Raw genomic sequence first — 72,089 nt, 5'->3', positions numbered from 1 at the left:
TATGACTAGCGACCCTCATCTACTATTATGACTGGCGAACTCCTTCTGCTATTATGACTGGCGAACCTCATCCATTATTATAACTGGCGACCCTCATCCATTATTATGACTGGCGACCCTCACCAATTATTATGACTGGCGAACCCTTTCTACTGTTATGAATAGCGACCCTCATCTACCATTATGACTAGCGAACCCCATCTACTATTATGACTAGCGACCCTCATCTACTATTATGACTGGCGAACCCTTTCTACTATTATGACTGGCGACCCTCATCCATTATTATGACTGGCGACCCTCATCCACTATTATGACTGGCGAACCCAATCTACTATCATTACTAGCGACCCTCATCTACTATTATGACTGGCGAACCCCTTCTGCTATTATGACTGGCGACCCTCATCCATTATTATAACTGGCGAACCCAATCTACTGTTATGACTAGCGACCCTCATCTACCATTATGACTGGCGAACCCCTTCTACTCTTATGACTGGCGACCCTCATCCATTATTATGACTGGCGAACCCTTTCTACTATTATGAATAGCGACCCTCATCTATTATTATGACTGGCGAACCCCTTCTACTATTATGAATAGCGACACTCATTTACCATTATGACTGGCGAACCCTTTCTACTATTATGAATAGCGACCCTCATCTACCATTATGACTGGCGAACTCCTTCTATTATTATGACTGGCAACCCTCATCCATTATTATGACTTGCGAACCCTTTCTGCTATTATGACTGGCGACCCTCATCCATTATTATGAATAGCGACCCTCATCTACCATTATGACTGGCGAACCCCATCTACTATTATGACTAGCGACCCTCATCTACTTTCATGACTGGCGAACCCCTTCTGCTTTTTAAGACTGGCCACCCTCATCCATTATTATGACTGTCGACCCTCATCCATTATTATGACTGGCGAACCCCATCAACTATTATGAATAGCGACCCTCATCCACTATTATGAATGGCGAACCCCATCTACTACTATGACTAGCGACCCTCATCCCCTATTATGATTGGCGACCCTTATGATTAATGTAGCCTCTTCCTTTTTATGACTAGCGACCCTTATCAAGTATTATGAATACCGACCCTCATTGTTGATTATGACTGGCGACCCTCATCCATTATTAGTGTGTTTTCGCCCAGCGTCGTACGACGTAGAACGTAAGGGTCGTGTGCAAAAATTGCCAACTTCCATGGAAACAGAGGCCCAAGCGATCTTGAGCTCAAATCACGGACGGTTCTTCCGCAAATTAGCGGGCGTCCGCATTAGAACGTAGGATTTGTCAACAGCCGTCAACAGCCAATCAGATCGCTTGTAGAGCGAGCAAGCTGAGCTGAGCCGCGCCGACAGCCAGTTTATAGAGCGCGGGCGCGGGATTTTCCCTAGTAGTGGTGACGTCATGCAGTCTACATACTTCCGGTCGATCCGGCCGCGATCAGCGATTTGCGAAACTGCTTACAAGCGAGAGTTGAGCGCGACGGACGCACGAACCAAGAGATCGTTCTACGTCGTTGATAGCGTCGTACGACGCTGGGCGAAAACACACTATTATGACTGGCGACCCTCATCCATTATTATGACTGGCGAACCCTTTCTACTGTTATGAATAGCGACCTCCATCTACCATTATGACTGGCGAACCCCATCTACTATTATGACTAGCGACCCTCATCTACCATTATGACTGGCGAACCCCTTCTACTATTATGACTGGCGACCCTCATCCATTATTATGACTGGCGAACCCTTTCTACTGTTATGAATAGCGACCCTCATCTACCATTATGACTTGCGAACCCCATCTACTATTATGACTAGCGACCCTCATCTACCATTATGACTGGCGAACCCCTTCTACTATTATGACTGGCGACCCTCATCCATTATTATGACTGGCGACCCTCATCCATTATTATGACTGGCGAACCCTTTCTACTGTTATGAATAGCGACCCTCATCTACCATTATGACTGGCGAACCCCATCTACTATTATGACTAGCGACCCTCATCTACTTTTATGACTGGCGAACCCCTTCTGCTATTATGACTGGCGACCCTCATCCATTATTATGACTGGCGACCCTCATCCATTATTATGACTGGCGAACCCCATCTACTATTACGACTAGCGACCCTCATCTACCATTATGACTGGCGAACCCCTTCTACTATTATGACTGGCGACCCTCATCCATTATTATGACTGGCGAACCCCATCTACTATTATGACTGGCGACCCTCATCCATTATTATGAATAGCGACCCTCATCCACTATTATGACTGGCGAACCCCATCTACTATTATGACTAGCGACCCTCATCTACCATTATGACTGGCGAACCCCATCTACTATTATGACTAGCGACCCTCATCTACCATTATGATTGGTGAACCCCTTCTACTATTATGACTGGCGACCCTCATCCATTATTATGACTGGCGAGCCCTTTCTACTGTTATGAATAGCGACCCTCATCTACCATTATGACTGGCGAACCCCATCTACTATTATGACTGGCGACCCTCATCTACTATTATGACTGGCGAACCCCTTCTGCTGTTATGACTGGCGACCCTCATCCATTATTATGACTGGCGACCCTCATCCATTATTATGACTGGCGAACCCCATCTACTATTATGACTAGCGCCCCTCATCTACCATTATGACTGGCGAACCCTTTCTACTATTATGACTGGCGACCCTCATCCATTATTATGACTGGCGACCCTCATCCATTATTATGACTGGTGAACCCTTTCTACTATTAACACTAGCGACCCTCATCTACCATTATGACTGGCGAACCCCTTCTACTATTATGACTGGCGACCCTCATCCACTATTATGACTGGCGAACCCTTTCTACTATTATGACTGGCGACCCTCATCCATTATTATGACTGGCGACCCTCATCCATTATTATGACTGGCGAACCCTTTCTACTATTATGACTAGCGACCCTCATCTACCATTATGACTGGCGAACCCCTTCTACTATTATGACTGGCGACCCTCATCCACTATTATGAATGGCGACCCTTATGATCAACGAACCCTTTTCCTCATTATGACTGGCGACCCTCTTCCTTTATTATGACTAGCGACCCTCTTGTTTGATTATGAATGGCGACCCCCATCGTTGATTATGACTTGCGACCTCTATGAACAAAGCCCCTTATGAATAGCGACCCTTATGACTATTATGACTAGCGGTCCTTATAACTAGCGGGTATTATGACCAGTGGTCCTTATGACTGGCGGGTGGACCCCGTTTATTGTTCATATTAAATTATTTTAAAGGGATGCTACCACCATCATTTCAAAATGTTTATACTTTAGATTCAACTATCATGGTTACTCCACCCGTAATTCTTATACTTAACATTTAGTCAATCCAAAACTATTTACTGTCCAGAGATCCGTAAGACATCATGGCCCTTACCTTTGGAATCCTCTTCCACATTCAATTAATTCTCCTTGCTCTCCAGCTTCACTCATTTTAATGCTTAAGTTAATGTCATGTTTTTATCGGATTATGCAAAGTAAACTTCCTGTGTCATAATCGTTTTATATTTTTTTTCCACCATCATCATTATTATTTCCACCACCACCATCATCATCATGTTCATTTTTCACAATCATCATTGCTTTTCTAGCAAGTGTTGGCTTGTTTGATTTTTTTAAAATGTATTTAATTGATACTTGAATAAATCGTATTCATCCATTCTTTTGCCTACGTTTTGAAGATAAAAACATATTCCAAGTGTTTCACCAATAGGAATCTATTTGAATTTTACTTAATCGGTTTGAAATCAAAATCGCAGCCATTTTAACTTATATACCGTGTGCGTAAACAAATGACACCTCACAAACCCCATTTTAAGGGGGGAAACATGACACGAGCACCTAATATACACAACAAAAAAGCCAACATCCATAATTTCTGAACCAGGAGTCTTAAAGCTATGTTTACATGAGCGTTTAAGTATATTTATAAGCTAGTGAATGCTACAAACGTATTTTATCTCATGCTCCAGCGAGCACCACCAGGATCCAAAATTGTAGCTTTTTAAAAATCACAAGCCTAATAATCATGACTTTAATTCCAGAATATCAGAACGAATTCCACATTCTCACCATAAAAAAAGTAAGAAGGCTCGGAAAGGTTTTTTTTTCTAAAAGACGATACAACTTTTTTTGCTAAATTTCACGGTCGAATAAACGCAAGACAAAATGTTCTATAATTGGAATTTCATCACATTTAGAACGACAAAACTGATCGAATATGATGACATTCATCTTTTGGAAGAGTATCGTCAACAATGTTCATCATTTCATGGTTCAATGAACATTAATGAAAACAAAAAATTCGAATTTCATATATTCTAGGCAAGTTTTGTTTCACTTCTGGAACTAAAATTATCTCATTAACATTGTTCATGACCAATTAACTTTCTTCTTTGATTCCAATGCGTTAAGTTAAACATTCGCACTTAAATGAACATGTGGAATTTGAAGAGCTCTTTTTACGAAATTGGAAAAAAATGCAATTGCTTACTATGAATATCTGTCACAAACCTTCTTGCATTGTTCATTTGATTTAATCTTTATGAAAATCCCAATGTCTAATGCTTCAGTGAGCACACAATATTACAAAATTATGCAAATGAGAAGAACATTCAAAGCCTAGGCCCTATATTGTGCCGTATGGAATGATTCTTTTGGTGTGCGTGTCTTTTAGGATAATGTCACTCAGAAGGCATGTGCGAAGTTTCAACATAAAAAAATATAGGCAGAAGTAATTAAAATCGTCCATGAAACAAACCCTATTTCACTTTTGTTAAAATGTTGATTTCCTCTGTCATAGAAAATGTGTATTGGGTGCATATGTTTAATAACTTGGTATTATCACGTTAAGCAGGACACGCTGGAAAACGGTATTTTCGGAACTGAACTGGTAAAATATGACACCATCATCATGACCATCATTATTATTTCAACCTGAATTGTTATCAACATATAAATATATATCGTCTCTCGCATTATTTTATTATATTGATTGTTATGGCAGATGGTAATAAAAAAGGAAAATCGTGTAGGATTTGCCGATATTCACCCTTCTACAGAAGTTCCAATCAACGTGACAGAAGAGGACGTCACAATGACTTGTTTCATTGAAGATGATTGTGTTGGAGAGGAGGTAATTTTAAGAATTGGTCAGGAAAAAAAACATTGCATCAAAATGAAATATTGAACTATTTTATCCCCATTTCATATGTATAAGGATGATGCAGTAAGCATAATATTTATATCAACATGCAGAGTACAAACAAATATTAGTCAAAATCTTGACACTTCCATCTAGTGTTTACCAATATGCAGTGCGTCCCAGAAACCCAGAAAAAACCCAAACCGTAATTCACTGTAGTCTTTGCTATTGTGATCATAAATTTGCTCCATGGGATGTCCATGAATATAATGATATTTATGCTTCTCTTCTTTTATTTGTGGCCAAACTTGACTATGCACGCATGACTGAGTTAAAACAATGGAAAGTGGTGCTACCAAATTTTTGTTTGCACTTAACGATTTTGAATGAGTGTTTTCTCACTTTTGCTGCAAAAAAATTCGGGGAAAAAATTCATAATTTGAATATCAATCTTTTCTTCTTTCTTAAGAGATCTTATTGCGTAAAGTATGAATGATGCATGGTTGAGAAAAACGTTCTTGGAAACATGTTCAATTTCTACTTGTTCGACGAATCGTTGAAAAACAATTTCGTTTTCCCCATCAAAGCAGTAGACAATAGGATAACAGTGAATGCGCAGTTAATGCGATCTCTCTGTTGGCTAGAATGTCATGTGTGCAAACTATTTAAATTGTAAACAAATTGGTTGAAATGATTCACCGTTGGCTCATTGTCTGCTCCTTTGTTGGGAAACGTAATGCTTGTTTTCCAACGATCAGTCGAATAGGTAGAAACTGAGCACGTCATTATGCAACTTTTTCTCGACCATGCGGTATTCATAATTTACAAATAAGGTATCATAATTATGAAAGAAGATTTTTTTCTAAGATGAATGCTTAAGATATGAAATTTGTTTTCCGAATAGATGGCAGCAAAAACAAGAAAACTCCCTAGGAAATCGTTATTTGCTCGTGCGATTGAAAACTTGGTAATAATAATAATAATAATTGGCATTTATATAGCGCTTTATCAAGTGGTATCACCGCTTTCATTGTTCTAACCCAATCATGCGTGCATTATGAATGTTGAAATGAACTTCAAATGAAAGAAGAGATAAATATCCTTCGTTTCAAGTACATTCCATGAAGAAAATGTATGATCATGATGCAAAAAAAACCAACTACAGTGAATTGCGGTTTCGTTTTTTTGTTTTCTTGGACGCAGTGTATATCCACATCTTCCCACGACAAGAAATGGACGTTTCATAGGTATCTTCCTCGCTGTCATGGCTTTATCATCGGCACACTCCAAAAGAAAAAAAGATACAGTAGTCGTTTATGCTCTTGCTATCATTTAAAATGTTCGGCGGACCAAAGATAAAGATTTAAAAATATTGTATGTAACTTTTATAGATTGTCAAGTACGATAGTTTATGGAGAGGCAAAGACAGAATGAGATCCTTCACTTTCGACCTGACCAGTCAACCTGATAGAGTGGTACTGAACCTACAAGTCGGCCAGAAAGGGCAACCACCTGAAAAACTACTTTGTTTGTTAAAGTTTGCATCCCATTGCAGATCCTCTAGCGAGCAAACTCATGACCTAGGTATCCATCGTTCGTTAGATTGCTTACACTTGTGTTTCATTTTTATATATATTAAAGCTTGTATTTTTTCCTTCATATTATATATGCTGTACATGTATATATATATATTATCAACAAAGTAATTGAAGAATAACCAGAAATTGTTAGTAAAAGTTACATTTTCTTCGGCTATTTTTCAATTATTATGTTGATTATTTTCTATCCTTGACGGAAAAAGTAATTCAATCTTTCGTATCATGTATACATAAATGAATATAAACGAAAAAAATGGAGTTTAATAAAGTTTTACTCTTACTAGATCCCATTTTCTGAATAGTATATCGAAACCAGTTTATATTTAATTTTCTTCGATTATTTTGTGCACTTTTTCATTATATAATATATATATATATATATATATCATATATATATACATATATATATATATATATATATATATATATATACATATATATATATATACATATTGTGCTATAACAATGAAATCATACATTTTAAAAGAAAACGGAGCATAGCTCTTAAAATTACAGACAAAGTAATTGTATTCGTCTGTGTCCATGTTGTTACCAAAAACAAAAAATCAAAATCGAGGGATGATCCGAGTATAAAACCAACTGCACTGACGTCTTCATACAATAACCTTTCCATAAATATAAGAAAGATGAAACTCAGAATTCCATTGAAATTAGTAAAATAACAATAATTACCTTCCTGGCTGCTTCTCTCTTGACTTTTTTTCGTAGGACAACTAGCAGGTGCTACAGATGAAACACAAAATCAACAAACAGAAGAAACATCAAAGTAAGTTGTTATCTTTCAATTTCCGTATAATAACACCTTTTTACCCGACATTTTTCAAGAGGCTATTTCATTCTTACATAATCATCTATACATTTATTTCAATAAATCAAACAAGAATGAATGACATCTCTTATCAAAATTTGTATACATTGCGTATCAAAAATAGTTTACACTTTGAAAAAGCCCTGGGAACAGTGGCGTAACAGGCGGGGGGGGGGGGGGGGCAAGGGAGGCAAGTTGCTCCCCTGGCGGTTTTCACCGGGAAAATAAAAGAAAAACGGGGGAAAATGGAGGGAGAAAGAATGGGAAAGGGGAAGGAAAGGAGAAAAGGAAAGGAGAAAAGGAAAGGAGGAAAGGAAAGGAAGGAAAAGCGGGAAAATGTACGGAAGAAGAACATTTGATAAAGAACAAATCATTCTGAAATAGGCCTATGTAATGCAATACCACGGTGGGAAATAAATTAAAAGATGATAAAATGACAAACAATAGCCATAGGCGGATCCAGCTTTTTGCGAAGGGGGGGGGGGGCGCACTGCCGAGCGGCGCACAAATTTTTGCACTTGACCGGCGCCATAAAATAAAATGTTGAAAATAGGTGTGTGTTTATATATATTTATATATACATATATATACATATATATGACTCATGAGATAGAGACACATATCTCACCAACAAATTAATGCGAGCGCGAAGCGCGAGCTGAAATTTTTATAGTATACTGACCTGAAAAAAGGTGCCTGTTTAGGACTGTTTGTAGTAACTCATGAGGAGGTTACATATCTCACTACACAGATAATGCGAGTGCCGAGGGCGAGCTAAAATTTCTTTATATTTTGACCAGAAAGGTTTATATTCTAAGCATTTTGGTACCAATGATTAAGATAGGTATCTAAAAAAACAGTAGATGCGAGCGCGAAGCGCGAGCTTAAAATTTTGATATTTCGATCTGAAAAATGACAGTTTAATGGACGTTTTTAATAGAGAACAAGATTATATCCAACAAAAAATTATTGCAAATCGAAGCGGGAGTTCTTTTGATTAGAACTGAAAACGGGACATTCTATTCACATATATTTAATCATAAAAAGTATGGGGCTTTGCTACAGAAATGATGCGAGCGCGAAGCGCGAGCTTAAAATTTTTATATTCCAATCTGAAAAACGGACAATTTGCACGATTTTAAATAAAGAACGAGTTGTGTAGCTCGATCTCACCTGCTGATTTCTGTGTAATATTACCATCTTATTTTATTTTTGCACATGCGGAACTATTGGGGGAGGGCAAAACGATATGTTTGCCCCCCAAACCCGATATTTTCATTGGTGGGGCGATCACCCCCTGCCCCCCCCCCCCGGATCGACGCCACTACATATACAATGATACTACAAGTCATCATGAATCATTTGTAATACATCACCAATCCAGGTTTATATATTATCGTTCAATTTTCATGTACATGATGTTTAGGCCTATATACAGAATTATATATTGTGATGCTTTTCACTAAATCTAACGCAATTTGTAATGATGAGTAATTTTTCATCTAATTACTTTGATGAAACTGTATATAATGCTTATGAGCTGAATTCAGAAAGAGATCTTTCAAGACAGAGCTTTGGAAAAAGTTCTCCAGTTTTATAGGTATCGTTATCTTTGTTTTAAACTTCTTCCTGAGTGATCAGATGAATTTAACTTAATGGAAGATGAAAATAAATCAAATTTTGTGGCGTAAACATTTAAACGTTAAAACAGAGGTATTCACAAACTGCATTTATACATTGAAAATTATATTTAGTGGTTTAAGATCTAACGAATATACGTCTGCATGGTTGCGTTATTATACACTCCCGGTATATAACAAACGTTTTGGACTAAAATATCGAATCATCTTCATAAAATACTAGAGTAGCTGTCTTACACTAAAGGCCATAGAGGTGGCACAATGTGGAATGTGTAAAGAAAAGTGACTGACCTTTTTTTACTAAAGCATTGGAAAATAAGATCAAAATTAAAGGATTTGCTCTACACTTTTGTTGTATGATTCTGGGATTTCTTAAAATAACAAATTAAAGACTTCATGACATCTGTAGGCAACTGTCCCGCCACAGTCCACTCTGTAAGGGCATGCGATTAGCTTTGTTATTCGTTATGACCATTCAACAATAAAATGTATAACCAGCTAGGTGCCGCTGATCATTCTTGACCGGCGCCGATCTAGATTTGGTTGGCAATAGGCCCTTCTTCATTATTCTACCGGCGCCTATTTAGTGGAACCAGGGGACGCTGATCATTCTTGACCGGCGCCGATTTAAATTTAGGTGGCGCCGGTTAAGACAAAGGCAGCGCCGATTTGTCTTGACCGGCGCCGATTTAAACAAGTAGTGCTGATTATTTTTACAGACGTCACGTAAGATTCAGGCAGCGGCAATTCATAATCGACTGGCGCCGATTTAGAACCAGGAGGCGCCGATTATTCTTGACTGGCGCCGATTTGGATTTAGGTGGAGCTGATTATTCTTCATCGGCGCCGGTAAAGAACTCAGGCAGCGTCGATTTTTCTTTACCGGCGCCGATTTAGATTTAGATGGCGTTGATTATCCTTGATTGGCGCCGGTTAAGACTCTGGCAGTGCCGATTTTATTTTTATTTGCGCCGATTTATAACCAAATAGCGCTGATTATTCTTGCCCGGCGCCGATTTAGATGTGAAGCTGATTATTCTTGATCTGCGCCGGTTAAGCCTCTGGCAGCGCCAATTTATAACCAGATGGCGCTGATTATTCTTGTCCGGCCCCGATTTAGATTTAGGTGGCGCTGATTATCCTTCATCGGCGCCGGTTAAGAACTCAGGCAGCGTCGATTTTTCTTTACCGGCGTAGATTTATAACCGAATGGCGCCGATTATTCTTGTCCAGCGCTGATTTAGATTTAGGTGGCGCTGATTATCCTTGATTGGCGCCGGTTAAGACTCTGGCAGTGTCAATTTTCTTGACTTGCGCCGATTTATAACCAAATAGCGCTGATTATTCTTGTCCGGCGCCAATTTAGATTTAGGTGGCGTTGAGTATTCTTAATTGGCACCAGTTATATGCAGGCAGCGCACTGCTATACCGGCGAAGTTGTTGGAAGAAAGGTAGTTTTCTTTTCTTTCCTTTATTTTGTCAAGCGGCGCCTTTTTTTCCTCTACTTTTTTTTTTGAGCGGCGCCGCTCAAATAATAAGGGGGCGCGCCCCCTGCGCCACCCCCCTTGATCCGCCGATGATAGCGGGAAACGAAAGTAGAATGTAATTGGTCAAAAGCTAATTTTTGGAAAACGAAGAAAAGGGGCAAGAAAACAAAAATAAAACGACCGGGCTGCCGATGATTGAAATTAAAGAGCGGGAAGAAAGATGGACTGTATACAAAATTGTGCTATAAGCTTGCTAAATTTTATGCAAATAAGCTACCTGGGCTTGGCCCCAGACCCCACGCAGTAGGGGCTCTTCATTTATAACCTTCAAATGGCTCTATAACGCCCCCGTTCACAATCACGTTCAATCACTGCACATGCGGGGGGGGGGGTGTTACACCCACAAATGTTTGAGTTGAGTTTGAGTTTATTTATTTACTTAACAACAATATCAATAACGATAACAATGTGTTAACATCACAGCACAAACGTAACTATTCTAGTATACAGATGTAATTGCTAACATTATAAAGGATAAAATGAGAATACAAACGATAAATCTGAATACATAAAATGTGACATGCATGTATAAACCTAAAACAAATGTTTTAACAATTTTTAAGATCCTAGTCACAGTTTCCAATATTGATGATTGAACAAAAAGATACGTATATGGTTGAATGTTGTTGTAAAGAAGGAACCAGAAGGTAGCACAAGTGCTAGTCTGATTCCTTCATATCTTTGAAATTTTACATACAAGAAATACGTGTGAACAGTGAATAATGCTATAAATGTTGTTTGAAAAATCACCACATTATATAAAACATATAATTAGAATTAGAGATTTATATAGAATACTCTTTATTCTATTGAAATATTTCCTATTCTCTTGTGAGAATTAAATTAGAGGGTTGGTTGTATTTAGGTAAGCAAATAATTCCTTTCTGAAAGTGTTCCTTGATCTCCTTTCCTTTATATAATTTGGTATACAGTCCCAAATTTTTGATCCCATGAAAGTAATTGAAAACTGGCCCTGTGTGGTTCTGCATATTGGGAGATATAAATGATCAGCATCTTTACTCCTTGTAGCATATTTATGGTCTATAATCTGACAGTACTCACTTTGAGAGTGTGGTAACCTACCATGCAATAAATCATAGACGAATGTTGAGATAGAGAGGAAGTGAATTTTATATACATTCAAAATATTCATTGCTTTGAACAGGGGATCAGAGTGGGCACCTCTTGGGCTAAAGGTTATAGCTCTCATTGCCATTTTTTGGGCCAGGAAAATACAATTTAAATTGGTCTTATAGGTACTCCCCCACACCTCGATGCCATATGACAGGTGTGGTTGTACAAGTGCCTTATATAACAATAACAAAATGCTTCTTGGAACAAAGTGCCTGAGTGTGAACAAGATACCTACTTTTGAGCGGATTATTCTGTTTACAATTTTTATATGCGCGTCCCACGTGAGGTGCTTATCAATTTGCAGTCCAACAAAAGATACATCATTCACCTCAAAAAGTGTGTTCCCTGCTATATCAAGGGTACCTGTTACATTTACTAATCGCCTTTTGCTCTTAATTATCATATAATTAGATTTACTAAGATTGATTGTAACTTTGTTGGAATGGCACCATTGTTGCACCTTATTTAACTCCACATTTACTTCATTCATATTGATATCAGTCTCTCCAGCCTCAAAGGTGTGGAACAAATTTGAGTCATCTGCAAATAACCTGAAGTTAAAAAAGGATGTTGAGTTTGGCAAATCATTTATATATATAAGAAAGAGAGTTGGACCAAGAACAGATCCCTGTGGAACACCACAAGAAATTTTCACGTGCGGAGACATGATGTCTTTGTATTTAACAAACTGAGACCTGTTGCTCAAATAATCCACAAACCATTGGAGCGCAATTCCGCGTATTCCATAATGAGATAATTTTTTTATTAGAATATCATGGTTGATGGTGTCAAATGCCTTTTGAAAATCAATAAAAACTCCTAACGTTATTTTCCCTCCATCTAATGATTTCAGGAGGGCATTACATAAATTGACAACTGATAATTTTGTATTATATTTCTTCCTGAAGCCATATTGGTGTTTTTGCAATACATTGTTACCTTCTAGAAATCTCATCAACCTATCATTAGTGATTTTCTCAAATATTTTTGCCAATATAGGTAATACAGAAATAGGTCTATAATTTCCTGGAATCTCCTTGGATCCTTTTTTATAAATCGGTGTTACTTTAGCAATTTTTAATGCACTTGGAAATTTACCTTCTTGGAGAGATAAATTTAAAATATAACATAACGGAGCACCGATAATTCCCCCTTGCATCTCTAATTAACCGACTTGGTATATCATCATAACCACATGCCTTTTTCACATCTAGGGCTAGGAGGTGTTTCTCAATTTCAGCTTTCGTCACTGGCGTCCAAAAGAAAGATTTACATAATTTAGGTCCTAAATATGCCGTAGAGTCAGTACCACTTAGAGGCATTTTGTTTCCCAGACTTGGCCCTATACCAGTAAAAATTTATTAAATTCAGAAGCGATTCCATAGTCATCTACTATCATTCTGTTCATACCGTTGTCATCAACCAGTAATTTGTCTACATTGGTACTTTTTGCAGATTTATTTCGACCACACAATAACTCATTAATCGTCTGCCAAGTTTTCCGGGTATCTTTTTCATTTTCTGTAAAAAGAACACTATAATACTTGCGTTTTGCATTTGGTTAGGTTGTTCCTGTATCTTTTATATGTATTTCCAACTTGAGTGTCGAAATTTGATCTTTTATACTGCGAATAAAGTTTTTGTTTCCTCTTTATAGATTTCAATATACCTTTAGTAATCCATGGATTTTTGGCAGAGTGTTTCTTTTTATTAGATAATTGTGTCACCATCGGTGCATGTTTATCACATATCTTACTGAACAACTTTAAAAAAATGACATATGCTTTGTTAACATCTTTTTGTCTAGAGATAATATCCCATCTAACTTCTGCTAAATCTCTCTGAAACATGTCTTGATTATAATTCTTATAACTGCGGAAAGTCATTCCCTCATTTCCCATTTGTTTACCTTTAAAGTTGCTATGTTCAAAAACTACAAATATAGGAAAATGATGTGACAAATCTGTTTCTATTACACCTGCATGAGTCTTACAAGTAGTAACATTTGTGTATATATGATCAATCAAGGAAGAAGTTAGTCTTGTAGCTCTGGTGGGAGTTGTAATAAGTTGTTTTAAACCAAAACATTGCAAAGTAGTTTTGAATTGTTCGATATTTTGATGATCATTTAAAAAGTCAATATTAAAATCACCAGTCAAAATGCACTTTACCTTATCCAGCTTTAAAGTTGACAGAACGTCAAGTAAGCTATTTTCAAATTCACTGATATCAGTGTTTGGTCTACGATATATTATGCCCACAATGAATCTTTTTGTCTTGATGCTTATTTCAAGCCAAAGGCTTTCTGAGTTTGCCACATCAAAATTAAGAACAATATATCTTAAAGATGAATTTATGTAAGCTCCAACTCCTCCTCCCCTCATATTACCTGTTCTACACTTAACCTCAAGATTGTATCCAGCTAAGCCAAGTAACGCTTTGTTAGATACATTCCAGACCTCTGTTAGAGCAATTATATCAAACTTCGAATCCAAATTATCATAAAGTAAGGATAATCCATCAAAGTTTTTCTGCAGTGATCTAATGTTAACATGAGTCATACTAAATGAATTTGCAATATGTCTTCCTAGGACATTATCAATTAAATCTGGGCTTAATGCGTAAGAAGAAACTTCAAAACTTGAGTCTTCAGTATCCCTGGCAACAACTGCATATTTAATTTACAATATGGAGCTTAAAATATCTGTAGTCGATTTCGTCCAGTCCAACTTCAAAGAGATCATCCGGAGTTCTTATAGCTTTGAAGGTACCATCATCCATTTTGCAAATTATTGTCCCTTGCCTAGTTGATGCACTTATTACTCTTGGAGCTTTCTTTGCAGCCATGAACACAGAATAGCGTAGGGTGGTCAAATCTTCATTTATAAAAAGTCCTTTGTAGCGATCCTTTCCCTTGAGCTTGAACCGAGCATCAAAAAGTTTGTCTCTCTTCCTCCTAGTTACAAACCTGATGATGGCTTGCCTGGGTTTTCCGTCAGTGCGCTGCCTACCCAGTCGATAGCACATTGAGATATCGTCTGGTTTTATCTCTACACCAACATCTTTGGCCATGCCACATACCTTTTCAATGAGGCCATCATCTGTCTCCTCCTCACTCTCAGAGAGGCCAAGCAATCGCAAGTTTTCTTTCTTCAGCTCTTGCTGCAATTCATCCTGTTTAAACCGCATGCGCAGCAGAGAGGGATTGATTACGTCCCTTAAGCTTGTCATGCAAGCATCACGAACAGCCTGCACTATTATTGGTAGTGCAGCTTTAACTATGTTGGAGATATCGTCATGGTTACCTCCTGCCCTCATCTGCTCACCGTCTAGCTGATCCATGATTTCCTCAATGTTTACGTAAAGACCATTACTGTTTTGTGGTCTGGGTTCCTCTCTTTTTGATGGAATGCGACCTTGCTGATGTGATTTCCCCCATGGACTCTTTCCACTTCTAGTTGTACGGCCCATGCTCAATGAACAGTGTATTGAAGATGAAGATTGAAAGATGAAAATCCACAAATCCACAAAAACACAAGTTCTTTTGATCCAAACAAGATGTTAATGATCTAGTAGGTTCCTGAGCTTAGAGTTAAGGAAATGTATTATTATGCAAGTATAACAATACCTATAACAGTTGGGACCTTTCGCAATCCTCACGGACGCTAATATTAGGGTCCCCTAACACAAACGTTAACGCTTAATCATACACTTGATTTTTAAGATTGAATGTGCATTATAGTCAATAGAATCAAACGTAGAAAACTGCTCTACAATCAATGCTAAACTTTGTGTTACAGGGGGGTTACAGGCCCTACAGATCTGCTTTTCGTGTGCAAAATCCTTTTCTGCGACACTCGCACCATACATAGCATGTATATTACGACTGATGGTTTGAGATATTCGAAATGAAGACCTAAAATAGATTATGACATGGATAAGAAAGTGGTTTTTCAAACAAATCGAGTACATATTGAGTGAGGAAAAACTTACTGAATGAAGGCTTAGATATAGATCATTACAGTCCATCGAATCGATATTACATTTAATGTGGATTATTGGTGTATCACTGGCAATTGATTTCATGGGTCAGATCAACCTCTCCAGCCGAACATTTCGCGTGAGTTGATATGTGCACACCATTATGTAATACATTTGAACTCGTTTCTTTTTGTTTCTTTTGTTTCTTTTGTTTATTCCTTCTACACAAACGATATGCATCTCGCACACGATGTAATGGGCATTATGTTTTACTTCCCCCAGAAATGGGGATTAGATTCAAATTCCGGGGGGACCACTTCCATTAATGAGTGGATACCAGGCACGACCATGGGGTTTCGAAAAATACCCTAAACAAGCTGGGAAGTAATTCTTTTCCAGATTATGAAAATGCATCTCTTAACAAGAATTTGGCTTGTGAAACCCTACAAGTATTGGATATCCCTTTTTTGTCAGCATTTTAAACATCGTTTTGACACCCTTATAACGTTACATAGGCCTATACGTAACGTACCTGCCCACTCTGTCCCCTTTTACGCGTGGTCGCTCCTGGGATCCACTAATCAATGGAAGTGGGCCCCCCGGGCGGCCTCTCGAGCTCTAGGAGGAGTCAAATGTGGCTTTGGAAAGTCGTCCTCAATGAGATATATCGCTGTTACCATAGTAGCAACCAAAATTTTGCACACGAAACGCATATTGAATGTTTCCGTCGCAGATGCGAAACGAAAAAAAAATCTCATGTCACACAATTTGCATTGCAGGACGACCATGATGACGGGCCCAAAAAGTCTCTTCCAAAATCAACTAACGTCGTAAATAAGCGTGCGCGTCCTCAAACGAAAGGTCCGGAGTGTTAAAAACAGGAAGAATTTGGAGAGCATATGTGGAGCATGCATATCACAGTCACACAGTCACATTGATTAATAACACTTTACCCACAAATGTAATAACGCCCACAAATGTAATAACGCTTTACCCACAAATGTAATAATTTCACCCACAAATGTAATAATGCACTTTACCCACAAATGTAATAATTTTTGATCGCCCACAAATGTAATTATGACTTTACCCACATATGTCACAAAATTTGAAGGGATTTTTGGCGAATCTGTTCTAAAATAAAACCCTATAGTAATGCGTTCATATAGTGCAAAGTCACAGTCTTTTTTCTCTAGACCCGGTTATATAAAACATTCAAACAATATAGCGATGGTGGACCTATTGTAATAGGTTCATGATATAGCACAAAAGTGCAAAGTTTTTTTTCCAGACCCGGTTAATTAAAAAATTATAATGTAAGTCCAAAGTCTTTTTTCCAGACCCGTTTGAGTAAAAAAATTATAATATAAGTCCAAAGCTGTTTTTCCAGACCTGGTTGTTTAAAAAATCATACTATAAGTCCAAAGTCTTTTTTCCAGACCCGGTTATTTCAAAAATCATAATATAAGTCCAAACTAAGATACCATAATGATATTCCAATGGAATAAAAATGAAAATTGAGCTTAGTCTTTTCTCTAAACCCTGTTATTCCAAAATCATAAATAACAATACAACAACAAAAACAGTATAAAGACCCCACATGGATATAAAGCGTAGTCTTTCAGCCTAACCCAGTTATTTTTGTTCAAAATAACGCAAATAGTAATAATAAAAAAAACTTCAAATCTAAGACCAAGCAATCCATCAACATAGAACCTGTTTTAAAAAGAGGTTAAGAGCGTTGTCTTTATTCCAGACCTAATCATTGACAAAATTACAAAAGAAAATCTTCTAACGTAAGAACCTATCATATTCTTATTCTTGTGTATTAAGACGAGATTCAAAACGTACTCTTTCCTCCAGACCCGGTTATTTAAAAAATGAATTTAAAAATACTTCAAATCTAAGACCAATTTTTAAAAGTTACACCCAGAAAAAATATGTCTTTACCCCACACCCAATTTTTTAGAATAATACTAAGACCCCTAAAAACATTGTAATAATGCATGGGTAAAGCAATCATCTTTTCTCAAGACTTGGTTATTATTTGAAAAAAAATAGAATAGTTTTTACAAATATTCTAAAACGAATACCCAATAATCTAATTACTGTGGAATAACATGAAGATCGATTGTAGAACTTCCTCCAGACACAGTTATTTCAAGAATAAAAAAGCAATAAAAAAACCCAACCCCCAACAACGAATCTAAGAACCAACAATCCTCCAAATTAAGACCATGTAGAAAAGCACATGTTTAGAGCGTTGTCTTTATTCCAGACCCAGTCATTAAAAAAATAATTTAAACAATCTTAAAAACATAAAACTTTGTCATAATCTTATTCCTGTGGAATAACACGAGTATTATGATTAGTCTTTCGTCTAGACCCGGTTATTTAAAAGATAAACAAATATTGAAAAAAAAATCAAGGATAAGACCAATCTTCAAAATTAAACCCAGTTAAAATGCTTGGGTTAAGAGTGTTGTCTTTACCCCACACCCAGTTCTCTTAAGAATACAAATTATGCCAAACTTTAAAAATCATGTGATAACTCATACCACAAAGACGACAAATTAATCATGGGCGTAAATATTCATATGATACGCGCCTTAAAATCCAAGATAACAACAACAACAACGTTATTCTACATCAATGATATTGTGGGGTCTTTACTGATACTGTTTGTTTTTATTGTTTCTTATAATTTCCTATTTTGAAATAACTGGGTCTGGAGCAAAGACTACACCAGATTTCCATGCTACTGGATTTCCAGATTTCCACAACTGGGCGTTGTGGCGTGCGCCTGTAATCCAAGCTATGTGGGGAAGTTGCAAATTGATGCAGAGGTTCGAGGTTCGAACCCATCACGTCTTTCGGATGATGACGTTAAAGGTCGGTCCCAGACGTAAATAATCATATCTGATTGATAAACGTCTGACAAAACTCAAATACACACACACACACACACGCTATTCAATGTTGATAAGATTGCGGGGTCTTTGTTTTGTTGTTGTTGTGTTTTTTTAATGATATTTATAACTGGGTCTGGAGAAAAGACCACGCTATATATCCATGTTATTCAACATGAATAGGATCGTGGGTCTTTTTTTTATTATTATTATTATTTTATTATTATTATTATTCATTTGTTATTTGAAAGATCTGGGTCTGGATGAAAGACTACGCTATATTTCCATGTTATTTAACATTAATAAGATAGTGGGGGTCTTTTTCTCTTGTTGACTCTTTAAAAAATGATAGGTAATTTTTAAATAAGTGGGTCTGGAGGAAAGACTACGCAATATTTCCATGTTATTCAACATCAATAAGACTGTGGGGCCTTTGTTTTCTTATTATTATATATCTTTTCTATGATTTGTTATTTCAAAATAACTGGGTCTTGAAGAAAGACTACGCTATATTTTCAAGTTATTCAACATCAATGAGATAGTGGGGTCTTTGTTAATAGTGTTCTTTATGATATGCAATTGTGAAATAACCGGGGCTGGAACGAAGACTACAGCATATTTCGTTACTAACTGGGCGTTGTGGCGTGCGCTTGTAATCCAAGCTATGTGGGGAAGTTACGAATTGATGCAGAAGTTCGAGGTTCGAGCCCTGGTCACGTGTTTCGGATGGTGACGTTAAAGGTTGGTCCCAGACGTAAATAATCATATCTGATTGATACATGTCTGACAAAACTAAAATACACACACACGCTATTCAATGTTGATTGCGGGGTCTGTTTTTGATTGTTGTTTTGTTTTTGAATGATTTTTTTTTATAACTGGGTCTGAAGGAAAGACTATGCTATATTTACATTTTGTTCAACATTAATAAAATCGTGGGGTCTTTTTTCTTATTATTATTATTTATTATTTGCTATTTGCTATTTGAAATATTTGGGTCTGGAGGAGAGACTACGCTAGACTTCTATGTTATTCAACAATAAGAAGAATTAATTTTGGGATCTTTATTTGGAAGATTGTTTAAATGTTTTATATAACCGGGTCTAGAGAAATAAGACTGACTTTGCACTATATGAACGCATTACTATAGGGGTTTTTTTTAGAACAGATTCGCCAAAAATCCCTTCAAATTTTGTGACATATGTGGGTAAAGTCATTATTACATTTGTGGGCGATCAAAAATTATTACATATGTGGGTAAAGTGCATTATTACATTTGTGGGGTGAAATTATTACATTTGTGGGTAAAGGGTTTTAGTTTTTAGTTTTAAGTAACTGGGTCTGGAGAAAAGACTACGCTTGATTCTCAATTTACTCTTAGCGCATATATTCACAATAAGGGTCGTATAGGTTAAAACAACAAAAAAGACATTCATTCCACCAGTTTTAATTAACTGGGTCTGGAAAAAAGACTAAGCTCGATTCTTATTTTTATTGGCGCAAATATTCACCACTGGATGATACGCGCCGTATAAGCTAAAACAACAACCACTTATTCTACTGGAATATCATTATCGTATCTTCGTTTGGACTTATATTATGATTTTTTAAACAACCGGGTCTGGAAAAAAGACTTTGTGCTATATGAACGCATTACTATATGGTTTTAGTCTTTAGTTACCAGGTCTGGAGAAAAGACTATGCTTAATTCTCAATTTACTCTTAGCACATTTATTCACAATATGCGCCGTATAAGTTAACACAACAACAAAGACATTTATTCCACCAGTTTTGATTAACTGTGTCTGGAGAAAAGATGAAGCTCGATTCTCATTTCCATTCCACCGGAATATCATTATAATCGTATCTTAGTTTGGACTTATCTTATGATTTTTGAAACAACTGGGTCTGGAAAAAAGACTTTGGACTTATATTATAATTTTTGAAACAACCGGGTCTGGAAAAAAAGACTTTGGACTTATATTATAATTTTTGAGACAACCGGGTCTGGAAAAAAGACTTTGGACTTATATTATAATTTTTTAAACAACCGGGTCTGGAGAAAAGACTTTGGACTTATATTATAATTTTTGAAACAACCGGGTCTGGAGAAAAGATTTTGGACTTATAATATAATTTTTTCATCAACCGGGTCTGGAAAAAAGACTTTGGACTTTGTCACGTGGGAAGTGACTTTTTTTTAATTATTTACTTACTGCTGCTTGACACCAAAAAAGAATACTCTCTTCAATCTTTCTGATGTTCTCTTTTGATGGTTTTACAATAATTTGTACATGCCTAAAATTTGTACATGAAAATGTACATGGATAAAACAAAATACAACTTAACTTAACGGTAATCGTTGACTCTAGCCCCCATCGTCTCATCTGGCCTGACATGCCCCACTCGGCCCTGGTGGTCGGTCCAGTTCCTGGCCTCCGCAGCTAGCGATGTCTCTTCCACTCGGCCTCGGCCTCCGCAGACTGTGTTGCCCCTTTGATGAGTAACCCTCAGATCAGAGATGTGGCTTCAACGAATTATTGGACGAGATCGAGCCCCCAATGATGACATGAGTTTTGACGAAACATGTCGGTGGAGAACCGGTGGCAGCTGGGGTCGTTATCTCGTCACCGACGTAGTCCCTTCAGTTATAACTTAGACTGCCTAAACGAACGTCTGTAGTCTATTCTAGCTTAGGTGGTTCTCCCTGAATTATTGAAACTAACCTCCTAATATACCCTACCGTTACTAGGAATAACTGTAAAATTTCTATAACGTAATTCAAAGAATTTCAATAGCAGATGAGTGCATAAAGCAACACATTCTTAATAACAAAAGACTTCCTGTGCATCTGTACATCTACATTCTTCAATGCTAAAGCACAGTATTAACTATTTATGACACCTGTATGAGAATGCTTAGCTAGTACGAAATATGTCTAACACTTGAACAAAATATGGCATCCACCTGATCTTGTACTCTAGGGGGGGGGGGGGTATCAAACGTTTCCAACGCTTGCTTTTGAAACATTCAAAACACATGTACATATACAATTGTCTATAGGCATACCATAAGCTGGACCAAGTAAATATTTTAAACACATGTCTGAACTCAACTGAAATACTCTATAATTAAATTTCTTTCCTGACAGACTTATATTATAATTTTTTAAACAACCGGGTCTGGAGAAAAGACTTTGGACTTATATTATAATTTTTTAAACAACTGGGTCCGAGAAAAGACTTTGGGACTTACATTACAACCGGTGTGTTGGCTCAGTTGGTAGAGCGTCCGTCTCACAACTGAGAGGTCGGGGGTTCAAACCCCGGCCGCGTCAGACCAAAAATGGGAGTTGCTGTTACCCTGTTTGGCGTTCAACGATTAAAGGGATAGAGCCTCGTCGATCTGGCGCTGCACAGTGGCTGGCGGGCCCACGATCAATTGGGCAAAGCAAATTTTCGGAGTATTTCATTTCATGTCTATTTCGAACAATAAATTATGGATTTCATTTCATTTTCATTATAATTTTTTATTAACCGGGTCTGGAAAAAGAACTTTGCACTTTTGTGCTATATCAGGAACCTATTACAATAGGTCCACCATCTCTATATGAACGCATTACTACAGGATTTTAGTTTAGAACGGATTCGCCAAAAATCCCTTCAAATTTAATACATCTGTGTGTAAAGTCATTATTACATTTGTGGGCGATCAAAATTTTTTACATTTGTGGGTAAAGTGTTATTACATTTGTGGGCGTTATTACATTTGTGGGTAATGTGTTATTACATTTGTGGGCGTTATTACATTTGTGGGTGCAACAGGGGTCTTGGTTCCACACCTAAGAGGAAATAAGATAAATTATAGGAGACAACGTATAATGAAATGAATGGAAACAATGAAATGTGTTATTTGCTGAATATAATGGAAAAATCTATCACATAATTAGAATGTAATTTCAATGGGCATTTTTTTTCCAGCTCGCTGTGCACGCTGGCGACTTTTTACAGATTTTGCCCGATTACTATGTTTTGCTCCTCAAAATATATGGTTCATTACGCAAATGAGTTGAATAAATGTGTTGTGTAAAAGCTATATTCTGTACATGCCCGCGATTTGATTAAAATAGCGGCAATCTGCGAGGTTTAAATGGCTTTGATATCAAGTAGTTCCAGGGGCTCCGCCCCGTACCCCTACCGCACAGCACTTCGTATGGAAGGGTTGGCCCCAAAAAGTTCTACAAACAAGAACAAAAATAGGAGGAAGGAAAAACAAAGGAAAAGTGTAGAATATGGTTTTATTTACTGAATATAATACAAAAAATAGCTTTAAGTTAGATTCTTCTTTGTTTGCAGTATGTGTATTTTGTTTCCTTTATTGTAAAACGCGTAGAGAAACTTTCAGTTTATTTTGCGCTATATAAGAGAAGTATTCTTATTAGTATTATTATTATTATCATGAAAAGGCGTTTTTTTTCGCTCTCTTCACTCGCTCGGGACTTATATAAAGCAGCTTTTTAGCTCATGTGCTATACTGCGCCCCTCGTTTCTTTTTTACTCTTCACGCTATACTGCCGCAAAGATTAGTGAAATATATTATTCTCTGGATATCATGTCAAAATCTATCACAAAATTAGATTTTGTATTAAAAAGGTCAAATTTTTTGCTCGCTCGCTTCGCTCGCAAATTTTTTTAAAGATAAATTCTGCCCGATACGCAATATCTGGCCCTCTCAAAATAGTCGCCTCATTACACCATTACCCCTGTTCATACCATGATATGACCGGGAAATTTTTGGCTCTTGCCCCCCCCCCCCCGGCCACTGACCCCTGTTACGCCGCTGCCAGGGAATTCAAAAATATACAACATGTGGGTAATTTTTTCACATATAATCTTGGGTTTGGGTCTCATCTATCCAATAAAAGTACAAGTTTTGACAGAATGTTACACTTGAGTGAGCACTTTCCATTTTTGTAAAGCTCGCAGAAATTCTCGTTTTCACGCTGTGTCAAGGGCAAAGGACGAAATCAAAATTACCCTGCGAACCATTTCTCATACATTTCACTTGCACTTTAAGTCAATTGAAATAAAACGAATACATTCAAGCATTTTGTAACAATTTTGCCAACCAAATTGAAATTTTAACATTTAGTAAGCCCAACCTTTACCCTTTTTGTGCCAGCCGGATCTGAGGACATAACCTCAACAGAAGTTCACATCAGACATATCCAGCATTTTTTCACTGAGTTTTTATCATTTAAAGTGGGTTTGCATTTCATTTAACACTTGTTTCTCCACACTTTTCCCCAAGCTTCACAATTGTTATCAAAATTTAGGTCACACCTAAGCCATTTCATGCAAATCACAGCTCAGTTTAAAGCAAATATCGTCACAATGGCCTCGGTGTGTTTGGGAATGGGGTGGGGCGCAATGCACTCTTCGAAGTATTTTAGGCAAGGAAACAAGTTTTAGAAGGCTAAAGATATCTTCAAATCAATTTTACTAGCTAAATTCCACGTTTTCTTTATGATTAAGGTCTGCTTTCATTTGCATAACTATTTCAAAGTTCTGCGCAAATCATTTTTCACTAAATTTTCAAAAGTAAGTGGTGCTCACTCATGCGGAAATATTTTTCGACATTTATATCGTCATTTTCTTAAATGGGTCTGTACCAATGTTAAAATGTGGAAGAATCTTCAGGATATTATAAATGTATAATTTTACAGGATTTTTCAAAGTGTAAACTTTTTTGATACGCACTGTATAATATTGAAAAACACGGTCAATCATCAGTACCAAAGCGACTCGCGCTCAATCAGCTATATATCCCACTCACACCCAGTCACCATCTCATCAACACACACTCTGTCATTATCTCACCCAACACACACTTCATCATCATCACACTAACACACACTCTGTCATTATCTCACCCAACACACTTCATCATCATCACACTAACACATACTCACACACCAACACACGCTCAATCATCATCACACCCACACACGCTCAATCATCATCACACCCACACATGCTCAATCATCATCACACCCACACACGCTCAATCATCATCACACCCACACACGCTCAATCATCATCACACCCACACACGCTCAATCATCATCACACCCACACACGCTGAATCATCATCACACCCTCACACGCTCAATCATCATCACACCCACACACGCTCAATCATCATCAAACCCACACACGCTCAATCATCATCACACCCACACACGCTCAATCATCATCACACCCTCACATGCTCAATCATCATCACACCCACACACGCTCAATCATCATCACACCTTCACACGCTCAATCATCATCACACCCACACATGCTCAATCATCATTACACCCAACTCATACTCAATCATCATCACACCCTCACATGCTCAATCATCATCACACCTTCACACGCTCAATCATCATCACACCCACACATGCTCAATCATCATTACACCCAACTCATACTCAATCATCATCACACCCACACATGCTCAATCATCATCACACCCACACACGCTCAATCATCATCACACCTTCACACGCTCAATCATCATCACACCCACACATGCTCAATCATCATTACACCCAACTCATACTCAATCATCATTACACCCAACTCATACTCAATCATCATCACACCCTCACATGCTCAATCATCATCACACCTTCACACGCTCAATCATCATCACACCCGCACATGCTCAATCATCATTACACCCAACTCATACTCAATCATCATCACACCCTCACATGCTCAATCATCATTACACCCTCACATGCTCAATCATCATCACACCCTCACACGCTCAATCATCATCACACCCGCACATACTCAATCATCATTACACCCAACTCATACTCAATCATCATCACACCCTCACATGCTCAATCATCATCACACCTTCACACGCTCAATCATCATCACACCCACACATGCTCAATCATCATTACACCCAACTCATACTCAATCATCATCACACCCACACATGCTCAATCATCATCACACCCACACACGCTCAATCATCATCACACCTTCACACGCTCAATCATCATCACACCCACACATGCTCAATCATCATTACACCCAACTCATACTCAATCATCATCACACCCTCACATGCTCAATCATCATTACACCCTCACATGCTCAATCATCATCACACCCTCACACGCTCAATCATCATCACACCCGCACATGCTCAATCATCATTACACCCAACTCATGCTCAATCATCATTACACCCTCACATGCTCAATCATCATCACACCCTCACACGCTCAATCATTATCACACCCACACACGCTCAATCATCATCACACCCACACATGCTCAATCATCATCACACCCACACATGCTCAATCATCATCACAACCACACACGCTCAATCATCATCACACCCATACATGCTCAATCATTATCACACCCACACACGCTCAATCATCATCACACCCATACATGCTCAATCATTATCACACCCACACATGCTCCATCATCATCACACCCACACACGGTCAATCATCATCACACCCACACACGCTCAATCATCATCACACCCTCACATGCTCAATCATCATCACACCCACACACGCTCAATCATAATCACACCCTCACATGCTCAATCATCACACCCTACACATGTTCAATCATCATCACACCCACACATGCTCAATCATCATCACACCCTGACATACTCAATCATCATCACACCCTCACATGCTCAATCATCATTACACCCTCACATGCTCAATCATCATCACACCCACAAACGCTCAATCATAATCACACCCTCACATGCTCAATCATCACACCCTACACATGTTCAATCATCATCACACCCACACATGCTCAATCATCATCACACCCTGACATACTCAATCATCATCACACCCTCACATGCTCAATCATCATTACACCCTCACATGCTCAATCATCATCACACCCTCACACGCTCAATCATTATCACACCCACACACGCTCAATCATCATCACACCCACACATGCTCAATCATCATCACACCCACACATGCTCAATCATCATCACAACCACACACGCTCAATCATCATCACACCCTCACATGCTCAATCATCATCACAACCACACACGCTCAATCATCATCACACCTACACATGCTCAATCATCATCACACCTTCACACGCTGAATCATCATCACACCCTCACATGCTCAATCATCATCACACCCTCACATGCTCCATCATCATCACACCCACACACGGTCAATCATCATCACACCCACACACGCTCAATCATAATCACACCCTCACATGCTCAATCATCACACCCTACACATGTTCAATCATCATCACACCCACACATGCTCAATCATCATCACACCCTGACATACTCAATCATCATCACACCCTCACATGCTCAATCATCATTACACCCTCACATGCTCAATCATCATCACACCCACACACGCTCAATCATAATCACACCCTCACATGCTCAATCATCACACCCTACACATGTTCAATCATCATCACACCCACACATGCTCAATCATCATCACACCCTGACATACTCAATCATCATCACACCCTCACATGCTCAATCATCATTACACCCTCACATGCTCAATCATCATCACACCCTCACACGCTCAATCATTATCACACCCACACACGCTCAATCATCATCACACCCACACATGCTCAATCATCATCACACCCACACATGCTCAATCATCATCACAACCACACACGCTCAATCATCATCACACCCTCACATGCTCAATCATCATCACAACCACACACGCTCAATCATCATCACACCTACACATGCTCAATCATCATCACACCTTCACACGCTGAATCATCATCACACCCTCACATGCTCAATCATCATCACACCCTCACATGCTCAATCATCATCACAACCACACACGCTCAATCATCATCACACCCTCACATGCTCAATCATCATCACAACCACACACGCTCAATCATCATCACACCTACACATGCTCAATCATCATCACACCTTCACACGCTGAATCATCATCACACCCTCACATGCTCAATCATCATCACACCCTCACATGCTCAATCATCATCACAACCACACATGCTCAATCATCATCACACCCTCACATGCTCAATCATCATCACAACCACACACGCTTAATCATCATCACACCTACACATGCTCAATCATCATCACACCTTCACACGCTGAATCATCATCACACCCTCACATGCTCAATCATCATCACACCCTCACATGCTCAATCATCATCAAACCCACACATGCTCAATCATCATCATACCCTCACATGCTCAATCATCATCACACCCACACACGCTCAATCATCATCAAACCCACACATGCTCAATCATCATTACACCCTCACATGCTCAATCATCATCACACCCTCACACGCTCAATCATTATCACACCCACACACGCTCAATCATCATCACACCCACACATGCTCAATCATCATCACACCCACACATGCTCAATCATCATCACAACCACACACGCTCAATCATCATCACACCCTCACATGCTCAATCATCATCACAACCACACACGCTCAATCATCATCACACCTACACATGCTCAATCATCATCACACCTTCACACGCTGAATCATCATCACACCCTCACATGCTCAATCATCATCACACCCTCACATGCTCAATCATCATCACAACCACACATGCTCAATCATCATCAAACCCACACATGCTCAATCATCATCATACCCTCACACGCTCAATCATCATCACACCCTCACATGCTCAATCATCATCAAACCCACACACGCTCAATCACCATCACACCCACACACTCTCAATCATCACGACACCCACACATGCTCAATCATCATCACACCCTACACATGCTCAATCATCATCACACCCACATATGCTCAATCATCATCACACCCTACACATGCTCAATCATCATCACACCCTCACACGCTCAATCATCATCACACCTATTCTATTTAATACTAAGAAATTATTGAAATAATCATGGGATTCAAACCGAAATGTCGGGTATTTTACATGGCATTGATAACAATAATACACTGTTCCGTATGTTGTTTTGGCAATCTATACTGTGTGATAGTTTTGCTTATTCATTATGATTTCTTTCAAAATACAGTTTATGCAACTGTACTAACTATATATCTACGATGATAGAGTAACAGTTAAGATTGGCGTCACAGACCTCTTCTCGTGAAATCAGTGTTTGTTGCAACTACTTTCATGTATATTCAAAGGTCAAGTCCACCCCAGAAAATTGTTGATTTGAATCAATGGAATAAAATCAAACAAAATTAACGCTGCAAGTTTCATCAAAATCAGATTTAAAATGAGAAAGTTATGACATTTTAAAATTTCGCTTATTTTTTTTTTAACAGTTAAATACCCAACTCAGCGATATGCAAATGAGAGAGTCGATGATGTCCTTCACTCACTATTTCTTTTGTTTTTTATTGTTTGAATTATACAATATTTTAATTATTTACAGATTTGCCAATAAGGACCAACTTCACTTAACCATAAACTGTTAAAATAATGGTAATTCCCACATGTTCATGGAATAATACAATTTTGTTTCACATGACAATGAGAAAAAAATTAGAATTTTTCATATTTTATATGATGAAATACAAAAGAAATAGTGAGTGGGTGAGGTCATCAGTCTGCCAATTTGCATACCGACAAGGATGTGTATATGACTGTTTTTGTAAAATTAAGCGAAACTTTTAAATATCATGACATTCTTATTTTTACATCCGATTTTGACGAAATTGTCAGTGTTTTGCCTACTCGATTTTCTATTTTTTCATCTTTTTGGTGGGATGGACTTGTCCTTTAAGGGCATGCAAATAGCATAGATAGTGTCAACTGAATACAAATATAATTGCATCGAGAGGGAAATCAAGCATCCGACTTTACATGCGAGTTTTCAATCCTGGCGTTAACCAGGAAAGTGGGATTAGTTTAAGACGAAAATCCATCAAAATATAATAAAGGTATCAATTCCATTTTCAACTCGTTATAAAATAAATGGCAAGTTGTAGATTTTGTTCTTTATGAATTATGACTTCTCGCATATGATTTCTAAGAATGAAAACTCCCCAAATCAAGAACTATATGTCATTCTTTAATTAATAAATCATTTAATCGCAAATGATATATTTCTCTTGTTTCTTAGTTCCACTAAAAATTACCTTGTTTTACAGAACAGAATAGAGTTTTGTGACATAAGTTGCAATATTCCTTACTTGTATATCTATTTCATATTTTTTAAAGGGCCCGATTTTTCATTTCCTTTTTTTACTGGCGATGCTGCAGTTCGACTGACATTGTATGATGTATGTTAAAGACTATTAACTTGCTGTCAGCTCTGGCATAGCTTCACTTTCCCTTGTTTCAGCTTACCAACAATTGGCTATTATGTCACTCCAGGAAGGAGATTCTTGAGCTGATTTTCTTGTGGGGGCTCAGCGGGTAAAAAATAATATTTTTAAAACGTAATCTACATCACTCATTGGAATAGGTTAATGAGTTGTACCCGGCATCTATAGGGATTCAATCCATCTTTTTTATTATCAATTTGAATTGAATAATTCTGGGCTACAGAGGCCCTTTCACCCATCATGATGTATAATAGGTAAAGATATTTACCATGCTTAAAGAGATCATTCAGCATTAGCAGTAGCTGTATCATAATGACAATTGATATCATCTTAATATCACAATATCGATTGAAATCGGTTTGATATCACTGGACATGTATGTATTAATTTTATCTTATATTTTTCTTTACGTAATCGGATGTTTATATTATAAAACCTCTCTACTTTGACAAAAGGTAGCAAGCAACAACAGGGTAATTTCATTTAAAATAGGAAGATGTATTTGTCATTTAGACACCAACAATCATGATAGTCAACCACACATACCTCAAGTAGGTTACGGTATTATATGGTGAAATTTTGACTAAAAAAGGTTTAGATTTATGAAATTATACACAATTAAAACTCAATGTAGATCAACATTTAACTTGCTACCTTTTATAAAAAGTATGAGATTATAGCGATATTCATTTATGATGATTTTTATTGGCTGTTATGGTAATAATAGAGTATAATAATTCGCGACCCTTTGTTTTAGATATAACCAATACTGGTACTGGTATTTCTTAATCATGTTAATTTGTGGTTGTACCCGCCGCGAACGGTGGTCACTTTTCATGTATATTACTACAATATATGAATGTGAACGTCCCCGTTATGGAAACGGTGATATGAAAGGAAATTTATGATGCTTATATTTCGAAACATTTTTATTTCTTTTGAGGGAATATCCATTTTCAAGTAAAATTGGCTTATAACATCACGGTCTAGTCTTTGTTTATTCCTTTCATGACAATGAAATCAACAACTTTGTAACATAAGGGTTTAAAAAAAAGAGAAAAAAACGCAGTACCGAGTGGATGTTAATGGTGTACTACAAATACTATATTCAATGTTCTTGAAGAATATATGAATGGAAACGAGTTAATATTGATTTTAATCTTCACAGCACCTTTGCAAGATTTGAATGTAAGACGATACTCCGATGTTTCTAATTGTATTTGATCTTCATTCGAGAGCTTTGGAGAGGCTTTAATCGTAATAAGACAACACCACTGACCTACATGTAGGCCTATATTCATAATTCCCTCTGTTACAATAACGTTTTGCATATTACCCTTCGTGTTGATTTTTATACTTCTTATACATTTGTGTAGTTCATACAGTGATTATCAATGTATATTCTTTTCCACTGAGTTTTGAAATGATTTTGAAATAGATGTTCTAGGTCCATGGTATTAGTCATACATGGTTATTGCTGTTCACACCAACAAATATCCAAAACAATGTAAAGAGATTGATAAATAGATTTAAATTGAATGAGTTCACACGTTACATGTTTGTTCGCAGCTGAGGTGGAGGGTCACAATGTCATTTCATCGGGCTTTTAAGTTTTTCTTTCTAATTCATTGAACAGAAATAGGGACAAGTAAGAATGAAATTAAATGTATATTTGTATCCAAGTATGATTGGTTGAGACGCACACGTGATTAGATTTATATTGCCTTTCGTGCAATATAACCTATGAAACATATAAAGGAAAATCATATAGCCATTATTTTAGCATATTGGCGATGGCTTTGAGTAAAGCACATCAACGAAGCACACCTGATTATTTCATGTGGGTGCGGGTATGTGTGTGTGTGTGTGGTGGAATAAAATGTCAATTTCTAAAGATTCGTATAAATTGCCTACATGTATTTTATAAGTAAGATTGTACAAAGCTACTTTGTAACAGTATCATGTGTGCAACGGCAATTTTGCTACATGATTATTGGTTAAATTTTGTCTTATATATTTCGTCTATGATGTAATATCAGTGTCAAATGGGTTATATCCAAGTGAAGCAGACTGATATGAGTATATAAGAAGTACTTTTTTTACTATAAGGATGTAAATCATATTTTTACAACTGTTGTACTTATGAATATTGACCCTCTTTCTACTACTTTATTTTGTTCTTCTTTTATATGGATATATAAAGGCTGAATTAATGATGCAAAATGTTGTACTTCAAGCTTTGTTAATTGGTAATTGAATAAATGTTGATGATGAATAATATGAAGTATGTCAAACTGAATAAAAAGGGAGGGGATAACAGAGAGAGAGAGAGAGAGAGCTCATATGGGTGATAGGTATTGGGAACAAAACATCTGGAAAGATATGCGAGATGGAGACAGGCAGGGAGGAAGAAAAAAAAGTGAGGAATTTAAAAGAAAACAGTGAGAGATCTAAAAACGAGAAAGTGATTAATAAACAATAATAATAATACATTTGTGCTTATATTGCGCTTAATAAATTAAAACTGCTCTATGCGCTTCAGGTAGAAAAGTTACTCTCTAATATTACAATAACACTACAACAAAAAATAAGTATGTTTTCACATTTCTTGTAGTTGTAGCGTCTTCACTAGAACGAAGTCTGCAATGTTGCCGGTGTGGTGATCTCGGTAAACGAGGTATTCGGTGCCATTCTTTGTACACATTAATAGACTAACAATAAAACTATGTAAGATATTTGTTCGTCAACTGGTAACCAGTTCAAATGTTTCAACAAAGGAGTGGCTCGCTCATACTTTCGCGCTTTGAAAATGATTTTAGCGGCGCCATTTTGAATGCGCTGCAACCTTCACGATCTGTTTTATTGATACTGATCAATATAGAATTTGAGTAATCTAGCCTACTAAGCACAAGATATCGGATAGCATGGTTACAAGCTTCGTCGGCATTTGTCTTATTGTACATATGTTATACTTATACAGATAGAAGTTGAGAGATTAACAGTGTGAAGCTACTCGGTGAGACATAAGGAAGCATCAATGTAGACGCCAAGAGTCTTAACAGAACTGGAGGGTGCAATAGTAATATTACCAACAGACAGTGAAGGTAAACATTTTTTCTCCGACTTTGCTTCCTCACGACATCATAATTATGTCTAAATATTTTTTTTTTCTCTTTCCCGACAATAGAGGGAAAAGTGGGGAGGGAGATAGGGAAAAGAAAGACGAGAGAGAGAGAGAGAGAGGGGGGGGGGGGGCTCATATTGATGATAGGTATGGGAACAAAACAACAGATAAAGGTATGCAATGGTGAGACGGGCAGGGAAAAGGACAAATAGTAAGGGATTAGAAAAATGAGATAGTGAGAGATTTTAGAAATATTTTTTCCTGCGATTTCGCTCTCTCACAAGCATCATTTGTCTAAAGAAACATATCTTCTTTTTTTCCTTACAAGAGAACAAGTGGTTGGAAGGGAGAATGAGCAGGATGAGAGAGAGAGAGAGAAAGAAGGGAGAGTTCGACAAAGAGAGAGAGATAGGGGGAGATACATCAATGGGGAGAATATGACGAGGGGATAATAATCTGATAATGGATCCAGACACTTCTTTTGACATATTGTGAACATTATAATACATTTATTCAGGAAAATTCCCTGCAGATTTATCTGCAAAATTTGTGGTTTAATAATGGATAGTAAACAATAATGTTAGTATTTCAAATGTTAATGAACATGTGTTTACATTTTTAATGTTGCATGAACTTTGAATGTGATTTGAAAGAATGTTCAAAATCATTCCTTTCAGCAATATTTTCATTCTCATTTGGGGGGGGGGTCGAGGTCTAAAGGTTAAGATTCTCGTCTTTCAATCTGAAGGACGTGGGTTCGATTCCAAGCTATGGCGTACATGTATCCATATTGTGCTGCACTCAACCCAGGTGAGGTTAATAGGTACCGGCAGGAAGTAATTCCTCAAAAAAGCTGTGCGCATCGGAATCGGTAGACTAGCTTAGCCGGGGTAATGTAGGAGTGCCTTGAGCACCTAGCAAGGTGGATACGTGCACTATACAAATACTTTATCATTTTATTTTTTTTCTTTTTTGAATCTTTATTGCTTCAATAAAACAAAATATATGTACAATATTCATCGTGTACAACAAGATACATCAAGATACATCAATATTCATCGTAATGAAGATAAAGTATAAAATACATAACAAATACAAGCAAGTCTCAACTTGGTTCAAAATTAGTAAAAGGTCTCCATTTTTTATAATGTAGCATCTCCTTGCCCTTTTTGAAAGCAATAAACTTTTCAACATTTTCAACAAATTTCAACTCATTTATGAATATAGCTAACGAAAGTTGTCCTTCTTGACATTTTGTTCTGAAAATGAAGTATTTTGCAAATAAAATTATTGTGTTTGAGAGATGTTGAAACTTACTTGGAACACCAAAACATATGTCAATATTTAAAAATTTGTGATAACTTATATTGTGGAAATTCAACCAAGTATTTACCTCCGTCCAAAACTTAGAAACAATAGGGCATAAACAGAATAAGTGTATCAACGTTTGTGGTTCAGTTTTACAAAAATTACACAATGGTGAATTCTTCACACCTATCTTAAATAAATACTCATTAGTTGATATACGACGGTGAATAAACTTATACTGGAACATTCTGATTTTTGAATCCAAAGTAACCCAATTAGTAGTCAAAAATCTATTTTGCCATTGAATCAGAAGACTTAGATCTACATTTAAATCATTCGACCATTTTTCACACTGGTTGGTATCTGATATATCTAAACAATGTTTTTTTATAAGCGTTAAATAGCAGGATTTAGTTACCTTCTTATAACTTATAAATCTCTTTAAACTATTTACATCGTCAGATTCATCATTTGTAACACTTGATCTTAAAGTATTTGTCCATTCTTTTCTAAAACAAGAAATCAATGAAAAATATTCCAAATAACATATTTTAGGCAGATTGAAGTCGTCTTGAAGTTCATGAAAAGTTTTAAATAGTCCATTGTTCTTTATAATATCTTTTACATATAAAATACCTGCTTCAAACCATTGTTAAAAAAATATAGTTTTACCGTCTATTTTAATATAAGAATTATTCCACAATGATTGATTAAAAATATCTTTATATTTAACTGGGTTGAAGTATCTGTAATGAGACCATGAAGTTAAAACATCTTTCCAAAAATTATTCAAGCGTTTATCCAAATCTTTACCTGTAAAGTTACATTGTAAAATATAATCACCGCCTATCCTATTCATATTTATATAAAATAACATCTTCCAGTTACCTTCGTTTTCTTTGTCTAAAATTCTTTTGACCCAAGCTATTTTCAGTGCCTGACAAAAAGTTTCTGTATGAATCATTTTCAAACCACCATCACCTATATCGTTATACAATATTTTTCTTTTTATACGACCTTTCTTATTACTCCAAATAAATCGAAAAAGTTTACTTTGGAGAGAATCAAAAAAATGTTTTGGTGGATTTCGAATAATGCTAAATAAATATACAAATTTTGGAATTATTAGAGATTTGATGACAGTTATCTTCCCAGCTAATGATAACGTTCTCATATTCCATACTTTCAGTAGATTGTCAGCCTGTTGTATTTTATCATCAAAATTTAAATGGTATATGTCCAATTCATCAGAAACAGGTATTTTTATTCCTAAGTAAGAGAATGCGTTTTTTACCCATTTAACTTTACTTTCTTTGAAATTATTATTTTTAGCACTATCTAGCCGTATTACGTTACTCTTTTCTATGTTTATGTTTAAACCTGATATATTTCCAAAATGAGTTAGGATAGAACAACAATTTTCAAGATTCTTCTCCGTAGCTGATAAGTATATGATTGTATCATCTGCGTATTGGCTTAATCGGATTTCTTTATGTCCAACCTGAATCCCTTGTATCTCTTTAGATTGTCTTATCAATGCCCCTAAAATTTCGGCCCCTATTAGAAAAAGATATGGGGAGAGTGGGCACCCCTGCCTTACCCCTCTCTCGATATAAAAAACCGGGGAAGAATATCCATTATTAAGAACACAGCTTTCAATATTATTATATAAGGTTCGAATCCATCTTACACAGTCGTGTTTAAACCCAAATTTTTCGAGGCATTTAAATAAAAAATTCCATTCGATGGAGTCAAAGGCTTTTTCAAAATCAATTGAAAAAGCTAATCCAGGTCGTTTATTTTCCTTACAATATTCCAACATATCTAATAATAAACGAATATTTTCTCCTATATATCTCCCTTTCATAAATCCTGTTTGGTCTGCTGAAATTATCGAGGGTAATACTTTTTTTAGTCTGTTTGCTATTATTTTTGCTAAAATTTTGTAGTCAGTATTTAAAAGAGAAAGGGGTCGCCAATTTTTTAATTGTGTTGTGTCCTTCCCAGACTTAGGGATCAAAGTTATAATGCCTCGTCTCATAGAAGAGCAAAGTTCACCATCGCTAAAGCATTTGTTAAACAGTTTACATAAAATACCCTTAAGCTCATTCCAATAGCATTTGTAAAAGTTAGCAGAAAGTCCATCTGACCCAGGGGTCTTATCGTTTGGCGTTGACATCAGAGCTTCAAAGCATTCAATTTCTGTAATAGCGCCTTCACAAACCATAGCTAAGTCTTCTTCTAAAATAGGTAAGTTCAGTTCTTTGTCCCAAAATTCATTGTTACTTAAAGCAGTGTCATTTGACTTGTATAAATTTTCATAGAATTTTTTTTCTTCCTCGAGGATATCTTTTTGCTCCGTTATCAGGTTTCCATCAACAAAAAGTTTTGTTATAAGTTTTTTGTTAAAGTTTCTTTTTTCTAAGTTAAAAAAATATTTAGTATTCTTTTCACCTTCCGCAACCCATAATGCTCTGGTGCGGACCATTACTCCTTTAATGTAACTTTCATGAAGATTTATCAAATCAGCTTCCTCACATTTCATACGTTCTTTTAGTTCTTCATTATTTGGATCTTGCTGTAATAATCGTCTAAAAAAATCAATGTTTTTTGTCTTTTTTTCTATATTCTGTTTTCTTTCATTTTTATCATATTTGGAAATTGTGATTACTTTTTGTTTAATATGATATTTAAAAAATTCCCATGTTTTTGTAACATCAGATATGTCATTTTCCTCTAAAAATGTTGTTATTGTTGTTCTTATGTCGTCTTTTATACGTTCATTCATAAGCAGTGAGTTATTTAATTTCCAAAATCCAGGCCCTCTCCTTGGAACCAATCTATTTATTTTGATACTGATTGCCGAATGATCGCTCCGATAACCATATTTCATATCACATTCATCAATAAAGTCTCTCAATGAGCTGGATATTAGAAAAAAATCTATTCTGCTTTGAGAAAAATTAGACTGCCATGTGTATTGAATCTTACACGGATTCATGTCTCGCGATATATCAATTAGATCGTAATCACGTTTTAAAGTTTCGATGCAATCAAATGATTTAGGGTGATATTGTTTTGAGGTTGGATTTCTATCTAAATGTGGGTTTTGAACTAGATTCCAATCACCTCCAATAATCAAAGGTTCAAATGCATAATCTCTTATCATTTCATGTAAAGTAATAAAAATATTGTTATTATCATTATTTGGACCGTATATATTCACAACTGAAAAAGTAGTTTTACCATATGTAATATTCAAAAGAAGGATCCGTCCTGCGTCATCTTTTTGTATTGAACAAACTTTAAAATCAGCATTTGGTTTAAATAGAGCACAGACACCTGCACTGGACGATTTTCCATGTGAAAAATAACATTTGGATCCCCACTCACTTGACCAATATCTTTCAACTTCGGCGGTACTATGAGTTTCTTGTAAAATAAAGATATCATATTGTGTATTTCTTAACCAATCAAACATACATCTTCTTTTTACTTTGTCTCTGAGACCTCTATCATTCAAAGAATATAGCTTTATATCAAGACTTGTCTCTTCCATCATCATAATATATAAGTCTCATTGTATCTTCAATTGTACACATTGTATATTTTAGAACTTGATGAAGCAGTATATTAAGCATGTATAGGTATAAAAAGAAATAAAACCTAAAATAAGATATTAACATATGTACATTACTCAAAAATATCAAGAAAAAAAATTTGAAAAGAGGATTCGGCAAATCCTTCCTGATTGATCTGTCCATCATCAAAACGGAGTGTAAAAGGAGCATTCTTTGTAACGCATAGTATAGGCCTAATATTACCACGCTTACCATGAGAATGTAAACAGTGAAAAAAGAGGATTCTCTTTTTGCATTATTATTTTTGTTTAACTTCAAATAAAGATTATTTGTAAACAAAAAGAAAAAAATTAGTTTACGTCCGCCGGATCATATCTTTTTTGCTTAAAATTTATAATAACATTTATGAAGTAAACTTAATGCTGTCAGATTTGTCTCCAAGGTCTCAATATTTTGTTAATTTAGCCAGTTAGAATACTTCATCATCTTTGGCGTTCTTGAGATCTGAGAGTCGGATTGTTTTGAGTGGTCCGGGTGCATCTTTAGGTCCTTCTTTGTATTTTATTACTCTCGGGACCGAGTTGGGGATGAACGCGAACTTATTTCCATTCCGTAGTTCTTTGACCTTTGCCATCAGTCGTTGGTGATCCTTCCTCGTGTCTGGATGAATATCGTCGCTTATTCCGATTCTTGCGCCATGAATACGAACATCTTTAAGCGCTGGGCTCTTCTTCAAGATTGCCTCGCGATCAGTGAAGCGTAGTAGTTTAACATGAATGGGCCTTGGGCGAGGATTGCGCTGGTCGCTTGACTGAGGACGGGATATGCGTGGTGTACGGTGGGCGCGTTCTACTTCGACATTTTCCATATGCAAATGAGATGCAAAAAAATGACGGGCGTATTTTGCACAGTCCTGTGACGTGGAATTCTCCTCACCCTCTGGTATGCCATGAAGGATTACATTGTTTTGTTTACTTCTATTCACCAAATCAACAACGCTTTTTCTCAGCTCATTTACATAGCCGTAATCTGCTTTAATTGTGTTGATTCTATCAATTTCTATCTTAATTTCTTCAACTTCAGACTCTAGAAATCCGGTACCGTTCTCTAAATCAGAAACCCTTGTATCTAAGGATTGCAGCTTCAATTCAATATTAGTGATTTTGTCATTTATCATATCGACTTTCTTGCTCACATTTTCAAGCACAGAGACTTTGTTTAGAATATCATGTAGCATCGATTCAATGTTATCTGAACGTACCTCTGAACGAGTCTCAGCTTTTCCTTGTATGTTGGGAGGGGCTTCGTCAAGAGATATGTCTATTTCAGTGTTATCCTCCGAATTAGCCGATCTAAGCCGCTTAAATCCAAACATGGTGTAATCCAACAGTGGTAGTAGAATTCAAAGTCCAAAAATGGTAATTTAGACCAATTTAAAACAATATTTATTGCAGCTCCTTACACTATACGTCCTACGCTTCCATTTATCAGGGCGCCCTCACTTTATCATTTTATTATTAATTTATCAATGTGCTGTTTTCCAAGTTACCACAAATTTTGTTTTGTGGTCTGGAATGGCATAAAATTAATTTTTTATGACACCCATATTCCTGATTTCCCGATTAGAATGACACCTTTTTCCATTTTCCTCTCACCGGTAAGAAATGTTTTCATTGAATTAATTTCGACTCTTTAAAATTCATTTTCTAAGTTTTGTTTAAAAGGAAGCACGAATTTGGAAATCATGTAATCCCCAACTACTGAATAATTTGGTAAACCAATTTGATAATTTTTTGGGGTCAAAATTGACCCATTAAACAGCCATAAAAAACCGTGATAGGATACTGTCACTACCATAAATGATGGTCTTTGTTCTACCCTGTATGCATAGCCCTTGATAAGCATGATAAGGGTGTGCCAACCAGAATTAAAACTTTCCAGCTTAATGTATCGGTATCACCCCATGCCCAACTGATCGGACTACATTTATGCCACTGTAGTATTTCGATGTTAAATAACAAGAAGTTATGACAATTAAAATTTTCTAAACAGTAATTACTATATCTAAATCCGCAGTGGTCATATGACCGTTAGCTAATCTATGACGTTACAATTTTGTATTCTACTTTATTAGGCATATTTGCACGATTTGTGAAATATAGATCTCTTCGTCCTGCATGAGGAATCAGAAATAATGCATCTCTTCATTGAATCATCGAAGTATTCATTTAATTTTATAGCTTGTAAATTAAATTTTGAATATTTTGAAAACACATTAAAAAATTTAGCACATGAATGACAAAGTAACAACGATCCATTTGTTTGCCCAATTCAGTTAAACAGAAGCTCTTGTTCCTTATACATGAACCTGTCTCAGTGTCATCTTTATCAGGAAATTCAATTGAAAAGTGCCTTGAATGAATGAAAACAAATTACCCACTTGTGCATTAGACAAACTATCATTCCGTTTTTCGTGATTATATACCTCGAAATGGAAAGGCCCTGTATGTCTGAACTGCATGGTCGTTCTATGATCAATATCATGTTATCGAAGTTAAAATTAATCCCCTGAGAGGTAAATCTTCACAATTACCCACCCCCAAACATCGATCATATTTTGATTTCTTTATGTATTCGGACTAGTGCTACGCAAACACTGTCACGTTGACCGGTGTAAATAGAGGATTCCATGACATCGGCTCCGGCGACAAGTGCTCCGTTGTACATTCCACACTAATAAAATTACCAACTTCAACCCTGGATTTTAGGCTCTACCTTATTCTAAACCTATAACATATAACCCTATTGCAACCACATAATCCTAACCCTACATATATCTTCGAAGAAATAAAGCCGGAACAATTGTCGCCGGAGCAACTGTCGTGTCACCGCATGAAGGGAAAATACCAGTCATTTTAATCTGTTTTAATTTACGGTGTTAGTTAAACACGTATCCATGTGCGTTTAGTTCAATACAATTCATTACGGCACATTTGATTGCTACTTTAACCCTCCTTGGTGTTTTCTTGAAAGTATAGGGTATGATTAGGGTGTGGTATGTAAGGTACACCAAATTGGTGTCAGTTTTAACACCCGATCAGTTCTTACAGTGTGCATATTTCAAGTGGTGTCCAGCAAAACGTACTGCAGGATGGTCTCTGTTGTAGAATGTTTCCCATCTATTCTTTTGTAACGAAATTGTTTGTTGTATAAAAACCATGGCAGGGCTCCGTTGTCAACGCGATGTTTATGACAGTGTTATTATAATTTTTAACAAGTGCAGCAGTGCTTGTCATTTTATTCATGTTTCTTTCTCCCTGTGTGGTATACTCATTTATTTTAGCTTCGTACATGAGATGGTAGCTGCAGAGTGCAGTAATCATGTACTTTATTCGGTAATGTACCAAATGTAAGTTACCGGTCTCTGAGCGTCATGTTGATCACGAAGTGAAACGCTACCTGGAATTGATGAGGTTTCTGGTTTTAAGACAGTTCATTGGTACTATTTGTCTGCGATGCCACCATTCTATGATTTAAATATGAGGAAACACTGTAATTCCTTTGTTGGTAGATAACTTAGGTAAGCTGACGTCATAATATTGCCGTGACAGATTTATAACAAGGAGGCGCAATACCTAGCTCAGTCGGTAGAGCAGGGGTTTCTGATCCAGAGGACCCGGGTTCGATCCAAACTTGGTGCGCTAGTTCCCGTTGGTAAGACATTTATTCTCATTACAAGGTCCTTAAAAAGGACCTTAAGCCATCCGTCCTCTTGTGGCTTACAATGTATACTTTCTCAGCATTCAGGTGAGAGATCACAAACACCAAAATCAACAACACGGAATTTATTAAAATGCAAATATCCAAAAGTTGCTATTGAAATCAAAGTTTGTATTTGATTTCAATTTGTGTTCTGCAAAGTAGGGCAGGGCATTAAGCTGCAATCAAAACATCCTTTTCCATAAACGAGGGGTGTTTGATGAGGATTCCCTAGTAAGGCTGATATATTTTGCTATTACCTTGCCTTGCCACTGAACTTCTATGCTTTACATTTTTAGTAAAGACTGTAATAGTTTTGCTGCCAATTAACTTGGGTAAGCTGACGGCATTCACTATATTGCGCTGACGTTATATCACAGAAATTAACAAAATGCAAATCTCTAAAAAGTTGTCTGATCAGTTTTCATACATTTCAATTTTAGTTTTGTAAAATGTGGCAGGCCATTAAGCTGATATTAAATTTCCTTTAAAAAGGACAGAAGATGATGATGATATAGGGGATGGGTGACATATTTTTTAAACTGTTTATGAAAACCCATTTCCGCATTAGATAAAGACAGATATAATTTCGTTTTTCTCTAAATATACATGTATCTCTTAACTCCATGGTCGTTCTATATTCAATATCATGTTATCGAAATTCAAATCAATTCAAGGGGGGGGGGGGGGAACTCCCTCAATTACCCACCTCTGAAATATCGAACATATATTGATTTTCAATCTATTCGGACGAGTGCTACGCAAAAACTGTAATGTTGACCGGTGTACATAGAGGGTTCAATGACATCTGCTACGGCGACAGTTACTCCACTGTAAATTCCATACTAATGGAATGATCAATTTCAACCCTGGATTTAACGCTATGTACCATATTCTCAACCTAAACCTAAATCTAACATAACACCCAATTGCAACCGCATAACCCTTACCCTATATCATCGAAGAAATAAGCCCGCAACAATTGTCGCCGGAGCAATTGTCGTGTCACCACATGTCACCACATAAAGTAAAACACCAGTCATTTTACTCCAGTGTTAAACGGTGTTAGTCAAACACGTATTCATGGACGCTTAGTTGAACACATAGAGGGTGTCATTACAGCAACTTTGGTTGTTACTTTGACACTCGTTGGTATTATTGTTACGTTCTAAGTATAAGGTATAACTTTCCGCCCTTTCACACGGTACCAAAATCGCAATTTGAATGATGATTCCAGAGATAAATAAGTCTAATGACGATTTTTAACAAGTGTGAAACCAAACTAGAATCACGACTGCTAATCACAATCACGTACGAATTCAAATTCTACTCCGGAGGTAAATTCCAGTAGAGTTTCACTGAAATTACGGTACGAATTTTACGTGTGAAAGGGTTGACCTTCAAAACGTCTTTTAAGGGGCGGAGCATACATGACCTTTCAAGAACTTGGTTTCTTTTTTGCTAAAGATGAATTGCAATCATCATTACAAGGACGGTTCAACATTCTCGTGTGAAAATGCCCTTAGACACCTAGCTTAGGGTATAGGACCTTCTTTATGGACACCTACCTGGTGTCAGTCGTAACATATCATTTTTTACAGTGTGTATATTTTGACTGGTGTCCAACACAACGCACTGCAGTACGGTCTCAGTTATAAAATGTTTCGCACTCATTCACTGTAACAAACAAATATTTACCTTGGAGCTGAGCTTATTGGATAAATACCTGGCCAGGGTCCCTATGCCAGTGCGATGTTGTATGATATTTTCATTTTCCCCTTTTTTTCAATAAGTGCAGCAGTGCTTGTCATTTCTTTTCATATTTCCTTCTCACTGAGTGCAATAGTAATATATTATGACCTCTTACACGGGGTGGTGACTGCGGAGTGCACTTATCATGTTCTTTCTATTACCCAGTAATGCACCAAAACTTAGCGGTCGCTACTTTACCGAGCGCCATTTTGATCGCGAAGTATAACATTAAATGGAATTGATGAGGTTTCTGTCTGGTAAGACGCCGTTGCAGTGCAATTTCTTGGCATTGCCACTGTTCTGCTATGGTTACATTTCCGAGTGAAGACTGACATAGTTTTGCTGCCAATCAACTAGGGTAAGAGGACAACATTTACTATACATTGCGCTGACTTTTAACATATTTATATAACACGGAAATCAATAAAATGCATATGTCCCAAAGTTGCCTATTCAAATTAAACTGTCAGTTTTCATATATTTCAGTTTTGCAGAGTGGAGCAGGCCATTAAGCTGGAATTTAAACATTGCTTTCCTTTAGAAAGCAAAGAAGATCACGGTGATATAGGTGTCCATAATTGAGGGATGTTTGACATAATTTAAAAGACTCAATGTTTTATGAAAACTGTGTATGATTTAATTATTCAATCTTGAAGATATGTATAGCAGAGGCGTCGATCCTGGGGGGGGGGGCGATCGCCCCACCAATGAAAATATGGGGGGGCAAACATATCGTTTTGCCCCCCCCCCCCCAATGATTTCACATGTGCAAAAATAAAATAAGATTGTAATGTTAAACCTAAATCAGCAAGCGAGATTGAAATACACAACTCGTTCTTTATTTAAAATCATGCTAAAAATGTCCGCTTTTCAGATTGAAATATTAAAAATTTTAGCTCGCGCTTCGCGCTCGCATCATTTCTGTAGCGAAAATCCAGAGTTTTCATGATTAAATAAGTGAATAGAATGTCCCGTTTTCAGTTCTAAACCTCGAAAAAACTCCCGCCTTGGGTTGCAATAATCTTTTGTTGGATATATATCTTATTCTTTATTAAAAACGTCCATTAAGCTTCTTTTTTTCAGATCGAAATATCAAAATTTTCAGCTCGGGCTTCGCGCTCGCATCTATTTTTTTTTAATCATTGGTACCAAAAATGATTGGAATGACAAGCTTTCAGGTCAGAATATAAAGAAATTTCAGCTCGCTCCGGGCACTCGCATTATCTGTGTAGTGAGATATGTATCCACATCATGAGTTACTACAAACAATCCTAAACAGGTACCTTTTTCATGTTTTAAGTTTAATATAGCCAAAAAATCAGCTCGCGCTTAATTTGTTGGTGAGATATGTGTCTCTTTCTCATGAGTCATATATATATGTATATATATATATATATATGCAGCAATGGAGATACACACCTGAAAGTCGACCGTGAGTCAACCGACTTGAAGTCATTGACTCAGGGTAATGTTCAGAACTTAGAAAAAAAATTGAGCTCGGAGAGTGTTCTGCGGAGCGAGGGCTGATTTTGTGAAATAGTGTAGTCTTATTCCAGGAACGAATAAATGATTAAGAAAGAGAGTGTACTGCGGGCGGCAACGGAGTGCTATATCACGATTGCAGTTTCTTTCAGTTGCTTTTTCTAACATGTTGTCTGTTTTCTTGATAACTGTTCAACTGGTTTGAGTTATTGCTTGGTTATTCATCTCTATTTGCGTTTCCTATATTAATTATAATGCCTTAATAACAAAATAATGAGTCTAGATTTGTCATTGTAATGTTCCACGCAGAGCGATTAATGTGGGGTTGGGGTCGCTTATTAGAACAGCCACTATACGTACGTGCATAGACCTACTGCGTACTCTGCGGAGCGAGAGCCGATTTTGAGTAATTGTGTAGTCTTATTTCAGGAATAAATAAATAAGTAAAATAATAATTATAACAATGCTCTAAAATTGTTTGGTTTTGTTTTTGTTGTTCAAACTGTGGTGTGATATTACGGTTCGACGCTTATTTTCCAAGATTCGTCAATTTTGACATCCAATAAAGTGTACTGACAGTGGCGTAGGCCTACTTCGATAGGGTTTGTGTCTTTGTGGGGCGCGCTGCTGTTCCCCCACCCCCCGCCCATCCCCCATATTTTCTTCAAAAGGTTTTTGTGTATGTGTGTGTGTGTGTGTGTGTGCCAACCACTGGGCGTACTCCCCCTGTTCGGCGGCCAAAAAAAGAAAAGAAAAGAAAATTAACTCAATCGTATAAAGTATAGATATCAAAGTAGACAACCAATAGACAAAATAAATATCAAAATAGACAAATTCGAATTAGACGATGAAGGTCCTTTTATATTTTTGTAAAGGGTGTATATTTGTCTCCCAAATGTAATTATGTAATCTTTATTATCCAACAAGAGATAGAATACGGAAACAAATAGAATTCTTGGAAAAAGAAGTCACATCTTTACTCTTGTAATTATTCTGTAATTTTAGGAACGGATTTCAATATAATTCTAAATGAGTCTTTTGATTACATGGGACCTAAAACTCACTCACAGACTAGGTTTTCAAGTAGCTTGGACCTGTTCATTAAGAAATGTGATTTGTCAGATATATGGAGGAAAAGAAACCCAAGCAGGAAACAATACACTTTTAGGCAAAAGAGCCCACCAGTACAAACACACTTAGATTATAGGTTTGAATCTCATCATCAAACAAAAACAAAATGGCATGAGGTAGTATGATACATGTCAGGCTAAATTGAATGTCCCTAGACGTAATGTACTTAAATGAAAACTCATTTAGTTAGCCATAACTTCAAATTAAGTTAATACTACCCAAATAAACCTCAAGTCATCTTACAAAACCATGTCATCACTCTCAGTCGATTATAAGTCGATTATAAGAGGTTGATTTATTGTCAGTTTTATGCAAAACATAATATGAACTGCCTCCCCCACCAAAAAAAAATACCTAGACAGGATATGGAATATGGTAATGTTTACTAGACATGAAAATCCATCAAGGGAGCCTTAACAACTTCAAGTAAAGTAAGTACTACAAGGTACTAAAAAAAAATACATACACAAATGTATACATTAAGAAATGGACAGGATATTGGAATAAAGTAATGTTATCTAGTCCTGGAAATCCTCAAAGTGAGCCATAATAACTTCAGGTAAGGTAAATACCACCTTTATTGACCTCAGGAAAGCAACATAAAACATATCATTATTTTGATTCGATCTTAATAAGGTATATAGTCACACGGCGGAGGTTGTTTTATTTTCAGCTTCCTGCTTAAGTAAGATACCAACTGCTCTACCCCCCAAAAAAATTATATTTAATATGGACAGGATATTGGAATAAGGTAATCTTATCTAGTCCTGAAAATCCACAAAGTGAGCCATAATAACTTGAGATAAGATGAGCACCACCATTATTGACCTCAAGTCAGCAAACTAAAACATATCATCACTTTGATTCGATTTTAATGAGGGATATCTTACTTTAGATATTTTATATATTTTAGGTCAGTTTCACGCTAAAGTAAGATACCAACTGCTCCACCCCCTAAAAAAATAAAAAGAAAAAAAAACACTATTATATTAAGATATGGACAGGACATGGGAATAACGTAATGTTATCTATTCCTGAAAATCCACAAAGAGAGTCATAACAACTTGAGGTAAGATGAATACCACCATTATTGACCTCAAGTCAGCTAAGTAAAACATATCACTTTGAGTCGATTATATTAAGGGATATAAGGTAATGTAATCTATTCCTGAAAATCCACAAAGAGAGTCATAACAACACACAGTCCCATTCGCACGAAATCGCGTGGGCATTGCTGAGTTAAGTCTCGATGCTGCAAAACTACTGGCGAGGAATGTGCGTCTCTAAATATCAACCCCCCAAATAAAAAAAAAATAAATAAATAAATGAATAAATGGGAAAAAATAGTATGAGTAGGTATGATACGTGGATGTCGGACATGCCGGGATAAATTAAATGTCTCTAGACAATGTACACACATGAAAACCATAAAGTGACCCAAAACTTCAAGTAAAGTTAATACTACCCACAAAACCCTCAAGTCATCTAAGAAAAAAACATGTCATCACTTTTAGTCAGTTACATGAAGGAATATAATCACACGACTGAGGTTGTTTTATTAACAGTTTTATGCAAAATCATGATATCAATTCCCCCCCGCTGGAAAAAAAGTCATAGACAGGGTATGGGATGTGGTAATATTATCTAAACATGAAAATCCATCAGGTTAGCATTAAAAGCATGAAAATAAGTACATATCATTTTAACACACGTGTTTACAATACAAACAGAACAAACACCCCCCCACACACACACACAAACTCAATGATGGCACACACACAGATGTATACACAAACACATACCCACATAGACACACATACATACACGCAGACAGACAGACACACAGGCACATGCACACACACAAACTTTAAGTTTACGTTTTGGAGAAAATATGGGGTAACTGCAGCCCTGGAAACCCTGCTAATCTAGGCCTCAGTACACTTAATTGGATGTAATCCAAATTGAATTGAATGAACAAATATTTTGGTGATTAATCTTGGAACCATATTATTCAACAATAAAAAAAAATCAAAATTTTACTATTTTTTTCTTAATTATTTATTTGTTCCTGGAATAAGACTACACTATTTCACAAAATCAGCTCTCGCTCCGCAGAACACACAGCAGGTCTATAAATGTACGTAGTGGCTGTTCTAATAAGCGAATACACTCCCCAACTGTGTTTCCCATCGTGAAAGCACTCCATTGCCGCCCGTAGTACACTCTCCGAGCTCAAAATTTTTTCTAAGTTCTGAACATGACCCTGAGTCAATGACTTCAAGTCGGTTGACTCAGGGTCGACTTTCAGGTGTGTATCTCCATTGCTGCATATATATATTTAGGTCTATGTGTGTGGGGGGGGGGGTTTTTGTTTGTGTGATCAAGCGCCTTTGGAACGTTGAGTCATAATTTTGCCCCTCCCCCCAATCTGAAAAATGGATCGACGCCCCTGATGTATAGTACAAGTGTTGGCTAATGCTACGGTCACATTTCCCCTACGGCGATTCGAAAACTGCCATTTAATTCATTTTCATTCAAACCACTAATGGTACAAAACATGTTGAAATGTTTTTTTTTTCGCCTCGCCGTACGGCCGCCGTATAGCAAATTTGACTGAGGTATTAGCCTTAAATTGTTGTGCTCACTCTAAACGTAAGGACAGGGAACACCCCAACACCACATAAATCCAAAATATTTAGATAGAAGTACAGTTCATAGATCACTTTTTAATTATGTTACAACTCTGCCTAGGGACACCGTAAAAACTCTTCCTCTTTGAAGTTGAAGACGTGTTCTTGTAGATAACCACATATTCTTGGTGAGAAATTAGAACCTCGTATATATTTTTTTTCAAGGAAATCATTAAAGCTCACAAACTTCTGTTTTAGAGTTCTAAAAATATAGGCCTTAGTGGTATACTTCTTTTTATATACATTTATATATTTTTCAAATAAATTGAACATCTATGGTAACTGTATTAAGTGATAATAGTTAATTAATATATTGCTGCTGTATTATGATACACTTTGTTATAGACTTTAAAAACGCTGAGTAAAGCTTTACTTAATATTGGGTAGAAAGAGAAGAAGCATGTTTGATGGGTATTTCTTTTTATTTTACCCCATATTGTGCTATTTTAACGCAACATTAGGTAAAATTTACTAAATATATATTTACGCAACCAACAAGCATGTTTCCATTTTACCAAATACTGGGTAAACCATTTTTTAGAGTGTAATTATTTAATGTTATCATCGTATATATTACGTATAAAAAAATGTTCATGTCAAGTGAAAAAATCTAATTACTGAATTCAAATTCACATTCGTACAGTCATGTACATGAATATAATATAATGTTTCATCGACAACAATTTCCGAGCCCTTTCAACAGACATCAAAAAGATGTCCAGGATGTAAAATTAAGGGAATTAAAACAAAAATCATACACTACACTTCTATTTCCATTTTTTATGCAGAACTCCAATTGCAAAGCAGAGATGGCCGACGATCGAACAGAGGATCCTACGTTGCTAGATAAGGTATAAAGATATTAATATTACTGCAATATCGTGTATCAACCCCCTTGGTTCAAACAAATAACATTTTGAGTTTAGGATACAAAGCGTCAAAATAATATCATTAAAAAACATATCAGTAATCGAATTTGGGGGTTATAGATTTAGCTTGTGTTCAGACTGATATTTTTACTGTCCCCCCAGGTGGAGGATCACAGTATAGCGCTTCGATAAGTCATTACAGATTTTCTTTAGCCCTTCCTTGCTGCGTAAGATATATAACGCATATCTTAATTTCTTATATTATTTTAATTCACTTTCAGTTGGAAGGGGTAACGATATTCGACAAGCCATCGAGTGAAGTGATAGGTCCATCAAAGGTATGTGTGTAAATACAATTTCAACCATGTATTCTTTGCCATCAAGAAAAAAAATAGATGTGGGTAGGACGAATCCCTAAGAGTAAAAATTCCAATTTATGCTAATGCAGGTGTATCTTTATAGGCAAATAGCGCATGATTATGAACCAAAAATTAGATCTATTTAGTCATTATGTTATACATACTATTCATTTGTATCTGTAGTCTGTTATGGCAACAATCATTTATCATGTATCGTGCTTGGATGAAAAGATTACATGATAAGATGGTTTTCGTAAATACCAATTTGGTTTCATCATGGCCATAGCAACTAGAGATTTTGAAATTTTTAATCAACACAAGATGTTCTGCATATACATTTGACAATTATAAGAGAGATAGGAGACAACCATGCATAATTATGTTTAGACTGATACATAGGTCACGTATAGACACCGAATCAATTACATAGGAACTATAGTAGGGTTCCATCCAACGGTAACTAACATGACAACTTACAGTATACATTATCCAATAAAAATCGAGCATCACATTGAAGTTATTGGATGGAAGTAATAATTTTTTTAGTGCTTCATTCACATCAATAATATGCAAGACATTTTATTTTCAGGTTAAACAGCCGATGAGACTAAAGGCACCACAGAAAGAAATGTCTGGTTCATCCCAGGTTTGTTTGTTAAATATTTCATATAATTTTAATCATAGATATATTAAGTGTATATTCTTTGACATCAATATAGACCTATGATGATATGACATACACTTATACGAGTTGGGTTAGAACTTATACATGTGGTTGGATCACCAGCACCATACATGCAGGAGCTGTAAACCAGACTTTACATTTAAATAAGGAGAATATGATCACAGTATAAGTACAATATTATATTAATTGATAATGAAATACTAAATATAAAGAAACCATACATGTTATACCAGAAACAGAATGAAATCTTCGCAATGAGGTAAACAGTAGGGGAAGGCGGGGTAAGTTGAGCCACCACCCCAGGCCTATAATGAATGAGTCAGACATTGTGGTGGTGTCATGTATTGATGACCCATTACATAACCCTTTACCCAACCATATTGTTTTCGACTTTCAAACTAAAAGTACTTTTTAGAGGGAAAAATACAAATTTCAGCCAAAAAAGTAAAAAGGGATGTAAAATAGATTAGTTCTTATTACCCACACACGTCTTTTAATATAATAAAGAAATAAGAACAATATTGTTAGTCCTGGTATGGATCTTCATTCTTGTCATAGTCTTTTACATGATGGATGCATAAGAAATGTGTGAATGTGAAAATATCGCATCAAGTTCGGACTGGGGTACTTTGAGCCAGCCAACATGGGTTAATGTACAGTGCGTATCCAAAAAAAACGGGACAGATTTGAAAAGTCTATAAATTTTTTGTTTCAAATTATGATGTCTATATTTTGGTGTCAATAGGTGATATGAAGTCTTATCCTTCAAATGCCATTAAAATAATTTAGTTTCGTTCATGCTTGAGCGAACACGGAATGTTTTTGTCTGGGGTTAAAAAGGAGGCTTGCGCCAAAATGGCATAAAATGATAATATGACTGTTGGACTTCTTGCTAATCAGCAGACTTCCTCTTAACCTTTTCATTATCTTTGCCATAATTTTCGAATTATGCGGACAAAATTCATTTCCAAACATACTTATTTGCTTGAATTGTTCTGTTGTTCCTTTTTAATATGTTCTCTTTTATCTTTGAATATTCCTTCTTTAGGCAAGAACATTTTTTTTTAAACCGAAGTATGGGAGAGCGTGTTTTTTTTCAAATCCTTTGATTGTATGCTAGAAAAGTTATGGTTCCTTTGAACAGTGGCATACTGATGGGTGGGGGCTTGGGGTGCTCCCCCCGAAAAATAAATTTTGAAAAAATCATGACCAAGAAAAAAAGTGAAAAGGAAAATAACAGAAAACATAGAAAGCAAAATATGATATTATTTTCTGAAATTATGTCAAAATCACACAATTTTATATGTTGATAAAAAAGTGGAAATTTTTGCTTGATGGCTTCACAACATTTTAATACATTTTACCCCATCTGCCCTATCTTGCTCCATCAAAATTGACTCAATACACCATTGCCGTTGAAAGACATGAATCCTTTCCTGTTTGTCCTGTCAAGCACATAAACTTGGTGAAGGATTCCATAACCCCTTGAAAATAGGATTCATGTCTTTTATAGGAACCATAACATAATTTGTTTCAGTGAAACAAATTATGAAACAGTTTCACATAACAAAAGGATTTGAATAATTACAAATTCTCCCAGTTAATAATGCAAATCTTCTTACTTGGGTTGACAAAAAGTCGTCTTTTCTTACTTATGAAGGAAAATTCAAAGGTCAAAGAAGTTTAAATGAAAAACAAAATAATTCAGGTAAATTATCAAATTTGTAAATGAAATTTGACAGCATAATTCGAAAATTATGGCAAAGGCAATGAAAAGATTAAGAGGAAGTCTGCTGATTAGCCAAAAGTCTAATCATCAAATTTCCCATTTCTGCTATTTTAGCGCAAGCCTCTTTTTGAACCCCCAACAAAAACGTTCCATGTTCGCTCAAGCATGAACAATTTTTTTTTTTTAAATGGCATTTCAAAGATAATATCTCAGAGCATCTATTAACATCAAAATATAGATATACTAATTTATAGAGAATTAGCAAGTGAAAAGACTTGAAATAAGAAATTGACATGCTGGTTCTTCCCGTATACATTTTGTACATAGTTGCTGTGGCTCAACTTACCCCAAAAGGTGGAACAACTTACCGCACAGATGGGGCAAGTTGAGCCATTTGACATCAGTTTTTTTCAAAAGTGACAGTGACTTCAGTGTGGGGGTAGAAAGTTATACATGTATATAGGTGAAAATATTTCAGAAGAATTAAATTTTAAGGCAAGGTACTTATTTCTTCAAGATCATTAATCATATCAATTTTAACATGCTAAATGCAAAAAAAGTGTCACGACTTGCCCCACCTTCCCCTACTTTCTTTCAAATGCCATACTATGTAAATGTTGAATCCCCTGGCAATATATAAAATGTAATAATATTAATGAATCTATTTATAGGAAATTTGACACATGTAATCAACAATGTGTTATGATTTCATGTCTAAGATTCTAACAACATTCACACTGTTTTCTTTGTTTTATCCATAATCATGATGAATAAGATTCCTTCTTAACCAGTCTCATTTTCTTATGACTTTTATATGCCTTATATGCAATCATGGTTGCTGACTTAATTACTAATATTGTCAAACAGCAACGATTGCCATTCCATTTCCCCTACTTTGTCATTATTGGAATAAGCGATGCTTTGTTTTAGTAATCATACGTAATCACGTTGATTCTACTACTATGGTAAGAATGAAATGTTTTTTAATTAGAAATTGAACAAGTCGACGTGTATGAAAAATAAATCACGGTACTTCATGTGCTCATAATCAGTATATTCTCTGTGACACACCGTAAAACTATCTCCTCCGTTATCTAAGGTATAATGTTTATTCCTTGTTTGGTTTATTCTTACGTCATTCATCATTATCCCATAACACCATTACCTCTTCAACCACAATTGATCTATATAAATAACACCCATTACAATGTGTAACCACGGTGAAAATCCTAAAAATTACAATTCAAACTGATTTAAAGTGGAATGCTCATGTAACCAAAATTATAAAAAAAACAAAACAGAAAATCATATATGCTAAAAAGATTGAAAGCTTGCAGTCTACCAGAATGTGAGTTGTTAATAGGGTGTAAACAGTATGTAAGACCAGTCCGAGAGGTTTGTGTACCTCTTTTCGCTGCTTCTCTAACTTTGAAACAGATATACGTTATTGAAACTGTCCAGAAAAGGGCATGCAATAAAAAATTAGGAACCAAGTATGTTTCATATGACATGGCTCTAAATACCTTAAATTTGACATCACTTTAAAGTCGAAGAGAATAACTTACCACAGATTTCGCTATAAAATTAAAAATCAATAAATTGTACAAAAAATTGTTACCTCCACTGAAAAGAAACGCTTTTAATTTACGACATGTACATAAATATAAGATGAATCCATTTAACCCCCCCCCCCCACAAAAAAAAAAATAATAATAATCAGAACAGCGTTATTCCAAGTCTGACAAGGTTATTAAACAAATACCATGGTAAATAAGTCTGCATTTTGTGTGATAATTGTGCGATATTGTGTTATTTATCATTTTTTAAATACATTTAACTATTTCTAATTGCACATAAGTAATTCTAATTAGATATTTATTGTTAATCTTAATTACAAATTTATTTATATATTAGCATTGTGTAAACTTGTACAATTCAGTCTATGACTGTCAGTTATGTTTTTGTTAATAAACCTGAATTGAATATATTGATTTTCATTATTATGTACTTGATCAGGAATTCCAAATAATTTACACTTAGAACATATTTGCAATTTAATTTTCAGGTCAAAGAGCTCACAGAAGGAAACCTAAGAGGACAGTCACCTATACAATTCATATGTGTACGTTAAATATTAGTGATACCTAATTACATTTCTCTTTATTCAAACCATGAAAAAACAATTAACGCCTTCGGGGGTAAAAATATCTAAAGGATATTGGGTGAGTTATCAAATGATAAATGTGTAGATTTTATCATTGTTGACAGCGATTTTTATAAATCTCATATTTAACACACAAGACTATGAGGAAAGTAGTATGTGACCTGAACAGGGCACCGTGGGCATCAGAACACATTGCTGGAGCGCCCACTTCACCGACAAAACAAAATAATTACTATTTGCAAAATATCCATATAAAATCACGATGCATATCTGCATGAAAACATCACTACTGGGATCTGTCCATTCCCACAGGAGACCAGTAATTTGTCCCTGGTCGATTTTATGCGAACTTTATTAGTGGCCCAGGAAACCCAGTGAGCACTGTAAATGCAATATAACCAAGTTTGCCCGTAGTCTGAGTTTCAGCCCTTGTACCGCGAAAAATGCAGAAAGACATCATGTCACATTTTTTAAGCATATTGGGTGAGGTACCAAATGATAAAGGTTCGGATGGTTTCATTATTAACAGTTATTTTTTGTATTTTTTTTTCTCCAAATCTCGTTTTAACACGCAAGTCAATGGGGAAATAGTTGGTAGTTTGTACGTGGCCTGAACCGGACACCATCGGCATGAGGGCACAATACAATGCTAGAGCGCATATTTCATCGATGAAGCAAGAATACGAGGCAGCGGGTTTAATCTTTAACTGAATTATACCAAAGGGAATTATACCTTGACTTTTTAAGCTTGGCGCTCAGAATTTTAAGTTCAATGGTAGAACAGTTTTGTCAATTAGGTGGCTGCCAATATATAATCTAATGTCCTTATTAGGTTAAAATTAATTTCCGAAGTCAGATAACTTGGTGGTTGGGCTGCATGTCTGTGAGCTTTGCCCATCAAGGGCGTTCTGTGCAAGATTGCCTTTTGTGTTAGATAGAAACATGGAGGGAGGATTTTGTTCCTTGTTTAAGAATCCTGTAGGGCCTATGTTTCATAAAGTTTGGGTAGGATATTATTTAAAGAGTAAGATTTTGTGTGAGTGATTTAAACTTTATATTATCTATTTCAACAGCCAAGCGAGTTGAATGACGCCCTTTCCGACACACGGAGACTACATCTTTTTGATCGTTTTGGATGGTCTGTGTACAAGATTCGACACGGAAACATCGTTGGCTACCTAACGCTTAAAAATGAAATGAGTAATAGTGGATTACTATCGGACTGGACTCAAGGTAAAAAAAAAAGAAGTTCATATAAAGTATCATAATTATACAGCCCAACCATGTACGTTTTTTTATGAAAGTAATTCATTGTGCAAATCAATAATTCTATACGGAAAATAATTATGGATTTTGACGTTGTTCTCTAATGGCATTTATTATCTTGTGTACGGATCAGCACACAAGGTCATATGGTAATAAGTAAGCATTAGCTTCATTATGTAAATCCTCCCATGGGTTGCGATTTTCAGTAAAGCCCTGGAAATTGAATCCGGTGGAAAATGAAAATACCATTCCACTATTTAGTGGAACAGTCGACAGTGACATTGTATTTTGATCGTGCGGATCGAAAATAAAGTACAAACAACATATTAAGAGGTACTTTCAGGAGATATGAAATTTGGATCGTTTGTTGAATTATGTAACCCTTTGCAGCTGACTTAGCACATAAGAACAAAAAAAAATACACAACTTACGAACTCCTTAATGAAACATTCTGCTACCGGAAGAAAGTGAAAATTAGTTGTTGAGCAGAGCTTTTATATTCCATTGAAACATGTTTCAGTCTATATTATAGTACCCTGTTTACCCGTCTGTGTGATGATATCAATGCCAGAAACTAACGCATTAGCATATTTCTTAATTTCACTTAAATCATTTCGTCCTAGCTCAAATGAGATACTCCTGATGAGATAATCCTATTTCATGAATTTCTTTTCAGACAAGGTCTCTGTTATTGGATATGGAAGAGAATATAATCGGCGTATATCTTGGAATATCGATGACGATGGAGCTTGGATAGTATTTGAAGGTTCATTACCACTAATAGAAATTATCTCTGCACTGGCTCCATTGTGTCAAGAAGTAGAACATATTACCACTGTTATTCATACGCATGGATCACAACCTTTCATTCCTATGAGATCTGTCCTCACCGTTTGCCTTTGCTCAACTTTTGCACCACTCGATGACTCATTATGGACCGTCAGTAGGTGTTTTCCAAATGCTAGGAGTCTTGTACTAGATTGTACATCATTTTTTAAAATCACTTCCAGACACCACTCTGGCATCCCGCTGTCTTCACTGAGAAGATTGGAATTACATATCCTAGATTACCACGATACTCTTGACAACCTCTTTCTCCTGCTTTCTTCTTCCTGTCAAAGTCAAAACATTGAATCCCTCACCGTCACAAGCGATGATCCTCTCAAATGGGAGAAGTCAAGGAGAGCCATTACAGAATGTAAATTACCTAATCTGACTGATATCCATCTTGAATCTCGTTTGTCTCACGAGCACTATGCACTCCAAATGATATCAGACTTACTACGCTTAGGTCGTATGATGAGTCCTAGTTTGAAATTTGTCAAAGTAAAAAGTGTAAAGCTAGGAGATGTAGTTATGAAGAGTATTGAATGGTCCCGAACATCATCAGATTGTGTGGTGCAGATTCAAGATGTATCACTACTCGCAAAAAGGTTGGCTTTTGGATACGCATTGCGAAAGTCAGCGGCTGTACCCATAACCAAGTTAATCGATATTACAACCAGTGAATTTAAAGATGTTACTGTCCTTACACTTGTCAGTTGCAAGATTGATTTTGGGCAGTCTAAACGTAAGTCCCATCAAAGCCCGAAGGATCTTGGTACGTTGCGGGAAATAAGGTTCTTTAGTTCAGAATACCCACTTTCTGAATCTGATAGGAAAAAGCTTGTTGAGTTGTATCCTAATGTCAAAGTGACTGAAAAACAGGAGAGTCAGGAGTCATCTGAAGAATCTCAGGAGGGTTCAGGGATACCTTCCAAGTTGGACCAAGCCTCCTCTCAATCACTCAAGACATCTGCCATAGGTGGGTTGATATTGATTGTTCTTCATCATGATTACCAGATAAATAGTGATTTATTCAAATTTACCTTCATGGAAATCATTAATATTTACAAGGACTTATAATATGTATAGAAAAGAGTTGAATATTACAATAGGCATAATGGAGTTATTGGGAATTGACTTCTGCAGACATGGAATTTTTTGCAAGAATTTCCTCATGCAAATTACGCAAATTTATTGAGGTAGGCTAAATTTTCTCCCGTGCACAATCTGATATTTCCAAAAAAATACCATGATTCCGATGTTTCGTTAATATCTTCCCTTGTCTAAATAGATGAACCAATGTTGAAAGACAGGTAGATATAATGATCTTTTACGGGCACCTAACACATATCGGAAATAAATGAAATTCATAATCCAAATTTTAAAGAAAGTAATATTCCTTTAAACTACAATTTTTTGATATACAGATAAACTTTCTGAGGTAAAGGTTGAATTTCATGAAGACACAGGCTCACAGAACCCTGAAGGTGGAGAAGAAGAAACATCATGGCAAGAAAAAGAAGAGGAATTTGACGTCAACAAAGGAAGCCTGTCAAATGAATCAGGTTCTGTAGGAGTAGTAATTAGGAAATAATTTTCTTGTGGTACACAACAAGGATTTGTTTGGTATTGAAACATGTTTTCTAGTTTGCATGTCATTGAGGATTTCTGGACGTACATAATGTTTACAGCGCGAAAGATAAAGAGGGAAGATAATATATAATTGTGGATTTTCCTTGTTATAATAGCATGTTACTCCAATAGAGCGGTTTTTTTTTATTTGATTGTAATAAATACATTACACCAATGGGGAAATAGATTTTTCAAAAATTGCCAAAGTTGGAAAAAAAATCTTGTTCAAAGACTATATTCCTCTTATCATTTACAATGGATATTTCAAAATGTCCCCCAGTCGTGGCAGTGTTTAGCGACAATGATTTATTACAATTTTGAAGTAAAAGTTTTGCAACAAAGAAGTGCAATATAAATATTTTTAATAATTTTCAGTACCCGATGAAGGAGATGTCGAAACAACCAAGAAAGAGTGCTGCAAGAGAGTTGGAGCCGATGGTGGTAGACTGCGGCTAGAATCCTTTGGGATTGAACTTGAGATACCTCCTGGTGCAATCAAAAGCAAAGAGCCACAGGAAATCTGTCTACGTGTCCTGACCGATACTCCTAATCTTGGTGACTCCAAAGACGAGATGTCAATCTGCTTTGGTGTACAATGCTTAGCTCCTGATGACTTAATTCTGAGGTCACCGGTGACTTACACATTACCTCATTGCGCTGTTGCAGCACGGTACTCCAGTTTACAGGCAGTCCTATACTCAGGAGAGGGGGAATACTCGCCACGTAAGAACTTGAACGTGCAAGGCTTATTTTATTATTTTGTCTATCATGGAGGTTATAGGTGTCATCCAGATGTTAACTTCGTTATGTCTGTAACCCTCAGAAAAAATGACGATGATGACGAGATCTTGCATAATTCATTTCATTTGATTTTCATAAAAATCGCGATGTCTAATGATTAACTATCTACAAAATATTCAAAAGTTATGCAAATGAGAAGAAGATTCAAGGCCACGGCCTCATTCTTTGCCTTATCGAATGATTTTGTGTGTGTGCGCATGAGTGTTACTGTAAAACCATGTGCGAAGTTTCATTAAAGAAAACCTGTTGGCAGAAGTAACCAATATCGTTCATGAAACAAACCCTTACTTCACTTTTGTTAACATTTTGATTTACTCTCATAATGACATTGTGTACATTTGGAGTACAAGTTTAATAGTAAGTGAACCTTTATTCAATATGGTGGAACTTTTTTTTTCCAAAACTGTCTTTAGCAATGTCATTAGGCAGTAATGTTTATCAACCTATGGGCAGGATTCTGTCCAAACATGAAATCGATTTGCGTAGTTATGGATTAGTGAGCACGCATCAAGGAGGGATTGCATTTCTTATGGCACAGACCTACTTTGAGGGGTTATAAAGGAATAATGGGAACGGATTTAGTTTCAAATGTGACCTAATCTATGCTGTTTTTTATCATCCATCATTTTGTCAAACAACCAACAACCTTCGCCCAAATTTGTAGTTACACAACTTGAAAAAAGACTCTCGTGGCTTTCAAAAATGGTCACTTTTAATTCAAACTTTGATTTATCATGCATGACGCAACCCATCAATCTTTTTTTCCCCCACGAGCTACCTAATGAGTGTAAAAGAACCAGCCAAGAATGTATTATCTCTAAATTATTCTGTTCAAAAGTTACAACATTTTGATTTAGGGGGACTTTGTCTTTGTTCAGTATTTATCACACGACATTATGTGGAGGAGCTCCCTGTTTGTTACGTCACAAAATAATAACTTCAACATTATACATTGTTATTTATGTTGATCTTTGAAGAATTTTCATCAAACCCTAACCAACATTTTTGTTTTATTGTTATTAAAACGAATTCACTATCCCTTTAAATGATATCTTGTCATTGATTCTCTTTCGCAAATATCATGCCCTTCCATCAAAAATTCCATAACCATTTTATTATTTTTCAATATGTATTTGCAGATGCAGTTATCAAAGAACGGAAAGTACTGTCACAATCAGGAATCCCCAGCTGCAAAATCAAGAAGGACGTACTCGAACTCAAGATGGATCATTTTTCGTGGGCGAAGATTAAAATCATGATCAAGAACTTATTCTTTCGCGGAAAAAGGATGTGCTTCGTGCCGTTTAAAGAGAAGAACTTGCCCTTGACAAAGACACCTCTTATCTTACATGCCAACTTTTATGATGATGTGCAAGGGAACAAGGAGGTAAGCTTTATGGTTTCCATGTTTCAATGAAAATACTGTTTTGATGATCTATCCGGGCACGGTGGCTCAGTGGTTGAGTGTCCGCCTCGTAAACGCAGGTCGTGGGTTCGACCCTCGACCGAGTCATACCAAAGACATATAAAATGATATCTTCTAACTTCTTGCTCATCGCTCAACATATTATGTTATGCATATGGCCCGCCAATATAGCAGTTTCCTAACTGAAGTGACTTCCCAGGATAAATGAAATACAATGAATGAAGCACTACATCTTTTTAAACGGTCATGAAGTGTGATTTTCGCTTCCACTACGCACAACGTATTAAACAAAGAGTAAGGGTATTGGAAATGCCCGTCACATGTTATTAAACAGCTAAGAAGTTATTGTCGAGAATTGGTGAACAAGAACAGCAGTTTCGTCGTCCAGCTTCCGCGCTGACAAACGATTTCGAATGTATCGTTTGTCCAGATTTCAGGACTAAACTGCTATTTTGATTCACCAATTTTCGACAAAAACTTTTTGGTTGTATATTGTCATGAATGATATTTGACAATATGTTTCGTATGTTATTGAATACGTTGTGCGTTTCGGAAGCAGGTACTGTCTAATATGGATAACAAAGAGGAAAATCTTTGCATATTATATTATTTGATCTTTGTGTAGCAGTATGATTTTATATTTTGGTGACAGACGGTTAAGAGCGATCAAGAGGAACTAGGATACAAACCGGCTTATGATGAACAACATGTGTTTATTAAGAAGGCAGAAGTTGATCTTAAGGTGACATATTGTGTGGACGGCAACGAAGAACGAAGTGCGGTAAGGCCTATTTGTCTCGCCCACCGAGGCGAGACTTGGGGATCCAAATGTCGTCCGTCGTCCGTCCGTCACAAAAATCCCGACTTTTTACTGTGCAACGCAGACGGACTTTACGACTGTATATTGATTTTGGAAGAGATCTTTGGGCCCCTCGTAAAACACTGTCCTGCAATTAAAGTTGTGTGACATGATATTATTTTTTTTTCGTTTCGCATCTGGAACGGTAACATTCAATTTGCGTTTCGTGTGCAGAATTTTGCTTCTATGGCAATACAGCGATATATCCGACTTAGGACGAGTTTCCAGAGCCATATTTGGTTCCTCCCAAAGCTGGAGATGCCGCCCGGGGGGGGGGGGGGGCACTTCCACTGACGAGTGGATACCAGGCGCGATCACGCGTAAAAAGGGAAAGAGTGGGCACGTACGTTACGTATAGGCCTATGTAACATTATAAGGGGGTCAAAAACGATGTTTAAACTATTTTAAAAAATTATATAAACTCCTCAAAAAAATATTGAAAATCTGACTTTGATCGATAATCCATCCTCGAATTTATTAAATATCAATGTGTGATTAACATGTATTATTATATCATTTAATCTTCTTTAAAATGATACCCTAGATGATATGATTATGGCTCACATGGAGGTGCAGTGCCTTGAAATGTGGGGCAAGGTAAAAATTCAAAAGTTGCAAAATGACACAATATTGAAAGTCACTGCTCTTTTTCCGTGGTGAAGAGAGAGTTTCTCAGCGGTTTCTTTTGTTTTCATGCACCTTAACATCAACATTAACATGCAATTAAACACACCTTTACACAAGCAAACACATAAGAAACAAACAAACATGCATGGCAGAGGCGTACCTGGTATATTTCGTCAGGGGGGGGGCAAGTGACAAGAATGAGCAAGGTGGGGGGGGGGGGGGTAGTAGGCATGGACGTATATAGGCACAATTTTTAAAGGGTGGGGCTGATAATAATTGCACAAATATCAACTTCACAGTTTTTAATTTTCGAGCGAGCGAAACGAGCGAACATTTTTTAAAATTATTATTTAGCCTTTTTACATGATGTGAAACGTGCAGAAATTATACATTCGGTCATAAAATTACCAATACATGATAATAGTTGGGTACCTCGCAGTCCTCGTTGCCCTGCATTTTGCAGCCCACCCCCCATACACGTTTGGATGTGTAGGTCTGGCAGTGGCACTGATGGTGGGGAAGGTTGGATCTTGCTACTACTGATATTTGCTATCGGGCGATTGCACTTTATTGTCGAATTTAATTCTTTTTTTGTATATCATTACAGGAATGAAATGTTTTGGATCGTGATCGATATATTTCTAATCAAGTGCTAATTGTAATGTTTATGTAAACATACTTCTTTTATTTCTCTTTGAAGGTGTTTACATTATGTTCTTAATTATTAATACGATGGTTATCTTCCTTAATAAATCATGCGAGCGCAGAAGCGCGAGCTAAAAATTTTGATATTCCTAACTGGACAATTGACATTCTAAATAGTTGTACATGATGGGTATCTAAACAGTCGTGCGGGCGCGAAGCGTGAGCCAAATCTTTTGATATTCCGACTTAAGAACTTGATATTCTAAGCACTTTTAGAAACCATGAACAAATTAGTTTTTAACTGAATAATTAATAGATGTGAGCTGAAAATTTGAGATATTCCCCCTGAAAAGTGGGCATTCTAAGCACCTTTTTTTCCTTTTTTTTTTTAAACTGTGAACAAGATGGTAGTTAAAAACAATTAATTGGTGTGAGCGCGAAGCGCGAGCTGAAAGTTTTTGATATTTCGACCTGAAAACTTTACATTCTGAGCACTTCATTTAAAGGTCAAGTCCACCTCGTGAAAATGTTGATTTGAATCAATTGAGAAAAATCAGATTATTAGTATTATGCTGAAAATTTCATCAAAATCGGATGCAAAATAAGAAAGTTATGACATTTTAAAGTTTCGCTTATTTTTCACAAAATAGTTATATGCACAATTTAGTCACATGCAAGCGAGAGAATCGATGATGCCCCTCACTCACTATTTCTATTTGTTTTTCATTGTTCGAATTATACATTATTTCAATTTTTGCAGATTTGACCAACTTGACTGAACCATAAATGTTAAAGGGGAATCCAGCCTTGGCCATAAAATATTGTGTTGGGAAGGAGAAAAATAAATTAAACAGAATGGTGAAAGTTTGAAAGAAATCGGACAAGCAATAAGAAAGTTATAGCTGCTTTAAAATTGAGATCACTAATACTATGTAGATTTCAAATTGGCAACTGAGTAAGTAAATTATGACAAGGGGCAAGGACAACTTTCCCATAGGCCATGTACTTTATTATCAGGGATTTGTGGTTTTCTCCTAAGTACCCATTCCCCTGGGGCAGTAATCTAAATATAACCCAGGTAGTATATTGTTTTATGTCCTCATGAAAGAAAAATATAATGTGAAATAAAACTTTTGGGAAAAATGACATTTTAGCCATAATATGTATTGGAATACATAGAAGAGTAGTCCTTGCCTTACATCACTATGACATCCCATATGCGGCCAATTTGAAGTCTCCATGGGTATAGTGATTACCAATATTTACAACATTTAAAAAATCATATTTTTCTTGTTGTTTGTCCAATATTGTTCAAACTTTCACCTATCAACTTGTCTGGTTTTTCTTTTCCTTATAAAAACAAGTTTATATTTGGGTTGGATTTCCCTTTAAGCAATGGTAATTCAACATGTTCAGGGAGAAATTCATATTTCATATAATAAAATACAAAAGAATTAGTGAGTGAGTAATGTCATCAGTTCCCTCATTTGCATACCGACCGGGATGTGCATATAACTGTTTTGTGAAATTAAGCGAAACTTTAAAATATCATAACTTTCATATTTTACATCCGATTTTGATGAATTTTTCAGTGTTATGCTTGTTGGATTTTTCACTTTTTATTCAAATCACAATTTTTTGGGGTGGACTTGTCCTTTAATTATGAACAAGATGGAATTTTATGCGTTTGCGAAGCTAGAGCTGAAATTTTTGATATTCCGACCTAAGAACTTGATTTTCTAATGATATATTTTTGATTTTTTATATTCCGACCTGAAAACCGGACATTCTAAACACTTCATCTAACTATGAACAGGATGAAGATACCTAAACAGTTATATGTGAGCGCGAAGTGCAAGCTGAAATTTTTGATATTCCGGCATAAGAACTGGATATTATAAGCACTTTTTGTAACCGTGAACAAATTGGTTTCTAACTAATCCATTGACGCGAGCGCAAAGTGTGAGCTGAAAAGTTTGGATATTTTAACCTGAAAACTAGACATTTATTTTGAGGTTTCCAACAAAAAAATTGATGCGAGCGCTTAGCGCGAGCGAAATTTTTATTGTTTTAATTGCATTACCTAAAAGTTGTTCTGTACCTTTTTCCTGTCCCTGGTCAGCCCAGTCCGTACTCACTATCGGTACAGAGAGCTCTTAAAGTCGCATTGCGTAAAAATCACAATTTACCGATAAAAGTGTACAGTTTAATTGACATTTACCGACAAAGATGGTTGAACTAAAAAACCGAATCAGTCGGAACAGCCCCTTGTGCCCGACAGTTTAGCACAGTCTGCAGTTCAGTTTTTGTTTTTCCCTTTCTCTTAAACTGTTTCTTTTTTCCCCTTCCCCCTCTTTTCTCTCTTTCCTTTTTCCTCTTTTCCTTTTTCTTTCCCTTTTTCGCTTCCTTTTTTTTTGCTTGTGACTCGTCAGGGGGGGGGGGGGCAGACTGCCCCCCTCTTAGGTACGCTAGTGATGCATGGGTATTTCAAACAACGACTCAAACCATGTTTTCTCACAGAACCATCACTACATGAACCACAACAATTGACAAAGACAAAAGAATCATGTTCTGTATTGACCCTTCATGACTATTTCTGCTCGTTTTGCAACTTTTCAATTCAGACCACATCCAACACTTTTGAATCCTGCTCTTTTCTTGATGGCATTATCATAACAAACATGGTATCATTTTAAAGGGAATTAAATGATCTTTTGAATAATATCAAATATGCATTGTGTAAATTGGGAGTTTGGAGAAATTAATGGCCAAACTCAGATTTTCAAACTTGTTTTGCTCGTTTTGCAGCTTTTCAATTCAGACCTCATCCTACACTTTTGAATCCTGCTCTTTTCGTAATGGCATGATCATAACAAGCATGGTATCATTTTAAACATGTTAAAAATGTGTAAAATTGGGATTTGGGAAAAATTAATGGCCAAACTCAGATTTCCAAACTTCTTTTGAGGGGTTTATTTCCAATACCTGTTAAGGGTAGGGTTTCACAAGCCAAATACTTGTTAAGGGATGCATTTTCATAATCTGGAAAAGACTTGCTTCCCTTGTTAAGGGTGCTTTTCGAAACCCCAAGGTCGCGCCTGGTATCCACTCGTCAATGGAAGCGGGCCCCAGGAATTTTAATATAATCCCCCATTTCGGGGGAAAGTAAAACACAATGCCCATTGCATTGTGTGCTAAATGGCTTACCGTTTGTGTAGGAGGAGAAAGCAAAAGAAAAAAAACGCAAATTCGGATGGTTTTCAGACGGATAGGCCTATTGCATATGCTGTGTACATACCAACGCATGCGAAATGGTTTAGCTGGAGAGGTGATCTGACCCATGGAATCAATTGATCCACCAATAATCCACATTAGATGCAACATCGATTCGATGGACTGTAATGATTTATATCTAAGCCTGAATTCAGTAAGTTTTTCTCCACTCAACATGTAATCGATTTGTTTGAAAAAAAAAAACACTTCCATATCAATGTCATAGCCTACGCTTCGCATGTCTCCAGCCAGCTGGCATAGTCATGATAGTAAAGCCCCGCCGCGGGCTCAGGCGGGCATATGCTATGATGACCAGACGTAAATGCATGGAAGCGCGATTTTAACAATTTGGAATGGCATGCATTGTGTCGCATGAAAAAAATTTGCACACCAAAAGCAGATCCATAGGGCCTATAACACAAAGCTTAGCAATGATTGTAGAACAGTTTTCTACGTTCGATTCTATTGACTATAATGTACAATCAATCTTAAGAATCGAGTCTATGATTAATCGTCAACTTTTGTGTTATCAGACACTAATGTCGCGTCCCCGAGGTTTGCGAAAACTCGCTGTTATGAGACATAACTCCGCAACCTTAAGTCACTTTTCAATCAAACTTGGATGGTAGATGTACTTAGGGGACCTGCATATTATGCTGCAGTCGGAGGTCACATGGTAAGGTCAAAGGTCTTTTTCAGGTTAACATTAAAGTTTACGTGCAATACTCTCTTATGGCACATATTAACTCCGCAACCGTAAGTCACCTTTCACCCTAACTTGGGTTGTTCATGTACTTAGGGGACCTGCATGTTATGCTGCAGTCGGAGGTCACATGCTTTGGTCAAAGGTACTTTTCAGGTCAACGTTAAAGTTTACGTGCATGTCTCTCTTATCACACGTAACTCCGCAACTGTAAGTCACTTTTCACCCAAACTTGGGTTGTTGATGTACTAAGGGGACCTGCATGTTATGCTGAAGTCGGAGGTCACACGATAAGGTCAAATGCCATTTCCAGGTCAATGTTAAAGTTTACATGCAAGACTCTAATGACACTTAATTCTGCAACCGCAGATTACTTTTCAATCTAACTTGGATGGTAGATGTACTTAGGGCACCTGCATCTTATGCTGCAGTCGGAGGTCACATGGTAAGATCAAAGGTCATTTTCAGGTTAATGTTAAAGTTTACGTGCTAGACTCTTCTATGACACGTAACTTCGGAACCGTAGGTCACTTTTCACCCAAACTTGGGTTGTAGATGTACTAAGAAGACCTGCATTTTATGCTGCAGTCGGAGGTCACATGTTAAGGTCAAAGGTCATATTCAGTTCAACATTAAAGTTTACGTTCAAGACTCTCTTATGACACATAAATCCGCATCTGTAAGTCACTTTTTACCCATACTTGGTTTGTAGATGCACTAAGGAGACCTGCATGTTATTGTGTTCGGAGGTCACATAGTAATGTCAAAGTTCATTTAGAGGTCAACATTAAAGTTTACATGCAAGACTCTTATGAGAAATGCTACTCCATCCCAGTTATTTCACAATGAAGTATTTATACAATTTTGTTGTGTGTCCTCGCAAATCACGATATTTTTTGTTATTTTTATAAGTGGGCGAGACACAATATCGCTTATGCCTTGTTTGTGTTTGAAATACTGATCTAAGCTAAAGAAAACTAAACAAATTATTGTATTATTTTTATTAAACATATTTCGAGTCAAAATTGAATATTTTGGTCTTTAATTTGTGTTGAAGATTTAAAACATAACATGATATCCAAAGTCCGATGTTCTTTAACTCTGTGTACGTCAAGCTTCACCCATTTCACAACTTGAAGCTACCAACTCAACTCTAGCGAAAGGGGGAATGTGTCCTCCCCTTTTTAACTGTCTAGAGTTTGGTGACCGGAATCTCGAAAAATTCAAGTGGAAAACGTATGAAATAAAGAGAAATTATCATTTATAAAAAGCGTTTTAGCCACACATTAAAAACGCTTATTTTGGTCTGTATCAATTGCCTGTGCAGTATCAGAGCGTATTCCTAAAATGACCGAAATCCGACAAATAGGCCTATCCGATAGGCTCCTGTAGAAAATTTACCGTTCAGTATGAGACCATAACCGTGTTTACATGTGACGGCTTTTGGTTTATCTTGCACCGCGTTTACACCCTGTCACAGTTCGCGGTGCAGAATCGGCTCGCGTGGCAAAAACCTGAAATGATACGCGCACCAACAATATACGTCATAATAAAGACAACGCTGGATCCGTGCGCTTTGTAGCACGTCATAATGATAAAGTAAATGAAATGCGCGCCAATTGCCGATGCAGAATCGGCTTTCTGTTTACACGTAGTAAAAAAGCCGATTCTGTATCGGCTCGCGGTTCTGAACCTACTACTTTGGTGGTGCAAAATTGCCGATTCATGCAGCGCGAATGCAAATATAATACAAAGCGTACAACAATCATATACACCGTGTTAACACGCTGCATTATAAAGCCGATTCTGTATCGGCAATTGGCGCGCATTTCATTTACTTTTACTATTAACCTACTTCAAAGCACACGGATCCAGCATTGTCTTTATTATGACGTATATTGTTGGTGCGCGTATCATTTCAGGTTTTTCATACGCGAGCCGATTCTGCAATGCGAGCTGTGAAAGCGTGTGAACGCGGTGCAAGATAAACCAAGAGCCGATTCTGCATCGGCTTTTGGTTCTGAACCAAAAGCCGATCACATGTAAACACGGTAATTGTTGGATAAAGCGTAGCTAGAGCGCTGAGTCATAATAGCGCGCACGGAGCTGCGCTGTGCCAACCATGTAAACTGGCCGTCATTACCAAACAGGGCAAATGTGCCCTGTCTGCCGTGGTAATAGTACATAGCTCCTACTCGTTTAAACAAAAATCAAAATTCTATAGAATCAGTATTTGTTATAGTGGTAAATAAGCATGGTATAAATGCCCCAATCCAATCCGATAAATGGTAATACTTCTAATTCAAAGTCATCCCAATTACATTTGAAATTATACCGTTGCCATGGTAACGGCTATTCTAGAAAAAAAATATTTAGAAAAAAAATTAGAATCTGATTTTTTCCCCCTTTTCCCCTTATTTATCAGTGCTGATCAAGGAACTGATTGTTACTACCCATGTCAGAATAAATACCATTTTAGGCCGTTACCATGGCAACCAAATTACCCACAACTCGATAAAAATAACATGTTGTATAAAGGTATTGGTGGATGCGTGAATGTTTGACCCACAACTAGTTTTCGTTCTGTATGATCCAATCAAATGATAAGAATCAATTCATTTCATGCAGATCACTAATTTGACCGCAGGGCTGAAAATGAATGAGTGTGTCAAGCTTATAGCATGTAGACTATGTAATTTTACGGTATTTTCCACCATGTTATTATTAGGTGTTTTGGGGTTGCCATGGCAATGATTCTAAGATGTTATTTTTCAAATTCATTTTCAATATCCTCAAATTCAGATTAAATTACCACCCCTCCCCCCCCCCCCAAAAAAAAAAAAAAAAAAAAAGTCGCCCTGTTTCGTAATGGCGGCCGGTTTACATGGTCGGCACACGATTTGCCCGGAGTCAGCTCTCTAGCTACGCTTTATCTAACCCAGGGAGAAGCGGGCCGGAGCTTCCTGGGTTACGCATAATATCCAACTCTGCGATGCGCAGCGAAAATCACACTTACGCTCAATGTTGTCATAATGAACTACGGTTACACTTCGTAATTCCGAAGGTTCTTTATTCCGAAGGTTCGTAATTCCGAAACACGTAAATTGCCTATACCTCGATGTTCGTTAATCCGAAAAACTTAAAAGGGTTCGTTAATCCGAACATTTGTGGCGTTATTCCGAAGGTTCGATAATCTGAAAACGAAATAAGGTTCGATGTTCCGGAGGTTCGTTAATCCGAAAACGAAATAAGGTTCGTTGTTCCGAAGGTTCGTTAATCAGAAAACCAAATAAGGTTTGTTGTTCTGAAGGTTCGTTAGTCCGAAAACGAAATAAGGTTAGTTAATCATTTAGTTTTCGGACTAACGAACCTTCGGAATTACGAACCTCATTTCTTTTTCGGATTAACGAACTGTCGGAATTACGAACCTCATTTCGTTTTCTGACTAACGAACCGTCGGAATTACGAACCTCATTTCTTTTTCGGATTAACGAACCTTCGAAATTACGAACCTCACTTCGTTTTCGGACTAACGAACCTTCGGAATTACGAACCTTATTTCTTTTTCGGATTAACGAACCTTCGAAATTACGAACCTCACTTCGTTTTCGGACTAATGATCCTTCGGAATTACGAACCTTCGGAAATACGAACCTTCGGAATAACGAAGCTTCAGAATTACGAATGTATGCGATGAACTACATGTAAGTCGCATGTCAATGACCAAATTGATCCTTAAGTGATGATGCCATAATTTGATAAGTGATATGACTTGTTAAATCAAATTTATTTTTTAAATTATTATTAGGTGGTCTGTCTATGACAGATCACCTCTTATGTTTGTCCGAATTTTCTTTCTTTATTTATTAGGTGGTCTGTCTATGACAGATCACCTCTTATGTTTGTCCGAATTTTCTTTCTTTATTTTTATTAGGTGGTCTGTCTATGACAGATCACCTCTTATGTTTGTCCGAATTTTCTTTCTTTATTTATTTATTTTTATTTATTATTTTTATTTCCTCCATTTCTTGTGGACAGCAAATCTCAGAAAGTTCATATTCAATAATCATCAAAATATCACCACATATCAACATCAATAAGACCGCAATTCTGCAAGAATCTTAATGTCATGACGTCATCATGACGTCATCTAGACGCCATTTTGTAAAATCACATTATCAATCATATCTCCATTATCAATTATCAAAAATAAATCAAATTCACATGACATAAACTTCAGATCAAGGGTCATCAGGTCATGTCATCAAAGGTCACCTGAAGGTCACGACGCGCGCGTACGCGCGCGTCAAAATTTTAAAATGCTAAAAATCACTTTTTGACCAAAACAGAGTACGTTTCAGGTCATTTTAAGCATTTCAAAAAATTGCGCGCGCAAACGTATGCGCGCGCGTTTCCGCGCGTAACGCCTTGAATGCAACTCAGAAACACCGTTTTTTTTATTTCATTGCATTGATCATATAATTTTGAGCAATTTGATACCTTGATCAACCTTCTACGACCATTAATAAGGAAATTAACACCCGTTAAAGTTTGCAGCACGTGTGCGCGCGAGCTCTCACTATAGGCCATATATGGGCAAAAACATGCCTATAGAAAATCCGCTGTAGCTCTTCAGAACGTATGGGGACCCCCAATTTTTTTTTCATATTTTGATAGAGTATGAACTAGAGATATAATTTCATGTCTCATTTGACCCTCAAGTATATTATGACGTCATCAAAATGGCGTCGGAATTCAAAAAATCCATTTTGCCTATTATGACGTCATTATAATTATGCAAATCTTGCTCTAACTCCGTGAATATTGGTCAATTTTCACCCAATTTTTGATATGTTGTAGCTTAGTTCTTACTCTTTCTGAGTTATGGCCTTTATTTTTCATTTTGATAGACAAATCATCCTCAAAAATTGCAAATAATAATGGCATGTCATTTTTACTCATTTTGCGTGTAATCTCTATGGGACATGACTTTTTCTCAAAACTAGATTCTACATTCTTCTATTTCGTAAGCCATATCTCCAATTTGTGTTGCTAGTTATCCCTGAGCTTTTAGTATGTTGTAGCTGAGATT

General features: G+C 36.5%; 1 protein-coding gene across 1 annotated transcript; it reads left to right on the top strand.

Moving 5' to 3' along the window:
• The first annotated feature begins 44,002 nt into the window (after positions 1–44,002).
• Positions 44,003–62,016, top strand: LOC135154945 (uncharacterized). The gene is made up of 11 exons (XM_064103190.1): positions 44,003–44,189; positions 49,923–49,985; positions 50,285–50,341; positions 50,952–51,008; positions 54,842–54,898; positions 56,014–56,173; positions 56,883–58,010; positions 58,459–58,596; positions 59,039–59,386; positions 60,604–60,851; positions 61,543–62,016. Exons 2-11 carry the CDS (start codon positions 49,944–49,946, stop codon positions 61,855–61,857), a joined length of 2,550 nt encoding a protein of 849 aa, XP_063959260.1. The 5' UTR covers positions 44,003–44,189; positions 49,923–49,943; the 3' UTR covers positions 61,858–62,016.
• Positions 62,017–72,089: the final 10,073 nt, after the last annotated feature.

Source organism: Lytechinus pictus, chromosome 8, assembly GCF_037042905.1.
Source record: "Lytechinus pictus isolate F3 Inbred chromosome 8, Lp3.0, whole genome shotgun sequence".
NCBI lineage: Eukaryota > Metazoa > Echinodermata > Echinoidea > Temnopleuroida > Toxopneustidae > Lytechinus > Lytechinus pictus.
This window is presented reverse-complemented; position numbering and strand designations above follow the sequence as displayed.

What these genes read in the sequence shown, in the direction of transcription:
- LOC135154945 (XM_064103190.1), top strand. Translation starts at nt 49,944, where the DNA reads ATGGCCGACGATCGAACAGAGGATCCTACGTTGCTAGATAAG. An exon ending in AAATGTCTGGTTCATCCCAG is followed by an intron (nt 51,009 to 54,841) that starts GTTTGTTTGTTA and finishes TTTAATTTTCAG; the next exon opens with GTCAAAGAGCTCACAGAAGG. An exon ending in AAGCCTGTCAAATGAATCAG is followed by an intron (nt 58,597 to 59,038) that starts GTTCTGTAGGAG and finishes AATAATTTTCAG; the next exon opens with TACCCGATGAAGGAGATGTC.